We start from the raw sequence: 72089 nt of genomic DNA, 5'->3' as shown, positions 1-72089 counted from the left end.
ATTTATTATATCATATATATATATATATACAATTGATTATTTTACAACCATAGTCACATACGTATTACACATTTACGATAATTGACAAGCCCATCATATCCATTAAACCTCTAAATTTATATATATATGTACGTATATAGATTTTCCTAACTATATGTGAAACCCATTGTATATATACTCAAAATATTTTTAATTTTTCACGTGAAAAAAATTTGTGGAAAAATTTTACAATATTATTAAAGCTAATATTATTATTATATATATATATATATAACTATATTATATACATCGACACATGCAGCATATATTCATATTCAAATTAAGAAACTAAATAACCAAACAACTAAAATTTAGTAAACTAAAAGGATTTAATACTTACATTTAATTAAGCTCAAATTTTCCAAATAACACAATAAAAGCTGCCACCCACCAACCAAATATTGAAGCAAACTACCCCCGGCTACTGCCCCCACTTTTAATCAAACCACTACAGAATTTGGACCCTTACAAGTTGAAGTTTGAACCAAACCATGAACGTTGCCGGATTGGACTTTTAACACCCTAACCCACATCAAATTCGAACCCCAATCGCTACAAATCAAAGGCTTGCCTACCCACACCAAATGCTTTAATTCAAACAGCTAGAAACAAGTTAAAACCAACTACATCACTAAACTAAGTGAAGGAAATGAAACATTGTCTAAGAAAACCACCATTAAAGGTGGTGAATCAAAACTAACTTCAAACATGAATAGACAAAAAAACCCTAACTTCAAACATCAATAGACAATAACATGAAGTTGAAAAGAAACAAAAAACTCACAATATAAAAAATCCTAATGTTATTGTGATGATTTCAGCTAAAATGGTGCAAAAAGGAGCAAGAATCGAGCAACAATGGTGGTGGCGCTAGAAAAGAAAGTTAGGAAAAAGTCCTCATTTTTTCGAAATAAGATGGAGAAGTAGCTGTGGCTGTATGTAAAGGGCCACATAAAAACCCAATGCGATTTAAAGCTAAAATGGTGCAAAAAGGAGCAAGAATCGAGTGAAAATGGAGAAGAGAGTGGTGTCGGTGCCAGAGAAGAAAGTGGTGAAAAAAACCTCTTTTTTTTTGTGAAATAGGGAGAATAGAGGTTAAAGGGTGGTTGTATTAAATAGCCGGACACGACGTGACATGGTATTCCCATCGTATCAAATAAGATCAGATACAATGGGCCAAACTAAGTCGTCGTATCAAACCTAGTTGTGCCATGTGTTTTAACACATGGAAACACGATATCAGATGACACCAAATACGATGGTGCCACATATAGCCCATCATATCTATTCGTCAAACTTAATATGACATTGCCACATGGCATGTCGTCGTATTCATGTTGACTATTATACGACGATGTCGTATGTCCCGTTGTATCTAATTTGACTTATATGATGGACACATCCTGGCATGTTGTGTAAGATATTTCCAAAACCATCCTCCCATTGTAGAATCAATTTATTGTTAGATTTTATGGATCTAAATATACATAATAAATTCTATTAATCATGAATTACTAACCTCCAAACGCAGCGATTGATAAATTAAATCTTTAATCCTGCAAAATAGAAAACAATATATAAAGTAGTGCCTATGGACACACTACTTTTCAACCACTCTCAGATCTCTGAAAACCCTAATATCAAAATACCGTATGGCATATATTTGTTTGCTTGCCCTAAACTTTTTATAGTCTCTGCAAGTCACACTTACCCATTAATTTTAACACACACAAAATACTAATAATTTAATAATATAATAATAGTAGAAAAATATGGGTAAGTCAATGGGCTGATAAAGAGAGTTGGTCCTCCAGTCCAATGGGCCAACTGGAGTCTTATAGAGAGTGTGTGACCAAGGACCCTACTACAAAATAATAAAATAAGCCAGTCCCATTAATGACATAAATAGGTCCTGTAAGTGAGTAATTGATTATGCTAAGTCCACAATTATTAATTTATTTAACATTCTCTCACTTGGACTGCATAATCATCATTATATATATAATCCAAACTCACTTACTACAGAATCTCCCGAACCATAATGTCATTTCATCTAAATATATAGCATACCGACAGGGCATAACAATATACTAGACTAGGCAGTAGAGATTTTCTCAGTAAATCTCCCAAAACATGATACCATTTCAACTGAGCACTTTGCATGCCATAAACTCAGTCTAGGTAGTAGAGATTTACCTAACCATGTGCAATCCCCCAACACACAAAACCATTTCATTCAAGCACATTGCGTATCGACAGGATACAACAATATACCCAAACTAGGTAGTAGGGATTCACCATGGCACCTGTGGATCAACATACACATATACATAGACTAATAGTCTCAACAGGCCTGTAAATATAGGAGCAATAATATGTGTAATAAATCATCTCATAAATAAATAATAATCCACATATATCAATGTATCAAAATACTCAAAGAAATAAATAATACTCATCATGGATATTACTACAGAAATTATAACAAACTCCCACTGACCCACAGCGGTCTCAGCTGTCTAACAATCCCATACGGGACACATGCTCCTCAAATATGCCTACCGGTAAGGCCTTGGTCAGTGGATCTGCCACCATGCTGTAAGTAGGCGTGTGAACAACAGTAATGAGGCCTTCTTCAACTTTCTCCATGACCACAAAATACTTGACATCAATGTATCTTGCACCCGAGGTACCTTTTAAATTATTGGAGAAAGACACCGCTGCAGTATTATCACAATACATCATAATAGGCCTCTCAATGGAGTCAACTACTCCTAAATCATGGATAAAATTTCGAAGCCAAACTGCATGATGAGTAGCCTCATAACACGTCACATACTCTGCCTCCATAGTCGAGGATGCTGTCATTGACTGCTTGGCACTCCGCCAAGACACAGGATCTCCTGCCATGATAAATATATATCTAGTGGTAGATTTCTTATCATCCACACAGCCTTTATAATCTGCATCACTATAACCAACTACATCAAGTGAGTTGGTACGTCGATAAGTCAACATATGATCTTTAGTATCCTGAAGATACCTAAAGACCTTTTTAACTACTTGGTAATGAATAAGACCAGGATTGCTCATAAATCTACCGAGCACACCCATAGTAAAAGCTATATCAAGCTGTGTACATACTTGAGCATACATTAAACTACCCACTACTGAAGAATAACGAACATTTCTCATCTCCATCCTCTCTTTATCATTCTTGGGACATTTATCCTTAGAACATCTTTCACCCTTTGTGACCAGCACATTTCCAAGAGAACAATTATGCATATCAAATCTCTTAAGGAGTTTATCAATATAGGCTCTTTGAGACAATTGCAACACATAATTAGTTCTATCTCGAACAATCTTGATGCCCAAAACAAAAGAAGCATCTCCAAGATCTTTCATATCAAAATGGTTGCAGAACATCTGCTTTGTCTCAGCTAACAGGTCAGTGTCATTAGTAGCCAAAAAGTATGTCATCAACATACAGCACCAGAAATATAAAACTGCTCCCACTAACCTTTTTATACATGCATCTATCAACAATATTCTCTTTAAAGCCATTTTGGATGACAACCTCATCAAACTTAAGATACCATTACCTCGAAGCCTGCTCAAGACCATAAATTGACTTCTTAAGCTTACAAACTAAATTACCATTCGCTGTTTACTGGAAGCCAACTGGTTGAACCATATATACATCCTCATATAAATCACCATTCAGAAAAGCCGTCTTGACATCCATCTGATGCAACTCCAGGTCATAATGCACCACAATTGCCATAATGATTCTAAAAGAATCCTTTGTGGATACAGGAGAGAAATTCTATGTATAATCAATTCCTTCTTTTTGGCTAAACCCTTTAGCTACAAGTCTAGCCTTATACCTCTCCACTTGACCATTGGAGTCCTTTTTAGTCTTAAAGACCCATTTGCACCTAATAGGCTTGCTACCCTCTGGTAACTCAACTAAATCCCAAACTCCATTTGATGCCATGGATCTCATTTCATCTTCCATTGCATCCAACCAAAATTTTGAGTGCAAACTGCTTATGGCTCCTCATAAGTGATTGGATCTGAATCATCACTTATATCAAATTCATGCTCCTGCAAGTATAGCCTTTATCTTCTTATTCTTTTGAAGCTCCATCTTTACCTTAAACTCTTTAAAGGCAACTAAAGAATTTGACTTCTCACGGATAAGCTCAACATGTCCATAACGAGAAAAATCATCAATGAAGGTAATAAAATACCTGTAACCACCCAAAGCAATTGGAGTGAAAGGTCCACATATATCAGCATGAATTAACTCCAAAACATCTCCACATCTAGCTATCTTATCTTTTTCTAACCTTAGAAGTTAATTTTCCTTTCACACATTCAACACAAGTCAACAAGTCGGAAAACTCAAGATTAGAAAGTATTCCATCCTTCACTAACCTTTCCATTATGCGCTTAGAAATATGTCCCAAACGCTTATGCCACAACATTGAGGAATTATCATTAACTCTTGGACATTTAGAAGCAATAACAGGGTCAACAACAGAATTAATAGAAGAATTGAGACCATTACTAAATAAATCAAGTCTATATAAATTGCCACATAAAGTTCCAAAACCAACAACTTTATTATCCTTATACATCTCAACTTTATTATTCCCAAACAAAAAAATTAAAACCTTGATTATCCAAAAGTAAAATAGATAACAAATTCCTTCTAATTGAGGGTACATATGAAACTTCTTATAATTCTAAAACATATCCAGTGGCAAGCTTCGACTTAATTGTTCCCATGATATTCACCTTCACTCTCGAGTTATCTCCCATATAAACATGCTGCTCAATATTGGTTGGCCGCCTTTGCCTTATCATCCCCTTTTTTTTTCTTGCTTTCCCTTCAAATGCCAACAATCTATCTTCTTGTGTCCAATTTTATTGCAGTAGCCACACCTTTCATTGAAGTACTCTTTCTTTCCTCCTATCTAATAAGCATCATCAGTATTATTCAAAAGGTCCAAATAATAATGCTTCTCATTCATATCAAACTTGATAAATTTCTTTTCTATCTCCTCAAGAAGTTCTTTTGCTATATCAACCTTAAGAATACTAGCATATATAGCTTCATCCATGTAATTCTCCATCATCATTATGCAGCACTTATTAAAATGCTTCCAATCCTCATAAAGTTTTCTAATTACTGCACTACTATCATTAGTTGGTATCTTGGGTGAATCTATCTCCAAAGGCAAATCCAACTTCATAAATGTCAAATTCATAACCAAGGCCTTTTTTTCTTTTTTTTTTCACTTCTGATACTTGATCACATCCAATTTCATCATGGCAGTCATAGGCAGAACATTCGGGGTGCTACTAACTGTGAAAATAGTAAACACAATAAAAATTTAATATATATAAAACAACAACTATTTTCCAGCCCCTTAACACAAAACATAAAATATCAATATCGCTAGGGTCTTTGTAGCACTAAAGATACCCTTTTGCGGGCCAGGGACAGTCAACCAAATAACCACAATGAAATGCATTAAACTGAATCACCGACAGAGCAACTCAGAACCTGCAATACATGGCATTTAATTAACTTCCACTGTCATTCCAGGCGTCATACAAAGCAACTAAAACTACCGACAGGGTAGCCTAGTTACCCGTATAGACTCTGGTTAATAAGTGGGAGATAATTAACAAATTGACAATTTCATGATATAGGTAAATAAAAGATAACCCATCCACTATGCTAACACATATTACATTGGTACACATAATGCAGACAAAATAAGTCTCATGACAGGTGAGTACCTAAAATCCCACACTACTATACCAACTAGGCACAAAGCCTCTTTGGGTAAGCTCACACAATCCAATTTTCCAAATATAGATATTTAATTTAATTCAATAAATTTGGAATAAAATAATTAAACAAATAAACAAATGAACTAATTACCAATAAACAAATAAACAACAAAATTTTATTTATTTATTTATTTATTTATTTTTATTTTATAATAATAAAATGACAACAATAGATAAATAAATAATTAATCAACAATAAATTAAATAAATGAGAATAAATATAAGTAAGAAAATAGGTTTTTTTTTTTTTTTTTCTGCTGACGTCAGCAAACACACATGTCGTGATGATGTCATCATGCTGACGTCACAGGCTGGCCAAAATTACATGTCGTATGTTTCATCTTCTTCAGCTAACCAGGTCACGGGCGACCCGGTTCCACTCCAAACGGGTCACGCGACCCGCTTATTCGACCCGCCTGGAAATTTCTTTTCCGGCAATCGTTTTCTACAATTTTGGTGCCATTTGATTCCTCTTTTCTTTGGCAATGTTTTTCGCAAATCAATTTCAATTTTTTAGCAGCTAAAATCAATGCCCAAGAAAACTTATACGTGCGGCCAAAATCGGGTTTCTCAAATATATATATATATATTTTTTATTTATCCGAATTCAAAAGGGTTTAGAGAACAAGATGCAACAATACCTAGAACAAAAATTCATGCAAAACACAAATTTTTTTTTTCTCAAAATTTTGCAAAAGCAGGCCGATTTTTTTTTTTTTTAAGGATTTTCAGATCCAATTAGAAATAATAAACAATATAAAACACAATAAAGAATAATTTTTCACCATACCCAGGTCTTAATTGGAACTAAAACAAAAATTCACATAATTTGCACAAACTCAATATAAACCCGTTATTGCACAAGAGAAGAGAAATTAATCAATAAAATTCCATCCTTAAAGTTTGGATCTGCAGACAATCAATAGCCGCAAACACAGATAAATATCACATATTGGATTTCAGGAAACAAGCATGTAATAGCAGAATCACAAGGACGAGAGAATAATTATAAAATAAATATCATGTCATCAATATACACGATAAAAGTTCAATGGCCGCATAACAATATAACAACAAATTTTAAAATAATTTATTATGCATATTAACCATGTGATCTGATACCAATTGTTAGATTTTATGGATCTAAATATACATAATAAATTCTATTAATCATGAATTACTAATCTCCAAACGCAGCCATTGATAAATTAAATTTTTAATCCTGCAAAATAGAAAACAATATATAAAGTAGTGCCTATAGACACACTACTCTCAAACCACTCTCAGATCTCTGAAAATCCTAATATCAAAATACTGTATGACATATATTTGTTTGCTTGCCCTAGACTTTTTATAGTCTCTGCAAGTCACACTTACCCATTAATTTTAACACACACAAAATACTAATAATTTAATAATATAATAATTGTAGAAAAATATGGATAAGTCAATGGACTGATAAAAAGAGTTGGTCCTCCAGTCCAATGGGCCAACTGGAGTCTTATAGAGAGTGTGTGACCAAGGGCCCTACTACAAAATAATAAAATAAGTCAGTCCCATTAATGGCATAAATAGACCCTGTAAGTGAGTAATTGATTATGCTAAATCCATAATTATTAATTTATTTAACATTTATAGGACGATCTCTTTAATGTCAACGTAACAATCCAAAATACAGTCGTCATATTTGATCCGTTTTTGTTATAGTGAATCCACTTAAATGAATGAAAATAACTAGCTGCCAAAAGGAAAGTTAAAATTACTTGTTGAATATGGAGGGTTCTATTGCTACATCACAATTAGATTCTCTGGGAGCAGCCGCCCTTCAACTTCCATCGCAAATTGATTGCACATCTTATATATAATGCATGTAAAATTCTTAGGTATTTATTCCCTTTTGTAAGACGTTTCATTTTCTCCAATATATGCCTTCAAACAGCAACATCATTCAGCCGGTATTGTTATGTGGGGCATCGATGCAATTAATCACTAGCAAATGAGAACTTTCCACAGAAGCTATGGCTTTTGTTATAATTAAAATTAGTTAATTAATTTTATAAAACCAGCATAGTTCTTCATCATCCCAACTCTATATAAACTCATGCTCAAAAATATTCAGTCATAGTTCGCCTTAGATTCCCAGAAATAAGATCATCGATCAAAAGCCAGAAACAAGCTAAAAACATGGTGCAAACCAATTACAAAGTTATAGTAAGATCAGAGCTGAGATCAGAGAGATCGGCACTGAAAAATAAGGGAAACCATGGTACGGGTGTAATTGATGAGAAGGAGCTTAAGCGAATTCTTAAGGCTCATGATGTTGATGGCGATGGTTGGCTCAGTAAGAACGAGCTCAAGGAAGCTTTTCGTAAGCTGGGTTCGCGGTTCCCAGCTTTGAGAGCTGCTCTTGCGCTTAACCATGCAGATGCTAACAATGATGGATATATTAGTGATGGCGAATTGGATCAGCTTGTCAAATACATTGTCAATCACGGATTTGCTTGCTATTAGTTAACATTGCTATGAGCCACTTCTATGGAGTTATAGCAAGGTATTCGATAAAGAAATTTTACAAATATCATTTTACTAGCTAGTTAATAGCTAGTCAGTGCAGGTGTCATATTTATATATCTATATATATATATATATCTTAACTATTTATGCACTATTGAGTGTATCTATTTAATGATGAAGATATATAATTTGTTAAATATTATATATATATATATATTTGTTTTGCTGAAATGATTTGTTAAGTAGCTTAGTAGATGAACACTCCAAAAATTAGTGTTACAATAATGAGAGAAAGGCTCCCAGAAATTACGTAATATATGTATTTTTCTTTAATTTCTTTTTTATTTTATGAAAGAGTAAATATAGCAATTTTTTTTCTCGGAAGCATGGACTTTTTTCTAGAGATTTATTAATTTTTTTCTAAGCTTCCATACCGAAATTAATTAAGAATTTTATATCCATAGCCATCTCCAATTACTAATTAATTTTTCTTTTGATAAATAGCTAAGTAATTAAATTGATATTATTCTCTTACATTCAATATATATTACGCGCTCCTACATTAATTTGTTCTTTCAACATGTGATAAGAAAAATTATTTCTTTCAAATAAAAGTAGTTTCTAAAATTTTAACTAGAAATTTTTCATGTGAAAAGAAAAAAATTATATATAAAAAAATTATATTATAGATTGAATTTTCAATTTTTTTTTTTTTAAATATTCAGGGCCTTCTCAGTTCTTGCCCTTTGAGCCGGCCCTGTATCAGCTATGTATAAGTTTAAGGATTCTAAATAAGAAGGGATATAATAATGGAAACAGTTTGATAGGCTGTAAAGCTAGAGCAGAGGATAGGGACTTTCTCTGTTTGCTGTAATCACACGCTTGTGTAAGTATCACATGGAATAAAGTAGTAAATGTGTTGGCGAAATCAGAAGTTCTTGTTTTTTTTTTTTTTTTTTTTTTTTTTTCCTTTTTTTGGGCCAAAATACGAAGTTCCGTTTGGCATTTTTTTAAACACCAAAATAGATTTGTGTCGTGTCTTTAATATATTCAGGCATGGCACTTAAAAAAAAAAGAAAGATATAAGGTAGTTGCTGCAAATAATAACTATCTAAGAAAAAGTTAAAAATAATAGATTGTGTGCAAAAAATAAATCCAATTAAAATCAAACAATAGCAAAAGATTGTAGAGAATTTTCAATCTCAATATATATATTTTTTATGCCTTTTGTGTAACACACCAACCCGCAAAAAAAACCTCTTAATTTGAATTTTTAACCAAGTTTGACTGCAATTAATCAAAAGGATCCCATGGTCGATTTTTTGCCACGATCAAAGTTTTGTTTGACCATGACATCATTGTGAAGTATGCATCATCACAACTTTGTAGACTGACAGTATGCCAAAATTAGAGTTAAGATAAAAAAGTGATGGTCAGATCAAAATGAGGTCCAGATTAATCGAGCAAGATTGAGATTGACTTTTTGTTTATATAAATTATGGCTTTGACTTATGTGCCATTGTAAAGTACTCATTGATACAAGTCCGTAAACTAGCGGCGTTTAATTTGGACTTACAGTTGAAAAGTTATGGATCCGTAAAACTAAACTTATTTTGTTAGGACTAACTTTATTGAATAGTTTTTATTAAAAAGCATGAAAAAATATGTTTGAAGATATCCCTAATGGATGCCATGTATGACCAAACTACAGGTGCCATGTGGCATACTTCTTTTTCTTTTTCTTTTTCTCTTTTCTCTCCCACAACGATGATCATTTCTCTCTCTCTCTCTCTCTCTCTCTCTCTCTCTCTCTATCTATCTCAAGTTTGGCTAGAATTGATCATTTTTGGCCACCAAACACCAACATGCATTGTTCACTGCCAAAACCTAGAAGCTCGTGACCTCAACCAGCAAATTTTATGCCTAGTTGGTAGGCATCCCGCCTAGATCAGGCTCCTAAAACCGGCAGCGACCACCTTTCATTTTTCAATGATTTGATGGTTTTCCAACCAACCTAATCCAACCCATCTATTACCTTCCTATATTTGAACCCCTGATTCTAAATATGGCCTCCATTCTACCAAATTCTAAGCCATTTGAGAGATACGATGATTTAAAGTTTGGCCAAAACTTTCTGGATATTTTTAGCCCATCGATAGTGAGTTTTGTAAATATGAGCTAAGTATTCTTAATCCATATCTTACAAGCTTTCATTTGGTAATTACTTTAAAAATGGGTTTGTCTTGGATTTGTTTTAGAAATTCTTATTGTAGTGAGGTTCCAAGTGATTAATAGAGGTTAATGACATACTCAATGTCATGGAAATTAGGCATATATAGGAAAAACCACAATTTTGGACAATAGACCATTCGGTGTCATTCCATAGCAGGACATCTTTGGAATCCAATTTTGGAAATATGAAGTAGTAAAAGTAATTTTAGAATATTTAGAGTGTCCCACTATCTTTGAGCAACGTTATTGTTATCTAAGTAATATTTGTGGTGTATATTAGGTACTCAGACAGAACTTGTAGCTGACCCTGTATAGAGCAAGGATGGGCAAGCATCAATAATGTGAGTCGTATATTTTCTAGAAATGTATTTTGGGATTGATTAAATGATTGGCCTTAAGCTGGATTTGTCATTATGTTGTTTTATGTTGTTTTAAATTGTTTTTAGGAATTGTCATGTAAACATTTTATAAAATGTTATGAGTTTGAAATTTGAATTTACATTAGAAATTTTATTCTAGACGGTTTATGATTTGGCTACAAAATTGCTTTATTATAAATACTTATGTACGATTATGTGTACATATATATAGATATATACAAAATTTGGTTTATATGGGAGCATGTTTATATATGCAACTTTTTTTTATATAAATTTTCTCGTAAGGTTATTTGTTAAGTTTAATTGTAGTTATTTTGATTAAGTATTTATTTAAATATTGAGTATTTAAAAGTTGTTTTATGATTTGAGAATTTATTTATCAGCAATGGTATTTTCATAAGTATTGCGTTCTATTTATATTTTATGAAATTTTAAATTATTCAATTTTATTATGTACCATGTGTTTTATTTATCTATTTATTTGCTTTATTTGTTTATAAATATTAATTATCTTATTTTAATTACCTCAATCATTTGTTAGGTTAAGTAATTATTTTAAAATGTTTCTCAGAATATTGCTTTATCTGATTTTCCATGCAACTAATTTCATGATTTAGGGGAGTTGTGATTTTAAACGTTTTTAAATGATTTAATTGTTAATTGATTTTTCAGATATTTTCTTAATCATTTATTTGGTTATTTATTAAATCATTTTATTAATTTTGATCATATTATGGTTTATTTTATTATATTTTATTTGCATTTAATAAAATAATTATTTCCAAACATTTATTTAAATAAGATTTTACCCTATATTATTTTCTACAAGAGTATATTTATATTTGAGAGTACAACTTGTTGGATTTTGTGAAAAATGTTTTCAAATCAGCTACTCAAAATGTGTGGACCAGTTAGGATGTTGATAGAAAAGATATTTTTAGAGTATTTACTTCACTTTAATTTTTATTACTTTTAATTGTTTATTATTTAGTTACATAAAATAATTAGTTATGGTTTTAAAATGTGATCCTGAAAAAAAAAATCAATGCTTCCATATTTGTATATTTGTACGTAAGTATTTGGACTTTTAAATGCACCATATAGTGCCAGTGTTCTCGATATATATATATATATATATAATATAAATCAATTTTAGCACTCAAGTCATAATAGTAGCTCTTTTATGAGTTGTGATAAGTGAAGGTTGGTAGATATTTTGCAATGATGTCATCAGACACCATCTCCATTGCCAAAGGACGATAGGTTTAACAATTTCTAAAGCAACTATGGTGGCAAAAAGGTATGGAGGTAGTCCTGAGGAAACTGTTAGTCACATTTCCGTTAGCCATAGAATGGCAGACTATTAAGTACCAATGCCTTTGGGACGCTAAAGGAGCTGTGTGTAGGTTTCTTTTTCTTCCTTTTTTGTCAAGTGGTGTTTAGGGCACCAAGCATCAGTTGGTAGCACTGGTATGTCATACAATACATTGGGTACATTTTATTAAGATATATTACATATTAGGTGTATCATACACTATCGTAATGACCCAGTTATGTCAAGATGAGGTTGGATATGGACTATGCTTATAGATGGTCTGTTATTGTATTTTTTGTTACCTACAAGAGCAACAAGTTGAATGGCCATTATAGGAAGCCACACTTCATAATATTGATAGTAGTATACCTGCAAGCAGTTGATATTATGAGACTGTGTACTAGTATATCATATGGTTTATCAGGTGATTTTTAGTTTCAAATTATATATTTTTAGGTAGGTTATAAGTAGTTTCAATGTTTTAGAGTTATAAACTTATTCATACCCTTAATTAATGTTTTTATTAAAATAATCTTAAACATCAAAATTTAATTATTTTATTATATTATTATTAATATTGTTGTTGTTGTTGCTGTTATTACTATAATTATTATTATTATTATTTGTGTGAGTGTTGCGTTTATTCTAATTCATGATTTCTGGATTTGAAAGTGCATGTATAAACTAGTTAAGTAGTGAGGAAGTTCATACAAGTACTGGTGATAGACATCTGGGTTAGCATCCGGGCAAGTTTCTCAGACTTTGGGCAGGTATCTCAATCCTCGGGTAAATAGCTCCATCTATGGGCAGGCTATTAAGTACTTTTGAAGGATTGTATACATAGACATATATAAAGATATGTATTTACTTTGGTTTTGAACGGTGAAGATGTTACTGGAATAATTGCTACTATTGCTGTCTTCATTATTTTGGTTGTATCGATATAGCTACTACTATCATGGACTTGCGATGATACGTATTATATTTACATTTATGTTTACATTTATGAGCTGTATAAATACTTATGAAGTGATATGAATTTGTGGAATTGTAGTATGTGTGAGGTATGGGCAGCTATGAATTTAGAGGAGTGTGTTTCTTATGCTGAGTTAAAACTTCAGGGTGTTTCCTAAGATGAGTTAAAGCTTGGGGTCTAGTTAGGGCCATCCTAGGGTTCTAGTAGGAAATTCTAGAAGGGATTTTGACACACGAAAATATATTTATGATTTATTATTTATATTTTTACGCTGTTATTATCGAAGTCTTGCAAATTTATGAAAATTTGTAGTAAAGGAGGAGCAATAAAGTGGATGTATACTTTCTAATTGAGTTTTGTGTGCAGAGAATATTTGAGAAAGTTCAATTACATGAGAAATGCTGCTAGATTTTTTGTAGAATTTCTGGTGAGATTTCCACCAGTCGTGATTATCCAAGAGTTCCGATAGTTAATTATTGGAGGGTCTTAATGGGTTAATAGAATTAAGAAGAGTAGTAAATGAAATCACTTGAAATTAAAACAATAAAATCTATTAATGAAGAAATATATTTAGGCAATGAAATGAGTTAAGTGAGGTTGGCTTAGCTGGTAATGCCACTTGCCTGGAGGTTATGGGTCAAAGGCATTGAAAATGGGGGATTGTTTCTTTTCTTTTTTATTTTTTTGGAAAAAAAAATAAGTTTTAAACAATTAAAAATAATAGTAATCCAAGTAATGGGAGAGCAACAATATACCTATAGTATAAATTCATAGGTGAACAAAATTTGAGGATAAGAGCTTAATGGAGAAATGAACTATAATAACATAAAAAATAAGAACTTATAAAGAAAATCCTATAGATTTTGGTCTTGGAGATCGATCTCCCTTTTCTTGCTCGAACATGCCTTTTAAAGGTAGACGAGGCCAAGTTATAAAAATACAACCATACATAATAAAGACAATTTGGCATTGATAGCTGTAAATTCACTTGACGGTGGAAAATTTCCTAATAAATTGTTTGAATTTATATGTCTTTCCTTTAGTACATGTGCTAGACACCCCCATATGCAAATGTGCTGTAAAACTATGTTTATACCCTATCTACAATTCTAATGGTGTCTTAAGAATAGTCTTAGATGAAATTATGCTGACTATATATATTGTAGACAGCAATGTATATCCCTAAAAAGAAACAAATAATGATTAGTAACTAAAAATGGATCACAACATGTCTAGTAGTTTCCAATTTCTATATCTTCTTTTCCATGTTTTATAAGCTACGATAAAATACCATGCTCCACTAGAAAATCTTTGAATTTGTTATCAAGGTATTCACCTCCTTAGTATGATCAAAGAGTTTTCAGTGATTTACCTATTTGTTTTTGAACGTTTGTTAGGAATTCTTTGAACTTTCCAAAAGTCTTAGATTTCCTTTGCAATAGGTATGCATAACCATACCTTGAATAATCATTAATAAATGAGATGAAATATTCATAATCTCCTTTTACTTATACATTCATGGGACCGCAAATGTCTAAATGCACCACCTTAAATAGTTTTTTAGCTTTTTGACCTTCTATTGTAAAAGGTCTTTTAGTCATTTTACTAACTGAAGAGTACCAACTTTTTTATGGTTTGGTCTTTCAACTTTGAACATTTGAGTATTAAGCAGTGAGTTAGACATTGGTCTTATCATATAGAGGCGAAAGTCCATAATTTGATCATGAATATTTAAACCATTTCTCAAGATAATAATTGAATTACCATTAAAATAAGGGTGAATCACACAATCGGTCCTAAACTATATTTCCATTTACAAGTTGGTCCCTAAACAGTTAGATGCATGTGTAAATCTTGTGTTAGGAATTAAATTATAATATAGAACATAATTTTGGTGATCAATATATAGCGCTGATCAAATGTGTAATTAATCCATTATTATATTTAATCATCAAAGTATATATACCGTTACGAATTGATAGAAAGACTATATCTTATGTTACAATTTGGTTCTTAAAAGTATATGATTTTGGATGGAATAATGTCTAAGGACTAACAGTGCAATATTTTGATGAGTTCGGGGAGTAAAATGCCAAAAAAAAAAAATTCTTTTAAGGATCAATTTGTGAAGGATGGTATAACTTGAGAACCAATCATATAATTTACCATTAAAATAAGCTTAAATTAATTGTTTAAACAAATTAGAAAATGTCTAACTTCTCCCACTGCTTTAGCTAACACCACTGTGTCATTACCTAATCTCATTGTGAAGTCCTCCTTAGAAAGCTTTTTGAAATTACTATGCATCTGCAAAAAAAGAACATACACGCGGAGTTGCTTCAGATTCAACTATCCAAGGTGGCAAATCATTTTCAACCATATAGCATTCTAAGAAATATAAATCAAATATACCTTTCTTCTTTTATTTGAGCTCTTCAATATTACAGTTTCTTTTCTAGTGTCCATCTATAGCATAGTTAAAACATTTCCCATTTAGCTTCTTGTCCTTTTCTTTGGTATTGTTATTGTTATTGTTGTTCTTCTCAGACTTGCCTCCACCTTTCGACCTGACTTTTCCTCTAGTTTGTTTTTTCTTATTCTACTCTAGCAACATTTGCTTCAGCAACATTTGTTTCAACATTTTTCTCTTTCAAAATTGATTTGAAAGTTTGAAGCTTATTCAACACCTCAGTCATTTTGTATTTCAACTTATTTATAAAATAGATGCTTTTAAGCTAGAGGAAATTTGGGGACAAAGTTTCTAAAATCATTCCCAATTAGGTGGCCTCATCTATCACTGCCCCATTGTCTTTGGCCTCATTGATGTAATTAAACATCTTAATCATATGCTTTAGGACCAAAGTACCACTCATTATCTTAGCATTTATTGGTGCCTTAATAGCTTAATGGGATTTTTTTAGAAGGCTGCTTGAACATATTTATTGAAACTCCATCATTTCATATGCAATCTCTATCTTTTCAAGTTTACTTCTAAGCATGTTAGATATACCTACTAACAAATAGCATCAAACTTTATTTTCTAGCTTAAATCCAACAGTCATACATATATTTAACATTTCAAGGTGCTTTAGTCGCAAATTTAGGAGGACATTCCTATATGAGGATAAACTTATAGTTTTCACAAAGCAATAGGATGTTCATGTTACTTTTTAACTGGACAAAATTATTGTTGGTTAATTTTTCATTCGCATGTACAGCAATAATTGGATTGGACATTTTACTTAAATAAATAAAGAAAAATTCATAAATAAATATCATCACACAAAAATTTGGCATAATAAACATGATGTATGATGCAAAATAATCACACTAAAAATATGCAATCACTATTACCTTTATGCCCGCATCCCTATCCAAAAAGTCCTAACAAAGAGATGTCCCTGAAATAGGGGCAACCACAATTGTTTAACTCCCAAATAGTGTGTTGCTTTAGCGTTAGTCGCACTTTTATTGAACTAGGACTTTCCTAATTAATAGATGCCCATTCAAAATATCTCATGTTTTCTACATTAATTAATTAGCATTTTATTTGTTCAAGATATAATTAACAAAATTAAATATATCTTTATGAGTGTAACTCATCATTTTGGATTCCAAAGACTTAACTCAATGATGACACCGTGGGTTAGTTTAATATTAAAATACATCTTGTATCGAAGACAACTTGTTTAGTAATTTAAATGAACACCCTCCGTAGGAAGGATGAAGTTGAAGTGTCTTAAACTGCTCCCATTGTTGTACTAACAGTGGAGACCAAAAATCATATTGTCATATAACCCGCTCCCACTCAATATTATAAATTATGTATTTTCTAACTAATAATCCTAGTCCATTCAACAAAATTTAATTACCAAGACAATCGGTGTTATTAAAATCTAACTCTATTAACAATTAATTGATGATCAAACACAATTCAAATTCTCAACAATAAGACAAAATCGTGATTGTTTCAAATCACGCAAATGCATTGATCGTTTAAGTAATATAGTAAAATGAGTAAAAATATCATCCCATAAAAATTGATTGTTAAAAGTGTAAATTTTATTTTAACTAAGTATTAGATATTTTTGCTAATTAATTTTATCTAGGAATCAAAAAATAAAGAACAATTTAAAATAAACTTAAAACTAAATTAACTATTAAAATGCAAAATAAAAAGAATCCCAATACAATTTTTTGTTTAATATTATGAAATAAAAGCTCTAGTACCATGATTTCACTTAAATCTAACATGTGACTACTTAGGCGAAAAAAAAAAAAAAAAAAAAGGATGCCGGTACCTTTAGTCCAATCTTAGACAAAGAGCAAGGAGGATATAAAGCACTGCTAGGTAGAGCTTGGCTTCAACCGGAGCACGACTAGGCTAATAAAAGAAAAGTCTCAAGCAGGTTTTCTTTCAGTCCCTTTCTTAAGGTAAGCAAAGTATATGGAAATTTGAGTAAAATTTGAATCTCTTCCAAACTCTATCAATTAAACATTCAATTGATTCCCCTTCCAATTATGCAAGCCAAATTAGATTTCTCAAACACAATTCTAGCCAAGGTTCTGGTTGATCAAGACCTAAAGCTCTCTCTCAAGAACAATTGGTTTTTAGATTATGTTTTCCTTGTTCTTAATTTACTAGATTAGACTTACCTAAGCTCTAGTTGTCCAATCTAGATAACATTCAACCAATTTCTTAATCGAATTAGAATTGTTATTCAATTAATTCAAGGAAACACAAATAATGGTAAAGAAATTAAACAATTAATAAATTCATCACTTCTAAGATCCAACCTAAATCAAAATCCTAGATAAAAGATCTAGCAATTCATACAAATAAAAGAAATAAACACAAAAATATATTAAAATATCACAGATCTAAACATTGTCTTCACAAACTACCAAGAATTTTACTAAAAAATACAAGAAATATAGAGAAGGCACTGAAAAGAAAAGAATTATCAAAGATAATGGCTCTTCCAAGCTAATCTAAAACCTTGAGCTCATCAAGAATCCCCAAATCTCTTAATCTCCTCTCTCTAAATTGTGGTGTAGTCTCCAAGTTTCGTTACCAAGTCTTGCCTCTGAAAAAGAAATATAAAGCCGCCTCCTCAAAGGTCTCTTTTAATCCTTACCCTATTGAGCCTAATCTTTTCCCTTTGACCTTTATCATATGGCTTATAAAGAGGCACATGCAAGTCACATACTTCATTAAAAACCTAAGAATCATTAAACATGTAGTTAAAATAGACGACCAACAAGAAGAAACAAGTGTAATTGGCATCTACACGCTTGACAATAGGGTGTATAAGCCACTTCCATTGAGTTAAAAGACTATGTGAGGCATGACCACTCTTTCTCAAGGAGAGTGTTCATGCCATAGTTGCTGTATTTTCCCTTTGGAAAGCTAAAAATGATGTTTTCACTTGGTTCATAGGGTAATTGCTTCAACTCTTAGCTTGGCTTTTAAGAAATGACCCAAATATGTTCTAAAACATTAATATTTTAGTAAATAATCATCAGATTCCTCAATTGAAGCTTTCCCTACAAAAAGAGAAAAAAATATAAAAAGCAATCAAAAGTTTAAATAAACAAATGAATAATTAAGCTTGAATAAGCTAGATTAGTACGTAAAATACTCACTAATCATACCCCCAAATTTAAACATTTGCTTATCCCCAAGTAAATCACCATTAGTTCAAAACGAAAGCAAATAAATTAAAGAAGCCTAAATGTAAAACTTTAAACTGACAAACTTAAATACAACTTTAGATAACTTAAAAAAAATTTGGAATTTAAAAACTAGTGAATAATACCATCATGGTGACCTTAGAGAATTAAATCAATAGTGCTACATAATAATTTCAAAGTATAGATGCAACCCAATTTCCCATTTCCATTCCACCAACTATTGTTCGACATGTGCGTGTGTGTGAAAATCAAGTCCAAGCACTTTACATCATGCGTTTAGATGGATTTTACATTGACTAGGGCCTTAAAATTAAGCATTAGATTTGTATATTTGATATGATCTTAAACTCTCCAATAATGAAGAATGAAATGGAAAACTTGGGATCAATAGGTCTTTATCGCCTTCTAATGAAAAGGGTAGAACGGAAAGACTCAAAGAAAGAAAAGGAAAGATAATTAAATACAAGAAGAAAACTTTGGATTAAAGAACAATAACAATGTGCTCAAGTAACAAGTTCTCCTTTACAATGACAAATTGCTCAAAAATAAAACACTCTTTTCCACATTTGTTTATCCCTCTTCCTTGCTAACAGCTTATCCAACTAATCTCCAAACTCTCCATCTTTCAAAAATATCACTTGACACTCATTGAAGCTTATGGTTTTTCCTCCTCATAGCAAAATACTCCACCTTACCATATGAGCTTATATAATGTATGCCCAAACATTTATTAGAGAATCTAATTCTTTTCAACTACAAATTTTTTCTTTAAATGAAAACCCTCAAACTTCTTATTTTTGACATTTTTTAATGAAAAGTGACAAATCACTTTTTATTTGATTTTATTTATTAGAATTATTTTTTACGAACAACATAAAGAAAAATAAATACACACTTTTGTTTTTCTTATTCTTGTCATGTATCTTTGGAAAAAGATTTTGAGATATTGTAAGCAATACATGGATGTGAACATATTTATAACTAATCCCCAATCTTAAACATTATGTTCAAAAAAACCCCATGTTGTTAGTATTTGAGTGGTATCTTGGGACATGGAGAGTTTCAAGGAGAATTTATGAGAAGTAATGCAAAAAATGAGTGAGTATAAGAAGATTACTTGACATTTAAGCATATATTCATGAAGTTTTTAATTTTAAGTTTTTTTCTACTATGAATTTTCCCTTCAAGTTTCTTTCTATAACTATGAATTTTCCCTTCATGTTTCTTTCTATAACCTCTTTCCATTTGACCTTGACATTAATGCTAAAAAAGTCTTGCTACCATGAAAAGAATATGGCCATGTTTTCACATCATCTAGACCAGAGATTCGAGTCATTTGAAAGACATCTCTCTCTTACCGTGGATGGGATAATATGAATGGTACTTAATATACAGCAGGTAGTTAATTAAATATTTCATATATGGATAGTTTGTTCTTGCATTGATGTATGTTTGATTATATAAATGTTTTCATATAAACTTCTTACTAGTTATTGCTATGTCGTTGATATGACTTGTGTGTTTGTTGAATGATTATTCATTTATAATTTGTTATATTTTAATCCTTCATATTTTATGGATTGTAAATGTGATTTCCTATAGAGTTCCTTATTTCCTAATAATCATACTACATATTGGTGCATGTACTAAGGTATCGGGCTGTAAACTCTCGCCATTGTATGCTCTTGCAATATGTAGATTGTCATTGATATATGACAATTGAAATGAGTCTAAGTTATACCTATTGTAATCATTATGTTGAGTGGTTAATGTATAGTGTTGTAAAGTAGTGTTGCTTGATGAAAATTTAATAACTGATTACACTGAAATTGCATTTTAGTTTTATTTATACTCTTCAAATATATGGTTTGTTTTTTACTATCCATCTCAATTAGATGATTTGTCAGTCACATGTGTTATTTGAATATTGACATCTCTTTATTAATTATACATACATAAGTTAGTTTCAATAGTACGTGCTAAATGATGAGAGATTAATTGTTATTTGCATTGTGAGATGTCAACCAAATTAAATGTGGTTTCAGGCTGTTCTTCTTAGTGGAGTTTGAAGAGTAAAAATGGTAGATGGCTAGCTGGGGTACATCAATAACACAATTTCGGATTATTTATATTACATATGGGATCATTTAGTTTGGAAAACTACTCATTTGTTGCTAGTTAGTATTGGTATGTTATTTTTGTCAGGACCCATCTAAGATCCCTCACCAGAACCCTAGACAAGCCCTGATCCCAGGAAAATCCTACCGAACCTTCCAATGGAAAATACAGCAGAGTTTCCATGGGATCAGGGCTTGTCTAGGATTCCAGTGAGGGATCTTGGATGGGTCCTGACAGATTGGTATCAAAGCCAGACCCGGATCAGTGTGCCAGCGAGGATGCTGGGCTCCAAGGGGGGAGGATTGTGAAGTCCCACATCGGTTAGAAAGGAGAACGAAACACTCCATACAAGTGGGTGTGGATACATTTCCCTTGTAAGGCCTTCCCATGAGGGAACGTAAAACCGTGCGGGCTGGGTCCAAAGCGGACAATATCGTGATTAGGCTTGGAAGCCCGTGCCAGTGGGACTGTTAGGTAGGGGTTGTAAAAGGATTTTCCCTAACCATTGCGAGGCCTTTTAAAATCTTGAGGGCTGGATTGTAAGAAGATTCCCCAGGCCCAAAAAGGACAATATCGCATGCGGGTGGTCTGGGCTGTCACAATTTTGGCATGTTTTTATTTTGGAATATCGACATTTGATCCCTTATAATGCCATTCGAGTAAGGTAACTTATGTAGTTATGCTTATATGAAAAAGTTTTGTTCTAACTAACATTTCACATGGTATATGCTTTTTGTATCTTTTATGAAATGAACTTATATTTTTCAATTTAGTATATTGGTGAATTTTACTAGTTCATATCATGGCCATTCAGCATGCTCCAATGTTCAAGTTTCATGTGATAGTAATATGAAATTGCAACAATTAACAATGTTTCCACATCTTGCAGTGACAAAAATATGTGATAAATAACCAAAGAGTTATAATTATAAACTAATATCAATATTGGATGTTGTGGAAGCAAGTAATTATGTCAAACAATATAATAAACGTCACAAAAACGTTTAGTTTCACACAGTGACAATTGACCTTATTACAAAATAAGATAATTTCAAATATGCATTGTAACAGGAAGTTATTGTGTCGTACTAAAAAGATGTAACAAATAATATAATTTCAATTATGAATTGTAACAGTGACTTACTGTGCAAAACAACAAGATGTCATAGATAATATAAGTCAATAGCAAAGTATAACAATAGATTATTATGTCAAACCAATAAGGTATCACATATCACATAGCATCAATCATAAATTGTAACAATAGGTTATTGTGTCAAGTCATAAAAAATTTCATAAATCATACAATGTTAACTTGAAATTGTAACTGAAATGTTTTTATATCAAGCAAATAGATGTTGCACATACCAACAAATTTATAACTGTAAAAAATTAGTATCCAATATGAAAATATCACAATTACTTTCAGTGATACTAACTATGTAACTAAATCCACAGGTTTGACCAAATGGTAGGATGCAACTAGTGACAATACACCATATACTATGACAATTTTATGATCCATATAGTGACAACATTTTTAGTAGCTAATATACTATAAAACACTAACATTCGTTGACATTCAATATTCATTTTGTCAGGTGTATAGTATCAACCTTGTGACACATGACTTTTGTTACTATTTGTAAAGTAGTGACAAATTACAGGCATACAATGGCAAAAATGTTGCATAAGTGTTGCTGGATTTTTTTTAGTAGTGTCTTTTAGCTTTTTGTTAACCAACAACCCCAATAAAAGAAATTTCCTTATATTATATTGGTTTAAGAATGAGATTCTATTTCTCATAGTTTCCTTTTGTCCTTTGCAACTTTTTTTTTTTTTGACGATATTTTGTGTTAATGAAAAAATGACAAATCTATAGTACTAAAATTGGTATAAAATTATATAGAATCGAGTCTTTTTTTTTTTCCCCCTTTTTCTTTTTGTTTCTCTGTTCACGTAAACCTAGAGGTAGAGCCAAGAATAATCATTTGGTGGGCCAAATTAAATTTTTGCATCAATTATTTTATATTCTAAATTTTGTTATATAATAATATTTAAAATTTGTTATATATTGCAGTCCCTGATTATCTTCATTGCATAAATATAAATTGGATTGGGTCGTAACTTTTATAGTATCTGTACATATATTTTTTAATGTATTCAAATAATATTTATTCATAAGGAGAAAACAATGAAGAAATTCAGAAGCAAGCACAACCAAAATTTGCAATGGATGGGGATATGAGATGAAATCTAAGCAATATAAACATAGAAATAAACAAATAAAATGGTTATATCATTTGAGTTAAGTTATAATTTTATCTAATTCTCTATCGCTTTTAATACAGGTGCCTCATGCGAAAGGATATATTTATAGGTGTTTTAAACTCTAATCTTCTTAATGGTTTTCTTTATGGAAATGGATAAAAAATGAAGGTTGGTCTAAACCATTTTCTTCTTTACAATTGCAGTAAAGTGTTTGTCTTTTTTTTTTTACAATGTAGAGGTTGAATGATTCTTTTGTATAAACAAGAAAAATGGAGGAGAATGTTTCGACGTCCTAACTATTAAGGATTAAAAAAAATTAAAAAAATTAAAGACGAATACTCTAATAATTACCTATTATTTAGAAGAAAGAAGATGGAAATTCGCAATAGAAGATGGAAATTGAAAGTTAATTATCCTTCAAAAAGCTACCTCATAAATTTCAATATATACATACAATATTTTTTATTATTGATTTTGTATTTTTTTTATTTTTTACAATTGGTGAGAAGATGGTAAATTATCATTGACAAATGAAATATATATAATAATCAACGCCAATATATATATACACACACACAATTACCTTTTAAAAGCAACTTTAAAAAAAATATATATATATATATAATATATAAGTATATTTTAAGCACTTTTTGGAAAATATAGAAAAAATTTCAATATCCACTTTAAACTTTTTGATAAGGAGATTAATTTCATTATTAATTGGCATATATTAATTTTATTATTTTATAATAAAATTTTATTTATTACAAATCCATATATAAATATGAATTAGTGTATGGAATTTTCGCTTGAAATGTCTTTAATAACAATAATATCTTTTATTATATACACATTTTTTGTCTTATTTTTTAAAAAATTCAAAAAGAAACAAAATAAGAAAATCAATCCAATCTCATTATTAAGTACTATAAATAAAATTTTATTATTTAACAATAGAATAAATATAACAAAGCAATAAAAATATTAATATATAGATTGTATAAATAAGAAGATCAATCTCAATATTAATTACCGTATATAAAAATTTTGTTATTTTACAATAAATGAATATAACAAACCAAAAGAGATATTAATATATAGATTATAATTTTTTTTAATATGTTTTATTCTCACTATCTTTTTTTTTTTAAATTCCTTGCAAGTAATTAAATTTTCCTATATTATATTCTTATAATATAATTTAATTATTTTTATTATTATTATTATTGTTGTTGTTATTTACTGTCTGTAACACATTTTTAACTTATAAGATAAGCTATTTATTATTATATATATATATATATTACCTTATAAGGTAATTTATTATTTTAAATGAAAATAAATATAACAAAGTAATAATGATATTAATATACAGGTCATATATATAAATAAGAAGATCAAACTCATTGTTAATTACTATACATAAAATATTATTATTTAACAATGAAAAAAATATGACAAACCAATAAAGATATTAATATATAGATTGTAAATTTTTATTTTTGACAATCTTTCTTTTTTTATTACTTGTAAATAATTAATTTTCCTATATTAATTCTCATAATATAATTTTACTATTATTATTATTTACTCTATATACACTTCTTTACCTTGTAATGTAATTTATTTATGCTCATATATATTTTAAGGAAATCAATCTCATTATTGAAATATATATATATATATATATATTATGACATTGAAATTCCATTTATTAGATATTCATATATGAATATGTATTTATGTATGAAAATTTTTTATGAAATATCTTTAGCAAGAAGGGAAAAAAATTATTACTTAATGGATGAGCTTTTTGGAATATTATTTAATCATATTTATAGTCATAAAATTGAAGATGAGTTTTTTTTTTTTTAATGATTTTGGAAGAAATTAAAAAGAACTATATGGTGATACGTGGTATTTTTATTTACTGACTATTCAACTTTTATATATTGTATAAAATGATGGAGAATCTGTAGGTAATTTGGAATGGTGAAGTTTCTAGGAGTTTTGTGCCTTCTAGGTGAATTAGGCAAGAAGATCCTTTCTCTCCTTACCTATTTATGTTCTGTATTGAAAGATTATCCCACATTATTTTGAATCAAGTCGTAAGTGGCAAATGGAAAGCCATTAAATGTTCTAAGAATGGCCCTAGGATTACTCATTTGATGTTTGTTGATGATTAAATTATTTTTTCAGAAATGCATCTAGATCAAGTTGCAATGGCTCTAAATTGTTTGGATATGTTTTGTCTGGTTTCTAGGCAGAAAGTTAACAATAAAAAATCTTGGATTTTCTTCTCCAGATACGCTTAAAGAGAAGTCAAGAAAAGGGATTGTTTGTTAACTTCTGTTCTTGTTGCTGAAGATGTTCAAAGATATTTAGGTGTGAATACTTTTGTGGATGCTAGGGGAAATAATAACTTCAAACTTACCATTAATAAATTGAAGAATAAGCTGATTAAGTGCTTGGAAAGCTAAAGTTCGACCTCTAGTGGTCGGGTTACTTTCGTGAAGGTATTTAAATTCTATTCATAGTTGCACTACGCAAATTTTGAAATTTCCTAAGCATGTGTGTGAGGAACTTGATAAAGTTAATCATGATTTTATTTGGCAAGGTAGTACTGGCTGCAGAAAGCTACATATGGTTAGATGGGACACTATTTGCAGGCCTTGTAATCAGGGGGTTCTTGGTGTGAAGAAAGCTTATTTCATGAATCAAGCTCTTCTCTTACAAGATTCTGACAGCTTATGGGCTAGAGTTCTTAAAAGTAAATATAATTTTAATGCTGTTTTGAAGAAGTTTGAGTATTCCCCTAATTAGAGATCTTATCAGTGGAGAGGCAATGAGTTGGTTCTTAATTCTTTGAGCCATGGTCTCACTTGTAGCTTAGGAAATGGTAGAAGTGTTACGTTTTAGGAAGATCGTTGGCTATGAGGAGATAGCATTCTTAATCATTATTCTGATGTTTTGAATATGGATTGGTCATTGAAAGTGGCTAATCTGATTTATAATGGTGTGGCAAATGGATAAGCCAGTTGGTTTAGTTCCTGAAGACCTAAGGTATGAAATTTTTAGAGTTCCCATGTCTGCTAATACTAATATTAAGGACTCTATTATCTAGTCCTTTACTGCTGATGGTGAATTTAGTGTCAAGTCTACTTATATGTTTCTTATGAAAAAAACTTTATGCTAGTGAGTTTTGGACTTGGAGTTGTATTTGGAGGCTAGAAACCATTCGTCGTGTGAAATATTTTTACTAGTTTGTGGTTAAAGATAGATTGCTCACTAATCAAAGTAGATTTGATTAAGGGATGAGTAGTTCTGCTAGTTGTTCTATTTATAGTAATTAGAAGGAAAATCTGCTTCTTACTTTACGAGATTGTTGTGTGGCTCTTGGAAATTTCGCTTGGAGCGCTTGATATTGATCCTAATGTCTTTCTTTATGATTTGGATGATTGGTTAAAGGTGAATCGAAAGTGTAAAAAGAAGAATGCCATGAAGCGTACTTTTTAGGATATCTTCTAGACTAATATTAGTGCTACTTCTTGTTTGTTTATTTGGAATTGACAATGCAATTCCATTTTTGATGATCACTTTTACTAGCCTAAGAATCCGAGAGATGTGGTTTAGAATTAGGTGTTTGATATGAAGCAGCTGTTGAGCATCTCATGGTGGTTAATATTAAGTTGTATTGTTGGCTTAGGAAGGATTGTCCATCTTCAAATTAGGTGAAACTTAATAGTGATGACGAGACTTTGATGGTAGATCTGGTGTTAGTGGGGTTATTTAAGATAGTAACGGCAGATAGATCTCCAATTTCTTTGTTAATCTTGGGAAATCCAATTGTAGTCTCACTGAGCTTTGGGGAGTTTACTATGGTTTGAAACTGGCTGTTGATTTGAAGTTCAATAGAGTTGTTGTACAGTTGGATTCCTCTGCTATAGTAGTTTGGATTATGAAAGGCATTTGTAACATCCCAAAACTTAAACCTCTAATTTTTTAAATAAGTAGAAATTCTTATGGTGCGAAGATAAGAAACATTAAAATTCTCTATGTGGTACTGGAAAAAGTAGTGATTTTTTTTTCTTTACTTATTTTGCTTATGAGTTGTTGGGCCCTTATTTACTTACTTGGTTAATTTTGTGTATTACTTTATTCTACGTAAATGTTTTCTTAGGGCTTAATAAATCATAGTCATATAGATTTCAAGATTTCTTTTTATCAATGTCAAAGTTTTCTTATATATATCTATATTCACATTTTGTTTGTTGTCTTGAGATCTAAGGAATTTCCTTTAAATTGTTTAGACCTTTTAATCTTCGTATGCTTGTCTTTTATTGAATTGTTTTATTGTAATTTTACAAGTTTGGGAAAATGATTTAAGTTTTCTTTATTTGATTGTGATCAATGAGTTGACCTTGGTTTTGGAAAAGCGGTGGATTGACCAAAATTTTGAGGAAAATGAAGGGGTATTTTAGATTTTCTACTGACTCTAAGGATTGGAAATTACCAATTACTTCTTCCGCTGTCTTTATAAGAACCAAAAACAAATATTTTAAGACATTTTTGTTCTTCTCTTTGCTTTGGGAAACCAAAGCCTCTCTTTTTTCTTCTTCTCTCACTCTAGTTTAAAACCTCTCCCTTCTTTCTCTAACCTCATCTTTTTCTTCTTCCTTTATTCTTCACCGAGACCTCGACCTTACCACACTCTTTCTAAGTTGGTTCTTCTTGAAGCTTACTAGCAATGTATATTTTGTTGCTTTGAAACTTTGTTGGGCTTTTTTTTTTTTTTTAATTTTTTTTTTACCGAGAAATGTGTTAAGAGTGATTGAGTTTTATTAAGTTTTTCTTGAAAGATTTCTATACCTTTTTGTTCCAAATGTTAGATATGATAGCTGTTCTTGTTTAGATCTTGTTGCATGTTGATATTTGAGTTGATCTAATGATTTTTGTTAAAAGAAAACTCATGATGTTGAAAACAGATGAACCCGAGAGTGAAGGCAGCTTCAAAATGAGTTCTCTTTGATTGATTCTTTCATATATTTCTTGATATTTGTTTTAAAGCTTTTAATGCACTAGATCTTGACTTTGATCTTCATGCATGTTTGCATTTGTGAAGCTTGGGAACAATTTTTTGTGTTGTTAATGATGCTCTAAAAAATGAACTGTTTGGGTGAGTTTCAAATCTTTTCATAATTTTAACTAAGATTTAAGGCTTGATTGGTAAATGTTACTAAACTCTTGATTTTACCTTGCATGCAAGGATCTAAGAATTTAAGAACAAAAGTTTGTGCTTGTAAGTGTTTGGTTGCAACTGGGTTTAACAAAAACTTTATGCTTAAGTTTTGCTTTGTTGTCTTTTAAATTTTCATTGAACATCCTAAGTTGGATGTTTTCTTTTAAACCTTGTGAAAATGGTATGGCAGAACTAGGGTTAGTGAGGCTTGTTCCAACAGAGATCCCACTTGAGGTTCCTCTTATGTTTCTTTTGATTTCCTAGTTCTTAAACACAACTTTTGATGTTCTGTTAAATGAACTTATGTTAGACTTCCAATTTTCAATTTGCGTGATATGATCTATGGTTTTAAAACAAGAATGTTCTAAATTTTTTTTTGGATATGTTCAACCAAAAGTATGATTGTAAAAGTGCTTAAATTTTTGTTTGATGTTCTTCAAGGTTTTAATTTGGTCTATGCTTTTTAACCTTAGATGAATTTGAAGTTTTTTTGCTTACTAAGACTTGTGAACTTTTCTAGATTTTTTGTTTTCCCATTAATTTTTTTCCCAAAATATTAAGCTTGATTATGTATGAGTTTAAAAGATGGGTTTGGATCTTTACCTTATAGTTTCTACTTGATAATTCTAATGCTTTGATCGCCTTGCATGTAGATTCTCTTTAGTTTTTCTTTACTCTCGGCTTGAGTCATTACTTGATGATTTGAATATGTGAGTTCTTGTGTTTTGATCAATTGTTAAATTTGTTATGATGGGTTTTACACATTTTATTCCTTTGAACTAAAGTTTTGAGCATTGTTGGTTTTACTTAAAGTCAAGAGCAATATTTGGATTTCCTTAAGCTTTTCCTTTCCAAAATTTAAGTTGGTTTTATTTTTATGTTTGCATCATTGAAAATGAACTTTTATTTCTATTTTAGTTCTTGGCAAGATAATGTTTGTTGAATTGACCTTAAGCTTTAAATTATTTCATTGATTTCAATCCCAGAGCTATGTCCCTATTTTACAAAAATTTCCTCTTATTTGTACCAATTGCAAACTTGTTCTACTTTGCTTTTTTCTTAAATTATTTGTTTACTTATGTGGAAATGAAAGATTTAAGTTTTGAATTTCTTCTTGAGTTTGAAAAAGTTCAAAGAGAACTTGTTTAACTCGCTAAGAATCACAATGAATTTATGTAAGTCCAAAAACTTGAAATGGAATTGATTAATTGAATAGTTAAGCATATGAAGGACAATTTATTGAGAAGGACTGCGGTATAAGGTGAGTAATCTTACGAGTATGTTATTTTGGTTATCAAATCCGGATAAGTGTGGTCAAGGGTTGATTCAATGATGTTTTTAACTTATAATGTGAAACAAGGTGATGTTGATTTTAAAATTTGACCGGATGAGAGTTTAAAAGAAATGGTTTGTTTTGGTTTTGAAAGCGAGTAAAGGAAAAAGGACTTTTGAGTTCTATTTTATGAATTAAGGTTAAGTAAATTTTCTTAAAATAAATTGGAGACTTATTGGAATTTGAAATTCTAAGTTCCACAGGTTAATAATTTATTTTTCTATACTATTGGAAGATTTTTGGACAATTAAAAGTATTTTTGAGGTTGAGCTTTGATTTTTTTTTTTTTTTTTTGGAAGACAAGTGGAACTAATTTATTTTATAAGGCTACGAAATTGGTTTTTCTTTGATTCAAGACTTTTGCGCTTATTTTAATATGAGATTCATAAAGTATCTTTGGATTTAAATGATTAATTTTTGAGGTCGAGCTTTGTTAGAGTTCATTTTGAACTATTTTGGACCTTTAAATTCGTTTCTTTGGAGTTAAGTTACATTTCTTGGACTACAATTTATCTATTTTATTGAATATTGGAACCTAGAATGAAGTGTTAATTTAAACTATGGAATTATATACATAGAATAGTGGTTGCGGATATTGATGATGCATTGCTAAGTACCAAACTTTCTAGCTTGGGAATTTACTAAGAAGAGAAACTATACATCAAAAGGGGATTTGATTCAATGATGTTTTAAACTTATAATATTAAACAAAGTCTAATTGATTTTAAGTTTGATCAAATATGACTTTAAAAGAATTGGTTTGTTTTGTTTTTGAAAGCTAGTAAAGGAAAAAAGGCTTTTGCGTTCTATTTTATGAATTAAGGTTAAATAAATTTTCTTAAAATAAATTGAAGATTTATTGGACTTTGGAATTCTAATTTCCAAAGGAAGACTTTTGGAAAATTAAAAACAATTTTAAGGTTAAGCTTTGATTATTTTATATTTGGAAGACAATTGGAGCTATTTTATTTTATAAGGCTAAGAAATTGATTTTTTCTTTAATTGAAGACTTTTGGACATATTTTAATATGAGATTTACAAAAGTATTTCTGGATTTAAATGATTAATTTTTAGACCGAACTTTGTTGGAGTCCATTTATAAACTATTTTAGACTTTTAAATGAATTTCTTGGAACTTAAGTTACATTTCCTAGGCTACAAGTTATCTACTTTATTGAACATTGGAACTGGGACTAAAGTGTTAATTGAACCATGCAATAGGACTAAAGTGTTAATTGAACCATGCAATTATATACATAAAATGGTGGTTGTGGATATTGGGGATGGATTGCAAAGTACCAAACTTTCTAGTTTAGAAATTTACTAAAAAGAAGAACTATAGATTAAAAAGGGGACGCTATTTGATAATGGTTAATAGCTCATGAAGGAAAAAAGAGTACTCCACCGATATTTACATACCCCACTCCAAATAGTATAGGATTTTGTTCAGATTTCTCAATAGGTTAGCCATTCTAGGATTGATGCCAGTGAAGCATGCTTTACTCTTGATGTTTTTATCCATTCCGAAAAGGCCTTGATTGTTAAGAAAGCAATTACTTGCATTTGATTCATGAGTACTTTATATTTGAACAATCATTGTTCCACACCAGGGCAATGTGAGATTGAACATCAATTAGTCTTGCTAGTAAGGTAGTCTACAAATGCCCCGTACCTGTCCACACTCATCCTGGTAGCCTCATACCAAATTAATATTGGTTATCACAATCCATTATAGTGTATTGTTCAATGGACTTGCCCCTTTTTGCCTCACATCCTCCAGGGCTCTAGGTCTTACAATATACTCCCTTAAGGCTCAGTATTCTGGCTAGCATACTTTCTATTATATACAAGCTCTGATACTATCTATAATACCCTGCCACTCTCTCTTCACCGATATTGCCCCTATATACCCACCTCATTCCAGATGCTCTAGCGTTTTGTTCAAATTCCCTAGGAGTTAATTCATCCTATGATTGCTTCCACTAAAATATGCTTAACTTCAAAACCTTGAAGCCAATCGCTACAAAAACAACCTCGATTTTTAAGAGAGTGGCTATTTTATGTTTAAACCATCACTGTTTCACACTTGGACGATGTGGGCATGGACACAATTAGTCTTTCTTGTAAGATATCCTACAAATACCCTGTACTTATCCACACTTATCCTAGCAGGTTCACACCGAACCTCCACTAGTCATCACAATCCATCGAGTATATTGATAATTGATTTTGCCCTTTTTTGCCTTGCATCCTTTAAGGCTCACAGGACATACATTTGAACTAAGGATAGTGACTAGGTTCTAATTGGAGTATTGGTGTTGTATAGATGATGGAGTATCACCTCATGACTGAGTAAAGAGTAAATTGGATTGGAGAATTAAACTGTACTATGAGTGGGATACATACATGCATTCATAACCATGGCATTTAGAATTGTATGAGTTCCTATTAAGTATGAAGTATGCTTTCAGATTTGCGGTTTGTAAATAATAATTACTATTTATCATTGAACTAAAGTCACTTTAGATATATTGTGTTTAAAATTAATTTGAATTATTATATGCATATTGTATCATGCACAGCATGCATTGAGCACAAAATATGAGCCTATTTAGATAATATATATATATATATATTTCAAAACTGATTTTGTAAAATTACATGGCCTAGTCTTAGAAAACCAATTTTTAATAATCCTTAAACCCCAACAATTTACTAATGATGTGGGGATATGGTTGTGATTTATTATGATTTTATTATGATCTAATAACATTATATGGATTCATTTATGATCTTTAAACTTAGTATGACCAACATAAGCACTACAGACAAGGCTATCATGTGGCCTCGGATTAATCATCTAGGGAGATCGAAAGGGGCATTCTATGGTCGTGCGGTTGATCACCACCTGATCACAAACATGTCTAGCATTTGGGTTTGCTTTAGCCCCAAAATGCCGAAATCAAAGGTTATGGTACGATGATTATATTAATGATTTTGATAATGTTAACTATGATTATGGTACTTTTCTTCTTGCTTTGTGTTAAATATCTCTGCCAAGTAGTTGAGATGAGATTTGATTATTTACATGCCTTCCATAGTTTGATTTGTTCTCTGTATGGGGCAAAAGTCTTCCCTGATCATGTCCCGATTCGTTCTTGGTATGAATGTTACATAAATGATCCACCATTGAGCCAAATATACACTTATCTGTTCTTCATATCTGTTATACGCCAAGTAGTTAGGAATTTATTGTTTTATTAAAACCCTAAATCCTCTATCATATGCATTGTGTCTCATTTCATGATTATGTATACTTGTATATTAGTTTTGCCACAGTAAATACATACTCACCCTCAATTTCCAAACTAAAAAATAGGATGGTAGTACTGGTTTTGGAGAGTGAATTGAACCTATCAAGATTTTGAGCGATAGTATGATGGAATTTAATTTCATTAATGAATGTAGTGATGTTGCATCGATTTGATGTTTCAATATTTGTATTTAGTGATTTACTTAGACCTGTAATGAGGTCGAACATAACTTGTGCCAGAAATTTAACTAGGTTTATTTATTTTTTTATTTTGAGTTTAAGTAGCATTGACGACAATGGACTTGTTACATTGTAATCCTAATTATGATGGATTAATATCTTAGTATGTAAAGGTTATAATTTTTATATTTAGAATTGCATGGTCTTTAAAGTTGTTAAGGTATTATTATTGTTGGTGTTGTAAATAACACTTCAAATATGGAGATGAATGCATGATTTGATGAGTAGTGTTTCAAAAGTATACTCTTCCAAATTAGATAGACCATTTTACAGAATTAAGATAACTAATGTCATCATGACAAAACCTTGGGAAGGCTAAGTCTCGATAACATTCAACTTTTTCACCCCTATTATGGTCTTCTCCTAAGCTGTAGAGATTCATTTAGGGGATTTGCTAGCCTTCATGTTCACTGGGAATGCAACTTTGTTGCATATAGGTTGGCTAATCTTAGTCATAGTCTGGACCATCGGTTTCAAATTTTTTTTTTTTTTTTTTTTTTGTAATAGTTCCTAAAGAAGTTGATCATTTAGTCACTTTGAATTATATGAGAGGGTTTTCTTCCTGATTGGTTGTGGTGTAGGGTTTTATGTTTCTGTCCTTGTAATAAAGAAAAGGTATAAAATATGTAAGATGAAGGTTAATAAAATTTAAACAAATAATTATAAATATAATTAATGTATTTTAAACAAATTAAAAATAAAATTGACAAATGCACAAAAAAAATAAGTGCTCAGTAAATAGGTTTATAAAATTTAAAAAACAAAATTATGCATTATGTTGAAAAGTTATAAGAATGTTGTAGCTATGATATTTTAATATAATGTAGATATTTTTTAATCAACATCAATGCAATTACACTACTTTATAAATTATAAATTAGTTATTTATGCTATATTTAATTAATATTATTATTTCAGGTGATGCATTATATATAAATTTTATATGTAAAACTACACATTTCTCATTAAAAATTTACATATTAATCCATTTATATTTTTCATTATTCTGTTAATTTTTTCAAGTTAATGGATATAATACTTGATTAAATTAATATTTACTTAAGATTCTCACAATTTAGTTGTTTTTTTTTCTTTTTTTCTCATGTTTTTATTTATTTTGAAGTTCTTTTGCTATAAAATTATATAATTAATTAATTATGCAAATTTTAGCACTCTTTTAAATCAATGCTCATCTCCTTTAAAATCATAAAATAATTATACTGTTGTAAATTTAAGTTGTTCGATAAATCTTCTTCTTATCACGTATTAAATTTAATATATAAGTAGTTAATATAGACACTAAAAGTATTGACGTGAATATGACACAATTTGCCCGAACATGAAACATATTATTGAACACCGTACTAAAAATGAACATATAAATGCAAGCACAATAGAATAAATAAATTAAATCGATACGAAAATATGGCACCACTTACAAATTAAATATTGGACCCATAGATAAATGGGCATTGCTAGCATGGCACGATTAATTTTATGCCTCTACTTGTAATATTCTTCTTTTACTTAAATCTTAGGAGGTTTTGTAAAATTATAACCATTGGATTCAAAACCATAGACAAACGGCTCAGATTTAAAGTTCCCTCACGTGAGAAAAATTATCAAAATTCCCTTCCCGCTCAATGCCACGGCTCCCACTCGCACCATCATTTAAAGGATTCTCAGCAAAAGAAAAGCATTACAAAAAAAGAAAGCTCGACAATCTCCATACCAAATATGGCTCCAAAAAAATTGCAGAAAAAAAGAAAAAAAAAAACCCAAGTTTCCACAAGCATTATAGAAAAAGAAAGCTCCAGAAAAATTACTAGCACTTCTTGTATACATATTTATTTGTTTAACAGAAATCTGGCGGCAGGTTGCTAAAGGGAACTCCGTTGTTAAATGGGGGTTTCCTTTTCTTGCGGTCTTCCACCATAATTCTCGTCAAAGGACTAGAAAATTGCAACAAAATCCATCAAGCATTGACCAAAAAAACAACATAAACATATATAGAATGATAGGCACTAAATTAATAGAACTCATAGGGGATCGAACAACAATAGGCTCAGGTTCTTGATCGGCGGCTCTGTGAGCATCACCAAAGAATCGATGATAATCATCAGGAGGGAGGAAAGGTGGCTTTGTTGACTCGAAAGCAAGGTGCCTCCTTAACGGTGGCAAGATCTAACCACCACCGGAAGGAACGGATGGCGGCTATGTAGGGCGGTTGGAAGCTCGAGTGTTGGCAGACATGGAGGCTACAACTCCTGAAGCAATCAACGGTCTGATAGTCCAATTGCCAATATGATCTATGAGATTGGTCAGTCAACTGGGAATATTAAGGATAAGATTCTGATTTTTTTTTTTTTTTTTATATTGAAAGTTCCAAAGCCAACGTTTTTATGCTTAAAAGCGTTGGCTTTACCCTTCAATTTTTACTTTCAATGTAAAAAAAAAAAAAGCCTTGTTTTTCTTAAAAGAAAAAGACCAAAAAATACAAATGATGGGTAAAGCCAATGCTTTTAAACATAAAAGCGTTGGCTTTGGTGCTTTCAATATTTAAAAAAAAAACAAAATCAGAATATTGTCCTTAATATTCCCAGTTGATCGACCAGTCTCATAGTTTGTCTTGGCAATCGAACTATTAGACCGTTGATTGCTCCAAGAGTCGTATCCTCCATGTTCGCCAATAGTCGAGCTCCCCACTGCCCTAAGCCACAATCGTCGCCGCCCATTCCTTTTGGTGGCGGTCAGATTTTGCCACCGTTAAGGAGGCACCTTGCTTTCGAGTAAATGAAGCCACCTTTCCTCCCTATCGATGATTATCTATCAAGCTCTGTTCAAAATCCCTTACCGAAACCATAGACAAACCCCGATCCCAGGGAAACCCTACTGAACCTTCCTATGGAAAATCCGGTAGAATCTCTCCTAAAGGATGAACTTACCTTAAAATTCTCTGCATAGAAAACTCACTCCTATAAGTATCACCTTATTCCTCCCACCTTACTACAATTTGATTCCACAATTTTCAGCACTTCAAAAAACAAATAGGGAATAAGTGCAATATTAATTAACAAATCCAATGTAGTATACAGAGCATCACATTATCTACAATTGAGAATAGAATTTCTCACAACACAAGATAGAAAATTTACAAGATGGAAGGAAAAGAAAGAAAAGCTTCTTGGAGTACAGCAAAAAAAGAAGACATCAAACTTGTCCCGAACGATCAATGTCTACTAATCTGGGTCTAGAGGAACGAATTTAAAAAAAAAAAAAAAAAAACATGAGATGCTAATCATCTCTGTGAGTGACCCTATCTACTATAATAATAATAGTCATATAATAATGTAATAAATTTGGCTAATTGATAATATAAAGAAATAGCATTTTCCCTCAAAATCCTTATGATTCACTCAGTTGGAAATGTTCCTCTTTTAAAAAGCCTTTCACAAAACCAACATTTTATATAACCCAAAAACCAATAAAGCAACTAACCAATAAAACAAATAGAATAAAAATAATTTTAGAATATAAAATTAACACTTCGAGATTAATATAATAACAAATAACTAAATTTATATCATAAGATAAAATACAATCACAAATAAATTAACCAAGCCAACATATAATCATGACATTTATTAATCAAGCCAAGGGAATAATCAAGGAATATTAATAAATAAAATGCAAATAATATGCAACAAGTCAATTTAGTAATAAAGAGGTTTAACATAAACAAAATTGATTTCAATAAATAATTTATAAAAATTATGCTCAATAATTTAATAAATTAATAAGAGGCACCATAGAAAATCTTTTTAATAAATCCTAAATTATGTAAGCCTTGAAAACATGGTAAAATATATTTTTGGACACAATTTAAATAAATAATAAAATCACAATTAAGTACTTTTAATTTCAAATACAATTTTGAAAACATTTAATTTTTGATAATCGGGTTAGAAAAATATCTTGACGCATACACTATATACTAGTGATGTCTAGTGGTGCCCAGCATCCCAAAGCACCACCTGATAGGGAGGTCATAGAGAGAAACCTACATCCAGGCCACCCTAGCGTCCCAACAGCGCCGATGCTATAACCCATAATCCCGCATATAGAAGGGAGTAGCTATGGCCAATATCAAAATTGTCTGCCCTCGGTCTGATGGCAATCACTAGAGAGTATAAACCTGCGTGCTCACAACAATCCGCCCACATGCTAATCACATCCACAACTACAAAACACCGATACTGCATAGTGCATCTTAAAAACCATATATATATATATATATATATAGATATACCATTTTCAAATACCAAAATTTCATCATTACCATTGGATTTCATATCCCTATCCACATCCATAAATTCACGTTAAAATCCATTATAATTTCATTGATGCAAATATACTAAAATCCCAATGGCATAAAATCAATCCATAATCTTAAATCAAATGGTGTGTATATATATATATATATATCCAAAATTTTCCAATACCATAAAATAATTTTCCCACCATTGTTTCAATGTGTGATAAATTTAAATAAATATCAAATGAAATCGCATTGAAATTATTAACAATCCACATATGCATAATTTCATATAAATATATTTTTATTTATCACAAATAATCCGCAACTTATTCCAACAATAATTTAGGAAAATTAAATTCATACTTCCTTGACAAATCAAAATTTGATTTTTTATGCATATATATTTGTCCACCTCAAAATGGTCATCAATATTTTCAAATAGAAATTTAATGCTTATCCAACTAGAATATAATTTCCAACCATGATATAACACCAATTACATATAATTCAATAATGAATTAACAAAAATTAAAACTATAATTCCTTCAAAACCCAAATATTATTGGTAGCAATACATAGATTGGAATTCACCAAAAATGGACAAAATAAACTCACTTGGGAATTCTCTTATTATTTAAGCACAATTAATATGATTTCCAAAAATTCAATTATTACCAAATATATATATATAATTTAATACCCAAAAATATATTTGAAGGTGAGTCACTCAACTCAAGGACACTTATCAACCAAGGTCCGCCACGAGATCATTTCCGCAACTCACACGTGCTTCTAAAACATCAAATTCATACAACATCAATTAAAATAATATTTTAATCGGGTAATTTATTCATGTGTATCGGGGGAATTAACACAAATGGTATCCAAAATTTACAAATGATATATCGAATCGAACCTTACAACACGAGGATTAAGAATCAAGTGTTACCTTCCGGAGATTGGACCTGTGGTGGCCACAATCTGACCGGAAAGGTCCAAAATTTAAAGTCCTCAAATCTCACAAACCATTACAAATTGAAGGAAAAGGACCTCAAATTTGGATTCAGGGAGGTCAAATTAGTGGGAAAGGGTGGTGAGGTGATAAAAAACTCATCGAAACTGGGTTCTCTGGTGAGCCACCATGGTTATAGGAATCTGCCACCGCTGGTGGCGCATCCGGTGGCCACTAGCCGTGATTTTTGGCTGGGAGGTAGATCAAGGGATGAATAAGCCAATGGGACCGGCAATGTCCAAAGAGGATGGCTGGTTTGGGAGAAATCGGCAGTGGAAGGATAAGGCTCGCTCGCTAGAAAACGATTCGATCACGACACGTCGTCGGTCTGTATTCAGGTGGCCTTCGTGGTGGTCAAGCACATGTGGTTGGGTGGTGGTTGGAGGTGGGTCATCGGCGTTAGATCGGTTCTCCCTTTCTCTCCTCTTCTCTCTCCTCCTCCTCTATCTTCCATCTCTCTCCCTTTCGCCTAATCAAAACACCCGTAGGTTCCATTTTGTACTCATCAGTTGGTAAAGTTTTGTGACATGTGGCACAGTTTCATTGGTCACTATGCATACACATGCATCGATGCGTGATAAACGTTGTCTTGGAAAAACTTCACAAATCCATAACTTTCTAACCAAATGTCCAAATTAGGCGTGCCTCTAGTCTATAAACTCGTATCGATGACTACTTTACGACTTTACATGAGAACCAAAATTTTACACAAATAAAAAGTCAAACCCCCAGCACACTTGGACAGTTCAGTCTGCATCTTATTTTGTTCATAGCTTTCAAACTATAACTCTGTTTTTGACATGCTACTAGTGGACGAACTCAGATCGATGCGTACTTCGCAATGGTATCTTGGTCAATACAGAATTCTAAATGGATCAAAAAGTCAAAATTTAACCCTTCTCGACGGTGGTCAAATCCGATCAACCTTGGTCAATATGAGAAAATTTCCGCATACTTTGAGATGGGGTGTTACATTATCATCGATTATCCAGCAATGCTCACAGAACCGCCAATCAAGAACCTGAGCTTATTGTTGTCCAATCCCCTATGGGTCCTGTTAATTTAGTGCCTATTAATCTATAAATGTTCATGTTGTTTGTTTTTTTTTTTTTTTTGGGTCAATTCTTGATGGATTTTGTTGCAATTTTCCAGTCCTTTGATGAGAATTATGCAAGAGGGCAAGAAAAGGAAACCCCATTTAACAACGGAGTGTCCTTTTGCAACCTGCTGCCATATTCCCTATTAAAACAAATCAATATACATACAAAAAGTGGTAGCAATTTTTCTGGAGCTTTCTTTTTCTGTAATGCTTGTGAAGCTTTCTTTTTTTTTTTTTTTTTGGTAATTTTTTGGAACCATATCTGGTATGGTGATTGTGGAGCTTTCTTTTTTTTTTTTTTTTTTTGTAATACTTTTCTTTTGCTGGAAATCCTTTATTTGACGGTGCGAGTGGGAAGGGAATTTTGATAATTTTTGTCACGCAAGGGAATTTTAAATCTAGACCATCAGTGTCTATGATTTTGAATCCAATGATAATAAAAAAAACTCTCTATATGTATGTGTATATATATATATATATACATATACAAATGCCGCGACAAAGTTTTGCAAGGACGTTCTAGAACTATGCATGACCAATCATTCAATGGGCGATTTTACTCACTCTAAGAAAATTATATATATATATATATGATATCAGTCGACTTCGAGGAATGACAAGAATTAACCAAAGCAAACTAAATATTAGCTGTATTTTATTACCACGATGCAATTAGATTCCTTGGTGGGCTGCCGCCTTTCAACTTCCATCTCAAGTTTACGCATATATATTATGAAAGTAATATTCCCATGTATTTATTATTTTTTCCTATTAGGTCCCACTTTCTCCATAATCTCTTCGAAAAGAAACATTATTCACCCCAATATTGTTATAGTGGGGGACTGATGCAATCAATCACAAGGAAATGAGAACTTTACACAGAATAATTTATTATGTAAAATCATCTTACTTGATCATCCCAACTCTATATAAATTCATGCTTAAAAATGTTCAACATATTGTGCCTTCGAATCCCAGAAGTTCGTCCATCAAAAAACCATAAACCAAAAACATGGTGCGAACAGACTATAAAGTCATAGTAAGATCGGAGCTGAGATCGGAAATATCATTACCAAGAAAGAAAGGAAACCATGGTAGAGGTAATGAAAATGATAAGGGTATGACTGTCACTAATGAGAAGGATCTAAAGCAAATTCTTAAGGCTCATGACGTCGATGGCGATGGTCGGCTCAGTAAGAATGAGCTTAAGGAAGCTTTTCGTAAGCTGGGTGCGTGGTTCCCAGCTTTCAGAGCTGCTCGCGCGCTCAGCCATGCGCATGCTAACAATGATGGATATATTAGTGATGACGAGCTGGATCAGCTTGTCAAATATATTGTCAATCGATTGGCATGCTGTTAGATAACATTGCTAGGTGCCAATTCTATGTTGGTGGCACAACATTTGATAAATATTTTTAACATCATTTCGCTAGCTAGTAACTTTTTATTAATTATATTTCCACTCTTCCATGTATATATTAATTTAGCGATCCAAATATATGATTTGTCACATATTTTTGGTACATATATTACACTTATGTAGTTTTAATTATATTAAAAACCAATTATACGTATATATTTATATATATATATAGTGATTCTCGTGTTCTTGCAGTATTTTGATGTGGATACGCATCCTATCACATTTAGCATGGAACTAAAATTCAGAGCTATATATCCGGCCAAATATATTACGATGTGTGTCTGCATTGAAACAAATCATTCAGATGCTTTCGTGAGAAAATTATTGTGTATATAATTTTGTTACGGTAGAATTGCATGCTCACTCTATGATAGGTATTTAAATCTTTATATATCTGGAAAGACATAAGAAAAAAAAAAATCATAAGTCTCTTAATATATGGAAGCTAGGAGTTACGCACCGTAAAATGAGCAAACAAGCTCATTCTAGCAAAACTGATTGTAGGTGTGCTAATTTTGAATTGTATGTAGGCATTTGAGTTAAGAAAGACGGAAATGTTGGAGTGAGAAGGTTATGACCAAGAGCAAGCTAGCTGGAAGTGTTAGCAACAAGCAAGCTTTTGGTGATGCTCTTGGGAATGGTTGTGTGTGAGTTGTGTTTTTAGGTTTTGGTTATGATGTTTTCTGATTTTTAGGATTCCTAAAGTGTTCTAAGGTATTGAAGAAGAGATAAGAAGAAGGGGATCACGTTGGCTTTTGAAAATAAGGCTTAGATGTGTAGCCATTTCATTCATTTTACAATATAAGCTTGAAATTACAACTAGTTCACACATGCCAAGCATGTGAGCTTACAAAATGAGTAAAGTATTTGAAATTTAAAAAGTAAAATAGTCAACACCTAACTTTTCATACACAAAAGAGGTAAAAACCAGCTACAACATGTCTATTCCAAATATAGTAAAAAGTGGCACATGGTTTGAACTAAGTTCCTATTGTTTAACTAGTTTGGGTAAACAACCAAACTAGCTTCACCTACTTAGTTCCCCTTTGTATCTGCTTATGAAACTTGGTTTGAAGCATCCTTGGTCATCAAGAAATATTGTTCCAAGAGCTAGGAAAGTTTTGGAACCAGATCATGGGCCAAACATCTCCAAAACTGACCCATACTCTGCATACTGGGCCCATCAGATACAGCAATCTGTTTGGAATAGAAAATGGAATTTTCCATGTCATTTTGACCTGAAATTTGAACCATAGTCTTCTATATATGTCTGTAGATAACCCTCAAAATTGCAGCCCAAAACTCCTGAGATATAAGATAAATAGTGGAACTATGTTGCTGGAAATTATGAATCCAGCACCATAGGCATTTCAAGTATAACATTCCTACTCTTTTGTGCATAATTTTGTTTATACTTTTGCATACATAACTTAGGCACAAAACATTTTCAAAATATACCTTGCATCAATTAAAAACATACAAAAAAATATAAACTCATAAAAGGAAAGGATTTGATACCAAGGTGTGCATGCTAGTCGGTGACATGCACCATCAAGTGACAAAATTGCCAAGGAAAATTGTGATATCTATCTTATCTAACTTCCTTAAAGATAATTTTACAAGACGTCTAAGTTAATTAAATTTCGTAAGCTAATTTTTTTTTTTTTTTTAGTCAATCCTAAGCTGATTAACTAGCTAGCTAATTTGCATATGATCAATGAAATGAGGTTTCATTAAATAATATGCAAAAAGAATGCTTCAACTCCAAGTTTGACTGACCAAGAGGGTTAAGGCTGAAGACCACTATAATCTAAATTGGAAGCTTAAAGCATCTTAAATGACTTTGTTTATTATTAGATTTTTTTTTTTGTCACGTCAGAAAAATAGCTGGCCACTCAAAAAAATCTTTTCCAATACGTTTATTTCAATATCCTACTCAAGTAATGTGGTTAAAAAAAAAAAAAATTAGACATTGTTAAGGTATCCCTCTACTTTTACATAGTCTATTAAATATCATAAAATTTTCTTTAAAAGCAATTTTTTTTAAAAAAAAATCAATTTTAAAAAATAATAATAATAAAATATATATAATAAATTAATAATCACATAAATATATTTATATCATCTAGATTTAAATGATGCTAATTTTTATATCATATAAGTAGTAATCCATATTCATTATAAAAAATGCTCTTAATCATATCCCAAACTATTTCTAAGCATATATGCAATTGCACGGCAATGTGGGTGGGTTTAATTAGCACTTTAATTGCATGGGCACACCAACTTTTACATTCCAACCATTTTTTAACCCAATAAATAAAAGAAAAACTTCATATTTGCAATGAGGGAAAGAAGATAGTCTGCTCGGGAAGGCCACAATATGAAGGAAAAACATTTATAGATGTATGTATTTTTCATTTATAATATACAACAATTTATTTATTTTTCATTTATAATATACAACAATTAGATTTAAAACGCCACGGAAATGGGACGGGGTGATGTATGGGCCCTCAGGCCGAAAACACAGGTCCATGCATGCATATTTGAAGCTTACACATCCAACTTTTTTTTAAAACATATACCTTCTCCTTTATTTATTTATTTATTATTGTTGTTGTTTTCCATTAGGGGATTGCCTAGTAACAAATTCTTCTTCTTCTTTTTTTTTTTTTTTTTTCTTTTTTTTAATTGACAGAGTAGCATTTATCGTTATCCCCATTCACATCACGAGATCATGAAACTTGTGTCTCTTTATACTTTATTCCTTATCGTGCGGGACGGATTGATTCCCTGATATGAGTGTGAGCACCAGGCAATGAGACTGAATCCAATTCTAAAAATAGTGCATGTTAATCTATAAGATGCTTATAGTACATTCATTAAAATTATAAAAAAATGTAAATTAAAGAGCTTTCCTTTCAATTTTCATAATGAGAATTAAATGGGCAGGACCAAATTCAAGGAGCTTGAAGACAGATATTACAACAGGGATAATGCATGTGGATCAACGAGCAAGATAAAAGTAAACTACATAAGCGCCTGTTCTAGTTTGTGATTCATATATGCGTCCTTTATTTTTTAGTTATTGCACATATTTCCCTTCTCCTTTTAAATGTTTTGCGAAAAAATATATACCCTTTTATTCATCAAGAGTGAATTATGATGGTAAACAAAAATTGATTTTCTTTCTTTCTTTTTTTTTTTTTTTTTAACAAAAAAAATACCTTTGTTCAAAATATTTTTTCTAAAAGATCGACAAAAAAAAAGATAAAATAATACTTTTAAGATAACTTATAAAGCAATGACTTACAAATTTAGTGAATGGGAAAGATTTAGAGTTTTCGATTTTCCTTTCTCTTTTTATATATTTTCCACAAAAAAAAAATAATTCATTAAAAATGAAATATGGCTGTAAAAAGTTGTTTTTTTTTTTTAAAAATAAAAATGAATTTACCAAACAAAACGATAAAGCAATGTTTTACAACTAAATTTAGAGAAAGGGGAAAGAGATTAACAGAGTTTTAGATTCAGTTCTAGAAATTTAAGATTCCCGGCACTGTTATTTATTTATTTATTTTTCATAGTTTTTGAATTTTGGAAAAAATATAAATTCCTATTTTCCTCCCAAATGTTAGGGAAATTGAAATTCTTTTGGAAAAAACTGGAACCTCTCTCCTTAATTTCTTACTCTCTCTATCACGTTCTCTCTCTCTCTCTCTCTCTCTCTCTCTCTCTCTCTCTCTAACGATGTTCTTAAATTTTTTTTCTTTTTTTTTTTTATTTGAAACACCAAACCTGAGAAAAATTTTCAAAATTTTCCCCTATTTAATTTATTCCTTTTCATTTTCCTCTTTTTAATTTTTTTTTTTTTGGGTCACCACTTCATTTGATCCAAAGAGAGCCTAAAGAAATTTGTAGTATAATCCAAATATAATATATTCAGAGGATGTTGATGCAAAAGGATAGCATTTGCGAAAGATTTAAGGGAAATATGCGCGATAACCAAAAACTAAAGAGCACAAAAAAAAAAAAAAAAAAAAGGGAAATATATGCAATAAAAAAAATCTAAAGGGTACAACTGAAAAAAGTTTTAAAGCAGCAAATGTGTTTATATAATTTTCTCCTAATAATAATTTTATTTTTATTTTTTAGTAAAACGATAACTTAGGGCTGTTTATTTTCTTAAGCAAAAACTGGAACTGGAGGATTTTTTAAATCCAAACATAATCAAACTCAGAACACGATCATATGTGATCTTTGTCCCGTGGAATGTCTTTGGGTAAATTTAAATTTAACCCCATAAACTATTGGCCACTTTCAAATAACTCCCTAACCATACAGGCAGTTAATTCCTTATGTTACAATTAATTAATTAAGTACCAACTATTGAGTTTTTATTTAGTTTTAAAAAATAATGCGTTTTATTTTTCTTTAAAAAAAAAAATGTTTTTATTTGAAATATCCATATTACCCTCCATAAGAACATAAATGTATTTTCTAAAGGTAAAAACCTAATTAAATTTTGCACATATAATTTTTTTTTTTAAAAAAAAACTTGTAAAATTAGCTGGTAGAACAACAAATTATATCAAATATTTTATTTTGTATTAATTTCGTTTTTATATTGTTTTAATTTCATACTATTGATATTTATCTGAAAATACTAGTATATAATATATTGTTGTAGAAATTTTTTTTTTATAAAACTCATTTAAAATCACAATAATATAAAACTTGGCTTTTGATCTTTACAAAAGTTTAATCAAGTTTTGTTGGCAAAACAAGGTTGGTGTTCGATGAATAATGAGAATAGTTTGGTAGCCCGAGTTTTGAAATCAAATCATTTTCCTAATTCCTCTTTTCGAGAAGCTAATCCAAAGGATCCTACTTTTGAATTATGGAGAGGTCTGACTTAGGGTAGGGAATTGCCCAAGAAAAGTTGTTAGTGGAGGATTCGTGATGGGACTATTGTGCATGGGTGTTTAAAAGGATGCATAAATTCCAGTACCTATTACTTTCAAAATTACATCGCTGGCTACTCTTCCAAAAGTTTCAGAGTTATTCTCGATAGTAGAAGGATGGAACCATCAACTGGTAAGGGAGTCTTTTTCTGACAATGAAGCAAAGGCTATTTTGTCTCTACGATTATGTAATGAGGATAGACACGACATTTTTATGTGGCATTATACAAGAATGGTAGATATAGTGTCAAGAGTGGTAATCGGCTTGCTCATCAATTTATTGGTGGTAGTTGGAAAGTAGATATAAGTCACGGTTCAGCTCTAAACGTTGCTAGTAATGAAGCTAAATGGTTGAGAAGTCTTCCAGCAGACATACCAATTCTGCCTCATCCAATTCTTGTTGTACCTTTGTCTTGTAATAGTCAAGTAACTATTGCAAAGGAAAAGAGTAAAAATAATAATGAGAAGAGAAGACATATAAGGACTAGATATAAAACTATTAAACAATTACTAACACTATTCGGGTGAGAAGGTTATGACCAAGAACAAGCTAGCTTGAAGTGTTAGCAACAAGCAAGTTTTCGGTGATGCTTTTGGAAATGGTTGTGTGTGAGTTGTGTTTTTAGGTTTTGGTTATGGTGTTTTCTAGTTTTTAAGGTTCCTAGAGTGTTCTAAGATATTGAAAAAGAGAAGAGAAGAAGGGGACCACGTTGGTTTTTGAAAATGAGGCTTAGATGTATAGTCATCTCATTAATTTAATAATATAAGCATGAAATTACAACTAGTTGACACATGCCAAGCATGTGAGCTTATAAAATGAGTAAAGTATTTGAAATTTAAAAATAAAATGGTTAACACCTAACTTTCATACACAAAACAGGCAAAAAATCAGTTGCAATATGTCTATTCCAAATATAGCAAAAAGTGGCACATGGTTTGAACTAAGTTGCTTAACTAGTTTGGGTAAACAACAAAACTAGCTTTATCTACTAAGTTCCCCTTTGTATCTGCTTATAAAACTTGGTTTAAGGCATCTTTCGTCATTAATAAATATTGCTTCAAGAACGAGGAAGGTTCTGGAACCGGGTCATGGGCCAAATAGATCCAAAATTGACTCATACTTTGCATACTGGGTCCATTAGATACAGCAATCTATTTGAAATAGAAAATGGACTTCTCCATGTCATTTTGACCTAAAATTTGAACCATAGTCTTCTATATATGTCTGTAGACATCTGTCAAAATGTCAGCCTAAAAATTCATTGTCAACCTGAGATATAAGATAAACAGTGGACCTATGCTGCTGGAAATTATGAATTCAGTATCATAGGCATTTCAGGCATAACGTTCCAACTCTTTTGTGCATAGTTTTGCTTATGTTTTTGCATACATAACTTAGACACAAAACATTATCAAAATATACCTCGTATCAATTACAAACATACAAAAAAATATAAATTCATAAAAGGAAAGGAGCTGATACCAAGGTGTGCATGCTAGCAGGTGCATGCAACATCAAGTGGCAAAATTACCACATTTCAACACTCCTCTTTGGCAATTGTATATGAGACATTGAGAAGTCCTCTCAATATCTCAAATCTCTTCTTTCCTAATGGCTTGGTGAAGATATCCATCAAGTTCTCCTCAGAAGTGACATACTCCAACTTCACTTCACCACTTGCTTCAAATTCCCTTAAGAAATTATACTTAACCGGTATGTGCTTGGTCCTCCCATATTGGACTGGATTTTGTGCAATTGTTATTGCTGAAGTATTGTCACATAATATTACCGTGACTTCCTCTTACTTCAAGCTCAAGCCCTCCAATAATTTCCTAAGCCAAACACCTTGATTAGCACAACTTGAGCAAACAATATACTTGGCTTCCGCGGTGCTTTGTGCAACGATTTGTTGCTTCTTGGAATTCCATGAGAAATGACCATTTCCAATAGTGTAAATGTAGCCCAATCATCCAAAGAACCAGCCCAATCACTATCACTATAACCAAGCAAAGCTTCATTCATGCCATCCTTGTACCATACACCAAAATCACTAGTACGTTTCAAATACCTTAGGATTCTTTTTGCACAACTAAGATGATTTTGTGATGGACTATGCATAAATCTTGACAAAACAGCCACACTAAACATGATATCTGGTCTAATAGAGCATACATATAAAAGACTACCAATTAAACTTCTATAGATGGAAGGATTTACCTTTAGAGAATCATCATCCTTCACCAACTTGGTGCCTTCATTCATAGGTGTGGCAACACTATTACAATACTCCATGTCAAACCTTTTGAGCAACTCCTTCACATAGCTTTCTTCAAATATGAAGATGACCTTGGATGATTGGACAACTTCAATTCCAAGAAAGTATTTCATCTTTCCAAGGTTAGACATCTCAAAGTTCAATGCTAGCTCACTTTTGAAATTGCTCACTTATTTCTCATTATCACCGGTCACTAGGGGGTCATCAACATAAAAAGACACCAACACCATGCAACCATGAGTCCTAATATACAATGTAGGCTCATTAGAACTCCTCCTAAATTTAACTTCCTCATCAACTTTCATATCTCTACTTATCACAAGTTTCCTGGTTTCCAAGTTGTACACCCTATATCCCTTGGTCACATCATTATAGCTTACTAAAACACCAACTTGTGACCTTTCATCAAGCTTTTCTCTCTTCTATTGTGGTACTAAGATGTAACAAATGCTTCTAAATACCCTTATATGGTCAAGAGAAGGCTTATATCCAAACCAAAGTTCAAATGTGGTTTTACTCATTAAAGACTTGGAGTAAAGCTTATTTTGGATGTAGATGGATGTATTAACTCGTTCGACCTAAAACTTCTTTGGCAAGCCATTTTCAAACAACAAACATCTAGCCATCTCCATAATCATATGGTTCTTCCTTTCACATACACCATTTTGTTGTGGTGTGTATGGTGTAGTGAATTGATGAACTATACCATGTTCCTTACAAAATTGTTTGAAAGCCTCACTTATGTATTCCCCACCATTGTCCATTCTTAACACCTTTATAGTGCAACCGGATTGATTTCGCACTAACTTCATAAATTCTACAAACTTCTCCAAAGCTTGTGACTTTCTTTCAAGGAAATACACCCAACACATTCTTAAGTAATCATCAATAAAAGTTATGAAATACTTGCTGCCATTTAAGGATGGAACACTCATAGGACCATAAATATCCAAATGTATAGGTCATAGCTTCTCCTTTGATCTCCAAGAACAAGATTGAAATGCTAGCCTAGTATGCTTTCCTTTTTGACACACTTCACACACATGTTCTTGCTTCTCCACCAATGGCATGTCTCTAACAAGTTTATATGTGCCTACCAATGACTTAAAGCTAGCATAGCTTAGTCTTTTATGCCAAAGTTGAGAGGTGTTCTCAACTTTGGTGTTTAATGCAACCAATGTACCATTTTCATCCATATTCAACCTAAAATTCTTGTTCTTCATCCCAACACACATCAATTCATTTCCATGAGGATCAACTATAGTGCATGTTATATTTGAGAAGTGTAATGCATATTTGTTCTCAAGCATTTGACCTACGCTAAGCAAGTTCTCACATAAAGAAGATACATAGACAACATCATGGATAGTTTTGATACCTTTGGTGGTGTGTATCACCATATCTCCTTTGCCTTCACTTCCATCAAGGCTCCAGTTCCAATTTTAACTTTGTTATGGCTGCTCCTATCCAAGTTTGTGAACCACTCATGCTTGTGAGACATATGATGTGTTGCTCCACTATCAATGATCCATCCTTCATCATTTTTGATGCTACTAAAACAAGTAGCAACAAACAACTCTTTGGATTCATTATCACTTGCATTATCTTTAGCGACATTTGCTTGTTACTTATTTTTCTTGTTAGCCTTGCATACTCTCTCTACATGACCCTTTTGTTGGCATTTATGGAAAAATACATCCGGCCTCCACCAACATCTTCTTGGACGATGACCTTTCTTCTTGCAATGGTGACAAGGTTCATAGGACTTCCTCTCGGGTTTGCTAGTTTCAACTTTCTCCTTTATGACCTTAAGCTTGTTCTTCTTTTGATTTTGTGTCTTTTGATGTTGTTTAGACATAAATGCAGCCTCCATTGATTCTTCATGTCTAATCCTCCTCCTTTGCTCTGTAGCTTGTAAGGCATTCACCAACTCGGTCAAGAAAATTTCATTTAGGTTCTTTGACTCCTCTAATGAAGATATCTTAGCTTTAAACCTCTCGGGCAAGGAGACCAACACCTTCTCCACAATCCTTTGGTCATTTAATCTTTCACCTAGCATCCTAATTTGATTCACCACATTAAGAAGCCTTGTGGTGAACTTCTTAACCGTTTCTTTGTCTTTCATCTTGATAGTCTCAAACTCCCTCTTTAGGTTAAGGATTTGCATGTGCCTTGTCCTTGTACTCCCTTGGAACTCATCTTAAAGTTTGTCCCAAGCTTCTTTGGCACTCTCACATGCCATTATCCTTGTGAAAATGGTACCCCTAATACAAGAATGAATGGCAGCGAGAGCCTTGAAACCTTTAACCAATTCCTCCTCATGGTGCTTGATTTGGTTAACCGTGCTCCTTGTCTCAAAGGCTCGGGTTCTTAGGGATTTATGGTGACCTCCAAAAAACCATAAGCCTTTAAGTAGGCTTGCATCTTGATACTCCAAATGTTATAGTTCTCCCCATTGAAGATAGGAGGAGAAGGAGCTGAAAAACTTGAAGAAGCCATGTCAATGTTGCTTTTGGGTATGAAGGAATATGAAAATATATTTGTACTTTCAAGTATCTCTTCACTCTCAAGGAATTAACCAGCCCAAAAACCTCACAAATCTCACAAAAATATGCCTTGCTCTAATACCACTTTGTTGGGGTGAGAAGGTTATGATCAAGAGCAAGCTAGCTTGAAGTGTTAGCAACAAGCAAACTTTTGGTGATGCTCTTGGGAATGGTTGTGTGTGAGTTGTGTTTTTAGGTTTTGGCTATGGTGTTTTTTGGTTTTTAGGGTTCCTAGAGTGTTTTAAGATGTTGAAGAAGAGAAGAGAAGAGGGAGACCATGTTGGTTTTTGAAAATGAGGCTTGGATGTATAGCCATCTCATTAATTCAACAATATAAGCATGAAATTATAACTAGTTGACACATGCCAAGCATGTGAGCTTACAAAATGAGTAAAGTATTTGAAATTTAAAAATAAAATGGTCAACACCTAACTTTTCATACACAAAAGAGGTAAAAAAATCAGCTACAACATGTCTATTCCAAATATAGCAAAAAGTGACACATGGTTTGAACTAAGTTCCTATTGTTTAACTAGTTTAGGTAAACAACCAAACTAGCTTCACCTACTTAGTTCCCCTTTTTATTTGCTTATAAAACTTGGTTTGAGGCATATTTGGTCATCAATAAATATTGTTTCAAGATCTAGGAAGGTTCTAGAACCGGGTCATGGGCCAAACAGCTCCAAAACTGACCCATACTCTGCATACTGGGCCCATCAGATACAACAATCTATTTGAAATAGAAAATGGACTTTCCCATGTCATTTTGACCTGAAATTTGAACCAGTCTTATCTATATGTCTTTAGACACCACTAAAAAGGTCAGTCCAAAAATCCATTTCCAACCTGAGATATAAGATAAATAGTGGACCTATGTTGCTGGAAATTATGAATCCAGCACCATAGGCATTTCAAGCATAATGTTCCTGCTCTTTTGTGCATAGTTTTGCCTATGCTTTTGCATACATAACTTAGGCACAAAACATTATCAAAATATACCTTGTAGCAATTAAAAAAATACCAAAAAATATAAACTCATGAAAGGAAAGAAGGTGATATCAAGGTGTGCATGCTAGCTGGTGCATGCACCATCAACTGGCAAAATTACCACACTTCAACAAACACATGGTATTATTTCTCTTGAGTTTGTTAGATCTGAGAAGAATATTGCAGACCCATTTACAAAAGGTTTAGCGCAGAGGCAAGTTATTGAATCATTGAGGGGAATGAGACTAAAGCCTATAAATATGGTCACCATACGAGATACCCAACCTTTATGATTGGAGATCCCATGAAGAAGGTTCAATGAGTAAAAATGAAACAAGAGTGTGAGTATAAAGCATTATTTTAAAATTAAGGAGAATTTCCTATTTCCATTCCTATGGTGATAGTGCTTAAACATTATGATGGTATAAGAAGCATATAACTTTGAATGAAACCAAGGCATGTATATTTGCAGGGAGTTGATCACATACTTCCCTTGTAGGTTTCACTTAAGTGGGTGTCGTAGTGTGGTCACAACCGTGGAAAATCATGCTACTCCCTAAAAATACTCATGATACAAGATAACACAAACCAGACTAGAACTCAAGAAGAATTACCTATACTAGGTGTATTGTATGTGAAAATCTAGCTTAAAAAGCCTAGTTCAAGACTTAGTTCACTATGGCTTTTTCAGATGGAAACTTATAAATACTAAGTGTTGGTTCAAGCCCAGAAGCTACCTATACCCATTGCACAATAAAAAATGCTCAGAATAGAATATATATATATATATATATTCTTTTTCATAATTTTTAAATCATGTGGGTGATTGTTATAATTGATTTTAAAAATTATTATTATAATTTATTTAAAATTATATTGTTTATGTCTTCTTTATACGTTAGATGGATTTTGTAAGAGTTGTAGCTGTCATCATCAAACTATTTTCCTATTAATTAGGTAATAGTTACTTGCTTGGTTAGGTTGCACTTTTTATGCAACATAGACTAACGTGTCAATCCTATTCAATAGTATGTGTGGTTAGAGTTTTAATCAAATTGATTCTCCTATCTTTTAGCACCTATATACTTGTTATATAACGTTAACTTGGTTGCAAATATTGTTTAACTTATTATCTAAAATTTTGTTAAGTAGTTCAACAGCTATTTTTTTACAATTCTATAAATAGAAGTCTTCTTTCCCATTTGGAAACACACAAAAACATTGAAAAACAACTATTCTTTCTTCGTCTCTCAAAATATTCTTCTCTCAAATCCTCCATATTTTTAATTATTAAATTACAAAATTATTATAAATTTTTACAACTATAAAATATATTTTTGGTATAAATATATATATATATATACATATTAAGCATTACAAGAGTTCTAAGGAGTTTGTGGTAATTCTTACCTGCACACAAAATTCTTAAAGGATCATTGTAGCTTGAGAGAGGAACGTTAGACAACCCAGTGCAAAAGCAGGCGTATCTTCTTCAAGGATAGCGCATTTACATGCTTCGATCCAACTAAACAGACCATTCTAAACTCTGAATGATTTTTCATTATTTTATTATTGTTGTTTGGCATTTGGTATTCGTAATTGTAATTCAGTTTCGCTGTTTGTTTTTTTTTCCAACAATTTGCTCCAAGAGGATTTGCAATAAACATTGAGATCTTCACAAATACCAAAAAAATAGAAATTCTTCGAGTCCATTATAATGCCATTTGCGAGGTTGCTTATCAAACTAGCTCCCTCATCGCTGTCCTCTGGCCTATTTTCCACAATTCCATATTTTACAAGCAAATCCACATCATTTGGAATGTTAACAAGGTGATCCATAACCACAACATAATCATTCAAATAATTGTCCATGCAATGGCATTGTTCAAAGGCTAGAGGATTTCTAATGGTCAGTTTTATCTCATTGCTTATTGTTAACTTAGGAATTTCAAGAATCCCATTATTAAAATTTATATCAAACAAGTTTTTGGTTGATCCTACTTTGAACTTAACTTCTACACGATGTAGCTCTATCATTCGAGGAGCAGTTAGACTTTCACATTCCCGTCCACTACGTGGGTTCAATGGTACATACAAGTTGCTCAGAAAATTAAAAAAGTGTGCAACATTATCAAGTTTGATTTTCTCCAACTTTTCAATCCCTTCTAAATGCATTAGTTCTATGAAGAATATGTGGGAAAGTTCAATGATTGAAAACTTCCCGATATGTCCAGATGATAATGTAATTTTGTCAAGATTATACAGCTCTTCAAGTATGAAGAATGGCAATTGATTCTCAAGCAAGTAGAGGTCAGGCCAGACATCCTGCAACATCCACGACTTGTTGAATATCCGATCATACTCATCTTAAAGTTTAGGGATGTTGTACCTTAATTAGACCTCAACGATGAAGGCAGAGTCTACTAGTATTATCTTTACAAATTCATCACTGCTGAATCCAATGGTTTCTGCTAAGAGTCGATCATCCTTTACAAGCTTTATGTAATTTTTCAAGCTTATATTAGTATGTTCAAGATATTTCCGTACATAAGTCTTTTTTATGCTCATCCACTGCTTTTAAGCGGTCCTTGCCATGGTGGAGAGGACCAATGGGAACTACTTGTGGTGTATAGGCCTTTTCCTTCACAAGCCTTAGTCGATCAAATACTCTGTAAATATAACATACTAACGATAAGAAAGGCAAGCTATCCAACTCCTTTGGGATGGAAGTTGCTAGAGATTCATATGGGTTTTCAATGTTACTTAGAGCTTGGTTGCTACTTCCCATTTTTCTCACGTTGATAGAGTTTGACCGTCGCTAACCGAATATTGTCAAATTTTCACTTTTTGCTTTTGGATAGAATTTCATATAAATTAAGCCACCATTGTAGAGTATATATCGAACCGAGTTCATAGATTAGTAGCACGTTGAAAAAGGAGCTACAATTTGAAACTTATGCTTAAAACAAGATGCGATACAGATTGATCAATGAGTTCAGAGTTGACTTTCTATTTACATAGATTTTGGTGTTGACTCAAGTATTATATGAAAGCGCTCATCAATACAAGTCCTTACACTAGTGGCACGCTTAATTTGAACCTACAGTTGAAAAGTTACGGGTCTGTAAAGCTATATTCATTTTTTTTAGGATTGATTTTACTGAGCAGTAGAGTACTCAAAGGAGTCTTTAAACTATGCCACGTGTCACCAATTGATATGTACCACATGTCATGTTCAGAAAGTGCCACATGTCGTCTTATTAAAATAATATTATAATATATTATTTTATATTCTTATTTTATTATTTCATTATTTTATTATTTTCTTTTTCTTTTCTTTTCTTTTCTTTTTCCTTCTTTTTCTTCCCCAGCTCGACAGGGAGAAAAATGCAGACACACAAACCCCTCTCTCTCTTTTTTTCTCTCTCTCTCTCCTCCCTCTCTCCTTTGACCTATCATTTGGCTGTGTTTCAGTAGTCGAATGGCAACACATGCCAGTAGGCTTGAGAGCCCACAGCCTGGTGACGCTGAAGGCCCAATTTTTGGCCATTTGGCTGGCGGACGTGCCCAAATCGACGGTTCAACATCGATAGCCAGTGAACTTCAGTTAGCCCATTTTCGCCTGTTTCCGACCATGATTTAGGTCTCACCCCCTAGTTTTCGATTACCTGATCTCATAAATGACCTCTATTTATTCAAATTCCAAGTTGTTTGTGAGACACACAAGGGGAGAGTTTGACCAAAACTTTTAGTTCATTTTTTGGCCAATCCCAATGGCTTTGAGCTCAACGAAGGTTGGTTTCGTGTTCCTTGTCTTCTTAGCTTTCTAATGGTACCTTATTTGTGAATTTTGGTGGAGTATTTGGAAAGATACCTTTTTTTAATAAAATATTATTTTAATTGTGAGAATCTAAAAAATGTACATGGTTAATGTTTAAATAATTGTTGTTTAAATTAAAGATGTCAAATTTATGTTGAATTGAATAAGTATGGCCTTGAATTAATATTTTTGAAAATTTAAGAAAACTAAAATTTGAAATTGTAGATAAATTTACTATTGAGACTTGACAGATAATAAATATATCTTTATATATTTATTGATACATGATCATGATGATAATTGTGATATAAATTGATTTTAATGTTTGAGAAGGTAATAATATTAAATTATTGTGGTCAAGAATATATTCATGCATTTAATTGTTTATTTATTCATGGATTTGATCCTATGGTGATAGAAATTGAAATATTTAAATTGATCATATTATGATGTTTTGTATAAATAAATTTTATGAATTAAGAAAAGTATTTGTATTAAGTTATGGAGTTCAAATGTATCCATGTAATTTTAAAATATTTGTATGAATATATCCATATGTGCATATATGTATATATAAGCATAATTGTTGAAAGGTGGTACACATATTTGTGTGTGTGAAAGCATACTTTATGTTATTTAGAATTTTGCAAAGTATTAAGTATATTGTAAAGATTGAGAAATTAATATTTGCTGTATTGGTTAGAGATTTTGTGTACTAAAATGTAATTATGAAAAATTAATTTGCATGTGAATTTATGTAATCTATTATAATTTTTGCGTAATTAAATTTTAATGAATTAAAAGGAATAATAAGTTTTAGTGTATAAAATATATTGTATAATTGGATAATCGTGAAATCGAATTATTGTGGAAGAGATTAATTTTATGAAATTGATTGATTTATTTTGATGATAAGAAAAATATGAAATTGAATGGATTTAGTAACAATATATAAATTTGAATGTATTTTATCTAATTTCAATAATTATAATATTATAGAAGTTTTATAGTTCTTAAGATGCACTATACATGTATTGGTGTTTTGTACTGTATATGTGATTGTGATTAGCGTGCAAGTTTATAGGGCTTTCCTGAGGGAGCCATGGACCTGAGGGTAGGTAGGTATACTGCTGAGTGAGCTATCCTATGGGTGTCATGGACCTGAGGGCTGGCAAGTGTGTTGCATTTTGAGTATTACCCAGCCCCCTCCTTGGCTGCAGGTGGCTGTTATGGATCATCGTGCAGGTTATATTTAGGGTCGTCCCAGTGATGGTAGGCAGGATATAATGCAAAGTTTGTACTAGCCATCTACCCCTTGGCCGTAGGATGGCTGTTATAATGGATTTGTATGCATATGGCCATGGCCATTCTGTGGGAGCTATGGGTTCAAGGTATGGCAGATTTCAAGCATAGTGAGCATCAGCCATCCTCTCGGCTGGCTGTTTAGCCATGGCAGATTATAAGCATTGGCATTGTTGGGATACCAAGGCGATCGGATGTAGGTTTTCTCTTTAACCTCCTTGTCAAGCCGTACTCGGGACGTTGGGTACCATTGGGCATCACTGTTATATAGTATGGTGCATTAAGTATTTTTTTGTATATATAGATGTGTGTGTATGTGTATGTTATATTATATTATGTTTGTACATATCACACAGTATGGGAGCGACGATCCGATGTGGTCCATGAAAAGCTAACCTCGTAACTATGTTGCCTACGAGTCCAGGGGACCGGACGGCCAATCTAGGCAACCACCTCAGACTGTATTGATAGCAGGGTGCCGGTGACTGCTGGAATCATTGATCGCACAGCATGTTAGAGGGTATCGTCCGTACCCCGATATGAGTGTATATTTCATAATCTTTTTTGAATTTTAAAATATTATTTTACCTTATATTATCTTATCTATTCATAATATGATTTTCCAACGTTATACTTAATTGCTTTTATTGTCATTACTATTATTACTATGATTCTTGTTATTAATATTATTATTATTTTTTATCATGATTTCGTTTACAATTTTATTATTATCATTATTATCATTATTATTATTTAATTGTCACTGTTTTTATTTTTATTATTATTGTTATTATTTATCATTGTTATGGTCAATCATTCTTATAGTCGCTATTATTAATTGTTGTAATTACTATTATTGTTATTAATGTTATCATTGTGAGTATTGATGTTTTTATTATCTATTTATTCATTATTATTATTTGTTTTTATTGTTATTATCATTATTGGTATTATTACTATTATTATAATTTTTATGGTTACCGTCCTTTATTATTATTATTATTATATGGTACCTTCGAATACGTATCACAGCCTATGAGTAAGAAAGATAGCCATCGGACAAGTATGATAATTTTTGGGCAAGTGGTAGCTTTTGGACAGGTGAGATAGCCCTTGAACAGGTGATCGCATTCGGATAATTATGATAGCATTCGGACATGTATGATATATGGTGGCCCTCAGGCAAGTTATATTAATACTATTATTATCGTTAAAATAATTACTATTATTATTATTGTCAATGTGGTGGCTATTTTACTTTTCTTTCTATATTACACATTGGTATATTTGTAAAATGATATTTGAAATGTACAGCACTAAGTGGGTGGTGTGGATGGACGTGAATAATTAAAGATATTTTTGTTTATTGAATTATTTCTTATGTATATATATATATAATATTTTTATCAAAATGCTGTTAATTATGCAATTAATTGTAGTAAGGAGGGAGGAATAAGGTGGTATAATATAGGAGTGTGTTTTCGTCCAGGTAATTTTTAGGGCATGTTCTACTCTTAGGGGAAATGTTGCCGGATTTTGCATAGGACGGTCCAATAGGATTTCCTTGGGATCAGGGCTTGTCTAAAGTTTCAGAAAGAAATCTTGTTACAATATCTGTACTTGAGTTTTAGTCAAATTAGTTTTTTTAATTTTATCCTTTTATGAACATTGATATGGCTAAATAGAATAATAACATATATATTAACATATTTGACCATGTATTTATTGTTTTAATAAAATTAGTTATTATCTTGTATATATATATTGGTTTAATTGCAACAAGTAGGCAATGTATAAATTTTTACTCTATCAATACTAGTTTTCCTATTAAATAGATTTGAGATAATGTTGGTTTTGGTTGCACTAAATCATCAAAGTATATTCTTATGCTCTATAACAGCTATTTTTCTAACTATATAAATAGAGTTGCATTTTTCACTCGAACATTTTTAGAGAAGATAAAGTTTTGAAATTATTTATTATTTTATTTACATATGTTCATATCTAATGCTTTTATATATGTACAAGTTTGGATTCTATTCATAGTTTTATATATGTTAAAACAAATCAATAATTTTTAAAAAGCTATATTGTTACCTGGTTTCTTTAAGTTTTTTAAAGCTGTGATATCTTTTAAATACTATTTTAATTTTTTCTCACTCTTTTATTTGATTGCTTGTTTTTGCTATTATTATTATTAAAAAAAAAAAAAAACTAAGAGCTCATTTGGCAAGTTTTCCATTTGATAGTTGTTTTCTTGGTTTTAGGCACTTGTCAATACAATTCCTGCAAAATTTTTGAATATATATATTTTTTGAGGTTTGGTTCTATCACTACTAAATGATGTTTTTTTATCATCTTTATTTATGTTAGTTAAAGATTAGATTATCATGGGCACATGGTACTCTTCTTCCACTACCATGATGGATGTATTCTTTGGTATTTTCAAGTTGGCAAATATCTTTATTATGAAGCATAGTGAATCTAATTCTTGCTTAACTATTATTACTATTAAGAAGAGTAAGAGAATTATCTATATTAAGAAGAGCATTAGATTTATTGATAGCTGTCTCAAGCTAGAATATTGGATTTCTTGGGATTCCTCTATATCTTGATAGCTTTTTCAAGTTCAGAGATTATATTATTATTCTAGATGGCACAAGTCTTTATAAGGTAGCTATCGGTGGATTTCTCTTATACTTGTTTGGAATTCTTTATGGAGATGTGCAATTGGCATGTTGATATATATTTTTAAATCATTGAGGGGAATGGAATCGAAGCCTATAAATATAGTTACCACAATGCACATCCAACCGTTGTGATTGGAGATCCCATAAAGGAGGTTCAATGGATAAGAATGAAACTGGAGTGCAATTATGAAGCACTATTTTATATTGAGGAGAATTTTCATGTTTTAATCCTTTAGTGATAGTGCTTAAAATTTGTGATGGTATAGAAAGAGTTTTCAATTCTAAATGAAACCAAGGCATGTTTATATGCAAGGAGTTGATCACAGACTACCCTTGGATGTTTCACCTAAGTGAGTATTGTAGTGTGTTCGCTACTATGAGAGATTAGGCTACTTTACTCTCTAAAAATACTTATGATAAAGACACATGTGCATGAGCGTTAAAGCACAAACCAAACTAGAACTCAAAAGTTTACCTATACTGTGTGTATTATGAGTAAAAATCTAGTTCAAAAGGCCTAGTTCAAGACTTCAGTCCACTATGGTTCTTTCATATGAAAGCTTATCTATACTAAGTGTTGGTTTAAACTCAGAAGGTACCACCACCCATTACACAATAAGAGATGCTCAAAGTATACTGTTTAAAAATTTATTTTATAAAACTATTTTTATATTTTTTCAATAAAGTGCAGGATTGTTATATTTTTATTTAAAATTTATTATTTTAATATTATGGCGAATTTTGATTTGGACGGGAAGACTAAGTCTTTTTGGACTATATCTCTAGTTGAGTTTTAGTCAAATTGGTTTTCTTAATTTTATTCTTTTATGAACATTGACATGGTTAAATAGAATAGTAACACATATATTAACGTATTTTACCATGTATTTATTGTTTTATTGAAATTAGCTATTATCCTATATATATATATATTGGTTTAACTGCAACAAGTAGGCAATGTATAAATTTTTACTTTGTTAGTACCAGTTTTCGTATTAAATAGATTTGAGATAATGTTGGTTTTGGTTGCTCTAAATCAGCATCGTATATTCTTATACTCTATAACAACTATTTTTCTAATTGTATAAATAGAGTTGCATTTTTCACTTGAAAATATATACAAGCTTTTAACCTTTGACTAACACTTCTCTCTGTCAAATAATTTTCTTTATGTTTTAGACAGTAAATATATATTCTATTAAATATTTATTTATATTACTTTTAGTATATACTTTAAGCATTACAAGAATGCTAAAAGAGTTCATGGGAACTTCTATTGCTATACCTTAGAATTCCTGAAGGATCGTTGTATCTTTAGTTAGAAACACATTAATATTGCCAACGCAGAAGGAGGCATATCTTCTATAAGGATAGTGCATTATGCATGCCTCGATCCATTATTTACAAGCTATGTTTTATTCAATTATGTTTATTTATTTGTTATTTATTTATGAATGAAGTTTATGTTAGCATATATTTCTTCCCTTGTGTTGATTTTCCAACATGCTGGGGTAATAGAAACTGCAGATAATATCATGATTAACATAACAAATTCAAAAGAACCAAAAATATTCAACTTAAATGCTTAAACATGAAATTCTCTGCTTCTAGAAAACTAGCAATGGAATACTTTTACGCATGTTTTTATCACTATATCCAAGTTCAATGAAATAAAATAAAATAAAATAATATAATATAATATGCAAGTGCGAAGAACACTTTTATATCCACTTGCTATGGATGCAAATTTATTCAAGATACGTCTGATACATGAAATTATTATGGAACAGAAAAGTAAATTGCAGTATACGCTATTTCAATTTTCATTGTTTTGTTTTGAAAATACTACATAGAAAGTAAAACTGTACGTTGTAGAAATTTTGGTTCACAAGCATAAGCAAGGATTTCATATCATCTTAAAATTTCCTTTTTCCTAAAAGAATCCAAACAAAGGGTTAGAATTGAGTCAGAGACGCCTCAAATTTCTACTACATTTCTATTAGATATTCTCAAAAGACCCTAACCCAATTTGGTTAAAGAGGGTTTAGAATTTCCCCAGAATTTCACCAAAATATATAGCCTATCACAACACAGACCATTTTTCTCTACTCCTTTCTTCCTTTCATTTTGTTCGCACTTTCAACTTCCTAATGCATTTTATCAAATATTTGAGCATTTTGGCTATACCATTTAAAGTTAAAATCATTAAGAGGGAGTGGAAAATGCTCAACTATTGAAACTTTTACCAGGACTTTATTGATGTGATTGTTTAAGAGCTGATAGTAGACTGAACATAATTTTGCCCATAGACATTCTATGCTTTCCATTTAAACCAATAAAATTGACAGAGCACATTGATTTATTGAAAAAAGAAAAAGGAATTGCAATCAAAAATTTTAAGCAAAAAAGATAAAAAGGAAGAAAAGAATGAGAGATGCTTAACCTACGAAAATAAGCAAAAGGTTTGGGGAGTGGCTATGGCAAATTATTGAAAATGTGGGCAATACATATTTTTGCTTGTTCTCGATGATGCACACAAATTTCCTCTACCTCGGAATGTGTAAGAAGATGGATGGGATATATCATATATATATATATAAATGAAAATGGTATGGTGGGATAAATGGTTGACTACATGGAAAGGATTGTCATTGGTATCCATTAGGTCACGCAAATCGTACAAATCTTATAGCTGTGGATAACTATTGCTTACCATATGGTTAGAGACTTTGCCCAAGTAGCATACTTTATATATATATAGTTAGGCTCAAATTACACTACGCGAAAATTGATATCTGGCGACACTCATTTAGCGACGCTACGAAACAAACACGTCTGAAAAAACAAAACCGCGACTCTGAGGTTAATGCGTCAGCAAAAATTCAATAAATATACGACGTACTATATAGATTGTGCGTCGCCTGTTCTCTCCTCCACTTTTTTTTTTAGTTCTTTTAATTAATCTAATTTTAATTTAACAACAAATAACCCATAAAGATATTAGAGCAACATAACTGAGGTTGGTTTTTTCTTTTTTTTCTTTTTTGTTATACGTGTAACAGGCGACCCACTAGTAAGATTGTGCGTCGCTTGTTCTCTTTTCACTTAATTTTTTTTAGATCTTTTAATCAATCTAATTTTATTTTAATAATAACAATCAATAAAAATATTAGTGCACCAAAACTGAGGTTTTTATATATATATATATATAGTTAACAGGCAACGCACCAATAAGATTGTGCGTTGCCTGTTCTCTCTTCACTAATTTTTTTTTTTTTGATTTTTTAATAAAATCAAAATAGGACCATAACAAGAATTGAACCCAGACCCTCTTACACTCTCAAGAAATCACCACACCATCAAGTCAAATAACTTGTATGTACAAATGCAACAAAAACTACTTAATATAATGTTAAGCGACGAATTACTTAAAGAATGCGTCGCCAAATAGATGAACAGGCGACGCATTCTTCAACAAATGCGTCGCCTATTCTTTTTTTTTTCAATTTTTTTATTCAAACATTTAAAAAAAAAATAAAATCAAAATAGGACCATAACAAGAATTGAACCCAGGACCTCCTACACTCTCAAGAAATGACCACACCACTAGGCCAAATCACTTATATGTACTAATACAGCAAAAATTGGTTAATATAGTGTTAGGCGACGCATTATTGAAACAATGCGTCACCAAATACAAGAACAGGCGACGCATTCCTCAACAAATGCGTCGCCTGTTCTTTTTTTTTTTTCAATTTTTTTGTTTAAACGTTTAAAAAAAATAAAAACGTTTAAAAAAAATAAAATCAAAACAGGACCATAACAAGAATTGAACCCACGACCTCATCACTTATATGTACTAATACAGCTAAAATTGGCTAATAAAGTGTTAGGCGACGCATTATTGAAACAATGCGTCGCCAAATACAAGAATAGGCGACGCATTCCTCAACAAATGCGTCGCCTGTTCTTTTTTTTTTTTTTCAATTCTTTTGTTTGAACATTTAAAAAAAAATAAAATCACAATAGGACCATAACAAGAATTGAATCCAGAACCTCATACACTCTCAAGAAATCACCACACCACTAGGCCAAATCACTTATATATACTAATACAGAAAAAATTGGCTAATATAGTGTTAGGCGACGCATTATTGAAACAATGCGTCGCCAAATACAAGAACAGGCGACGCATTCCTCAACAAATGTGTCCCCTGCTCTTTTTTTTTTTTTCAATTTTTTTGTTTAAACGTTTAAAAAAAATAAAATCAAAATAGGACCATAACAAGAATTGAACCCAGGACCTCCTACACTCTGAAGAAATCACCACACCACTAGGCCAAATCACTTATATGTACTAATACAGCAAAAATTGGTTAATATAGTGTTAGGCGACGCATTATTGAAACAATGCGTCGCCAAATACAAGAATAGGCGACGCATTCCTCAACAAATGCGTTGCCTGTTCTTTTTTTTTTTTTTTTCAATTTTTTTGTTTAAACGTTTAAAAAAAATAAAATCAAAATAGGACCATAATAAGAATTGAACCCAGGACCTCCTACACTCTCATAAAATCACCACACCACTAGGCCAAATCACTTATATGTATTAATACAGCAAAAATTGGCTATTATAGTGTTTGGCGACGCATTATTGAAACAATGCGTCGCCAAATACAAGAATAGGCGACGCATTCCTCAACAAATGCGTCGCCTGTTCTTTTTTTTTTTTTTCAATTTTTTTGTTTGAACATTTAAAAAAAATAAAATTAAAATAGGACCATAACAAGAATTGAACCCAGGACCTCATACACTCTCAAGAAATCACCAAACCACTAGGCCAAATCACTTATATGTACTAATACAGCAAAAATTGGTTAATATAGTGTTAGGCGACGCATTATTCAAACAATGCGTCGCCAAATATATGAGCAGGCGACGCATTCTTCAACAAATAAGTCACCTGTTCTTTTTTTTTTTTTCAAATTTTTTGCTTAAACATTTAAAAAAAATAAAATCAAAATAGGGCCATAACAAGAATTGAACTCAGGACCTCCTACACTTTCAAGAAATCACCACACCACCAGGCCAAATGACTTATATGTACTGATACCGCAAAAAATGATTAACATAGTATTAGGCGACTCATTATTCAAACAATGCGTAGTCAAATACAAGAATAGGCGACGCATTCTTCAACAAATGTGTCGCCTATTCTTTTTTTTTTTTTTCAATTTTTTTGTTTAAACATTTAAAAAAAATAAAATCAAAATAGGGCCATAACAAGAATTGAACCCAAGACCTCCTACACTCTCAAAAAATCACCACACCATTAGGCCAAATAATACAATAAGAACTAGCTAGTATAGTCGCTAAATAGACTAAAAGGCGACGCATTTGTAAACAACTGCATCGCCGTTTCACCCATCCAATTTTTGACTTTTTTTTCAATTTGAAAGTTATTTTTAGTAATTTTTTAGTTTTGTAAATATGTTTTTTTTTTTAAGTTGTAGATGACCAATCAACAAAACTAATTAAAGATTAAAAAAAGAAAATGGAATAGGCGACGTGTTTTAATAGAATTGCGTCGCCTGTTCCTTCAATTATTTTTTATTTTTTTTTTTAAGAAAAAGCAATTTAATAGAGTTTCAATTTTTAAAAACAAGTAAACTATCAATGACAACAAACACATGAAAGTTAAGCTCATTTAACATACTTATCTAGATAAATTGGTAAATAAATGATTGTTAAATTAGAATTCTATATTCGGTACCCTATCTCAAATTAGGTCTTGAGATATTTTGTCTCGTCTATACACATATATGTATAACTAAGAAGAGCATTGACAAAACTATTTTCTATTTTTAGATTAATGGAATTTATTTTCATTGGATTGCTACATGAATATATTTGTAGATGAACAATTAAAAAATTATTTAAAGATTATAAAGAAAATATAAAAAAATGAAATAGGCGACGCTTTTCAACCATAATACGTCGCTTGATCCCAAAATTCAAGAACAGGCGATCCTTCTTGAAGAGAATACGTCGCCTATTCTCTCAATTAACAAAAACAAAAATTTTGAAAGACATGCAAATTTTATAAGAATAAAGGCATGTACTTGAAAAACAGAAAAATAAACAGCAATCTTCGATATTTTGCTTCGCATTTTTAAGAAATATTTTCAGTTTTTATTTGTAGTTGAAAAATAAAAATATTAATCAAAGAAAAAAAATGTAATTGGGAGAAAAGGCGCGTTCTTGCCATTTTTTGAAAATTTTTGGCGCGTTTTTAAATTTTTACGCGCTCCTTTAAATCCATTTTTTCTTTTTTAAAACTACATCAAGTACACCACCTAATCGATATTAGATTTGGAAGCAATCTAAGAGAGACTTGAAGAGTGAGAAATTCCAGGTTTCATTTTTCATTTGCCTATGTTGTCGTCGGCCGAGAAGCTAGATTTCTCTTTGTCGCCCTCGTGATTTTTTGGTTTTCTTCTTTCTTTATCTCCATCGTTTAGGTGAGTTTCTTTTTTCTTGACATGAGGTGGGTTGTTTTTTTTGTTTTTTTTTTTCATTTTAACTGCAGCTTAGGTTCATTGGGTTTTATTAATCTTGCTTTTTTAGAAATTATGTTTGTGATATTGCTTGACATTATTTTGCTAAGTTCAACAAGTATTTTGTGTTGAAGATCAACTTGAATCAAGATGGTCTATTGTTTTAACTTCACCACAACATCGTACGGTTGTTGAAGAGGATGTTCTTGGAGATACAAAGATGGCTCACAATCTATTTGTCATATAGTTGCCAAGTGTCGATGAAAATGATAATGAGGATGAATGTGAGAGTGACTATGTTTGTAATGACTGTGAGGGGAGAAATGTGATTCGTCAAATCTTAAGAACAGTGGTAATATTTTTTAAATTTTCATTTATACTAAATTACAAATTTAATAATGATTAATATTTTATTTATTTTGCATAAGTGCTAATAACTTTTTTAATGTTTCCATATGCAGTATGAGGATGTAATATCATCAACAAGAGGTCAACTTCCATCTCAATGAATATGCATTCATGGAAGTTTAATTAATATTAAATTTGTTATGAAAAATACAATAGCTTACAAATTATGTAAAAATATATCAATGAGATGATATTTAATTTATTTGATAATTAATTTGTTATGACAAAATATTTATTTAAAATTTTTGTATTCTATTTATTTTGGATGAAGCTAGTTTTCATTTTTTTGTATTTTAATTATTTTTATATTTTTACTATTTTAATCACTTTTCACAAAATTTAAAAAAATTAAAAAAAAAAAAGAAGGGGCGACGCATTAAGAAATAATGCGTCGCTAAAAGTGTCGATCTGTCGTTAAATAGGCGACTCTATTAATGCGTCTCTAAATAGGCAATTCTACTAATGCGTCGCTAAATAGTCAACTCTATTAATGCGTCGCTAAATAGGCGACTCTATTAATGCGTCGCTAAATAGTCACATTATTAATGCGTCGCTAAATAGACGACTCTACGAATGCGTCGCTAAATAGTAACTCTTTTAATGCGTCGCTAAATAGGCGACTCTAATAATGCGTCGCTAAATAGTCAACTCTATTAATGCGTCGCTAAATAGGCGACTCTATTAATGCGTCGCTAAAAGTAAATATGAGTCGCTAAAAACTCAAATATAGGCGACTCTTATAATGCGTCGCGTGTTGTCTTATAGATTTAGCGACAAGACGTTAGGCGACACCGTGCGATACGTCGTTATTTATTTTGTGCGACGCATTTATTGCGTCAGTTATCAACGCGATTCTAGTAGTGTTAGGTCTTTAATATTTTCAACCATTGGATCACATCAAATACTAAGATCTAAAATTATATTTATTAATCATTGAGTTCTAACAAGATTCACCTTCTCTAAATATGTAGATTATTAAGTTCATATTTGATAACTTTTTGAATTTTAAATTATAATCTTTTATGTAATCCAAGAACTAATAAAACAAGATCTAATGTTAAAGTTATCAAGTTATCCTGATGTGAGCATAGATTGTCCAATAGTCCGTTGGGTTATATATGGATGGACATGTAATCAATGAGATGTCGGAAAACATAACATATTAAATGTTTCCTATTAGAATATTTCATTACACATAATGTATTTACGTATGATTATTTTGTTGGGAACATGTTTCAACATAAGGTGGAAACATGTTGATGAGTCATCTTAATTAATGAATTAATTATTATAAATTTTGTTCGGCAAATAGCAATCTTTAATAATTATACAAATATAAAATGAAAGCTATGTTCCAACGTATTAAATCTGCATAAAGTAAATATTTTGTTTTAAATATACTGGGTATTTTAGAAAACTTACATAGAAAACATTCCAAATAGAAAAGTGGCCTTGCAAAAATAACCCCTGTACTTTAACGGAACATGCCTTTTTTTAACCTGGTTAATCAGCACATCTAGGCAAATTTTTTAGGGATTCTTTTTACATAATCATTTTTTTTCTTTTTGTATTGGATTTTATGTAAATTTTTAAAATTTTTATTTTTATATTATCAAGTATTGTTTACACATGTTCCATGCACTCTATCAAGCAAACAATATGAATATGTTCGGTCAACCAAAGCTGAACATACTTTCAATATTAAAATTAAAAAATTAGTTTTTTTTATGGAAGAAATAAAAGAAAAATTAATTAAATTGTAGGAGAATATATTCGTAAACTTCAGTAAATTGTTTTAAATATAATATATATGGTACTTTTTTATGGAAGAAATAAAAAAAATTAATTCAGTTGTAGGAGAATATATTCATAAACTTAAGTAAATTGTTTTAAATATAATATATATGATAGTTTTTTATGGAAGAAATAAAAAAAAAATTAATTCAATGGCAGGAGAATATATTCATAAACTTCAGAAAATTGTTTTAAATATAACATATATGGTAGAGGCGAAAAGATAAGAATGGTTTTTATCTGTTTGAATGGCTGTACATAAATTTGGATCTCAAACATGATCAAAAGGCTAGCCACTTGTGTCCGTATCGTTTACTTATAGCCTGATTCTTGGTGTTACAATCATTTACTTCGAGTATTCCACTCTGCTTCTTGCCGTTGCTATTGTCACTTCGAGTCAACACTAGATTTTAAATAGAAACGTCAAAGTTGGTAGGTTTTAAATAAAAACTTCATAGTTGGTAATTTTTTAAGTGGAAAGTTTTTAAGTTGATATTTTGTGAGATAGCAACCAATATTGATTATGCATCTATACTAGCATTTTGAGCACGACACATGACAAAAATATGGAGTTTTTTAAGACTATAACCAGTTAATGGTGATAAAAATTGCAACAAATGTGATCAACCAAAAAAAAAAAAAAAATGTGTTCATACAAAATAATGTAAATGATTGAAAATTATTAAAGAAAAGTGTTTTATACCATCATCATTTTCAAATATGATACTAGAAAATATTATAATTATCATAGAATTGTAAACAAATGAAATACGGATGGTTTTTATTATCATTAATTAAGGTATAGCAACCACTGTATAATGGCCATCAACACCGTTTGAAAATTTAAATATATACAATCATCAATTTGAAACATGAAATTATAAGATATAATAATCATTTCTAAACATGATATTATAAAATATAACAATGATCACAGAATCATATACAAATAAAATTTAGTAACCACAATATAATGGCAATAACCATATACACTTTGTGTTATATGTGAATCTAACGACAATTTAATATAAAACATATGACCACCTTTTTTGTATGTGATACTAAAATCTATAAATAGTGATCACAAAACCATATTAAATGTATGATAACCATAGTATATTTTATACCAAACAGTGGCAGTCAAAACATATGCTTTATGTTTTATGTGCACTCAAATGAGAATTTCATAAAAAATATGTTAATTACATTTCCAAATATAAGTTATACAATATATATGTCACTATTACAAATAAAGATGCTGAAAAAAAATTTAATAATTTTTTAAAGTTGAAAGAAATTTATAAGAACATATAATAAATTTATGCAGAAGATAAAAATTTTAAATAATTAAAATTTTGTAATATATATTATAAAATGTAAAGAATAAAAAAATAAAGTCATAACTCATTCGACAATATTGGATTATAATAACATATAAAAGTAAATGCCACTTAGAATTATAATTAATATGGTTTATTATACCATTGAATTAGTGTTTTCGAAAAAAAATATAATTTTTTTTAGAATTTCATATAGTGATTACAATAATTTTTTAAATTCATATATTAGATTTTCATTACAACTATATTTCATATGGTGATTACAATATTAATTACATAACTTTTTGTGATATTATATTAAACATATGATAAATTTGAAAAAAAAAATAATTGAAAAAACTTTTAGGTTGAAGGGATTTTATATAAAAACCATTCATTATAGTTATATAGAAAACGACAATCTTAAATGATTAAAATTTGACAATATACAAATAAAAATAATAATACAATAAACAAATAAAAACTAAGTGATTCATATGTAACAAAAAATTCTAAGTAAAATATAGCATAAATTAATCATAAATTAGAATAAGCTATTAGTATATTTAATTGTTTATAGTATAAGAGTTCTCCAATGAGAAGTGTCCTATAATATTTCATTTGGTCATTTTGGCAATCTTTATGATGCATGCATACAGAGTGACAACTGATCAATAAATAAGAACTCACAGCCAAGAAGTTGACGATCACATTTTTAGAATGTTGATAATAGAATATTTGTATGATGATCGCACTAAATATATAATCTATTTACAATACCATGCATGATATTTATATAGAAGACCGTGATTGAAATTTAACAAACACAAAATTATGATATAATATAATCATAAGTTAAGAAAATACTACTTAATTACAATAGCATTCAAAAGTATAGTGTATCAATTTATAGTTTATTTAACAAATTAGTAGAATTAACTGGGGCTAGCCACACTAGCCAAAAATAAAAAAATAAAAAAATTTTAATGACTTATTATAATTAAAATTAATATGTTACATTTCTTTTTTTTATAACAGGATTATTTTTTTTTTTTTTTTTGAAAAAAGAAGTGCCCTATAACTTTTTATGTAATGATACTAGAAATATCTGTGATAGATGCATTCCAGCTAATGATCGATCATTAAATAAAAATACACACCCAAAAGTGTTTATTATCACATTATTCATTATTGATACTAAAGTATCCATATGATTACTATATTAAATATTGTTTTATTTGTTAAAAGCTGAAAAATGAGGCAATTTTATATTATGCTCAGTTAAATACCTTGCCATAAGTTAACAAACATTACTCAATTACAATAGCATTGTTTACACTATATTTGAAAAAATATATAGAAGTATCATAACATTTCACATGGTGATCTTGATAATTTCTATGATGCATACATTTCAAATGAAGATTGATGAATAAATAAGAACTTACAACTATGACAGTTGACAATCATATGTTTAGATTACTGATACTAGAGCGTTTGTAATGATGGCATTAAAAATAAATATATAATCTATTTGCCAAAAGTCAAATTAATAATTGGAACAAAGGAAAATTTTACAAATATGATACATATATAAAAGAACATCATTGAAATTAAAAAAATACATAATCATGAAAAACAAATTGATACGCAAAATTAAGAAGCAAATATAATATGATAATAATATAATCATAAGTTAGAAAACATTAATCAATTATGATAGCATTTATAAATGTAGCATATCAACTTATTTAACAAATAGGTAGGATTAAAATTACTATTGCATATTTTTTGACACTTACATGAAAAATCACTTTCAAATGATTCAAATCTAATGATACACCATAAACAAAATAATAATAATATAGAAAAATACAAACTTAATATAATATGACACAAACTAAGCTCAAATTAGAGTATAATATCAAATTAAAAAAGTATACATTGCTTAAGCCCAAGAGTTATTTTATGGAAAATATGAAGAAGTGCCATATGATCTTTCATGTGGCATCTTGGTAACCTCTATGATACATGTAT

General features: G+C 30.9%; 1 pseudogene; it reads right to left on the bottom strand.

Annotated features, from left to right (window-relative positions):
* Nucleotides 1-53732: 53732 nt before the first annotated feature.
* On the bottom strand, nucleotides 53733-54951 carry LOC125422936 (UPF0481 protein At3g47200-like; annotated as a pseudogene).
* Nucleotides 54952-72089: the final 17138 nt, after the last annotated feature.

This window comes from Ziziphus jujuba, chromosome 5 (genome assembly GCF_031755915.1).
Source record: "Ziziphus jujuba cultivar Dongzao chromosome 5, ASM3175591v1".
Taxonomy (NCBI): domain Eukaryota; kingdom Viridiplantae; phylum Streptophyta; class Magnoliopsida; order Rosales; family Rhamnaceae; genus Ziziphus; species Ziziphus jujuba.
Note: the sequence above shows the minus strand (reverse complement) of the source record. Positions and strands in the feature narration are given on the sequence as shown.